Source organism: Mytilus californianus, unplaced genomic scaffold (genome assembly GCF_021869535.1).
Source record: "Mytilus californianus isolate M0D057914Y unplaced genomic scaffold, xbMytCali1.0.p SCAF_12, whole genome shotgun sequence".
Lineage (NCBI taxonomy): Eukaryota > Metazoa > Mollusca > Bivalvia > Mytilida > Mytilidae > Mytilus > Mytilus californianus.
In genome coordinates, this window is record NW_026262604.1 from 63,333,640 (window position 1) to 63,405,728 (window position 72,089).

The window sequence follows — 72,089 nt, forward strand, 5'->3', positions numbered from 1 at the left end:
TTTTTTTATATATACCAACATCTCAATAGAACTCTTCGTTTCGCTTTGACTTGAAAATATGCAATATAAATTGATCAAAAAGTTCCCCCTTTTCTCTTTTATATTTATTCGTTCTAAGGCACAAGGTCCCATGTGTGAAATTGAGAAACTATTCCCGAAAACTGTCTCAAATAAAGGGGAAAGAAGAGGAGGGTTGGTTATAGAAACATTAAACCTGTAAATTAAGTTTTGAAAATGCATTAGATATTTGTCACTGGACGTCAGATAAACAATCAATTAATACACGAAATGCGCCAGTTCGGGTTATGCAACTTTTTAGTAATCATTATTATGATAAAATCATACTATTTGTAGAGAAATTCACAATTTGTTTGTCAAATTAATAATTTGTTATATCAAATAAATAATTTGTTTTATCAAGTTAATAGTTTGTTATATCAAATTAATAATTTGTTATATCAAATTGATAATCTGTTATATGAAATAAATAATTTGTTATATCAAAATTGAAAATCTGTTATATCAAATTGATAATTTGTTATATCAAATTGATAATTGGTTATATCAAATTGATAATTGGTTATATCAAATTGATAATTTGTTATATCAAATTGATAATTTGTTATATTAAATTGATAATTTATTATATCAAATTGATGATCTGTTATATCAAATTGTAAAAAGTGAATTAACATGGCCCTAAAAGGCTTCCGTAATTGTTGAGCCTGCAGTTTAGATGTTGTGAATTTTATTACAAACAAAAATGTACTGTTACTTTGGATTTTGAATAATACAGTATTGAACTTTTAATCGACTTTGTGTTTATGTTGACTTACAAGACTTCGGTCAGACTACACCAGGATCCATTTATTTATTTATGTGACCAGGATTCCCTGCATATTTCTAGGGTAACCCTGTAAAGTGTATCATTGGCATTTGTCGTCCGTGTACGAGTGAAAGGCACGATCAGAAACTTATACACCCAACAACACAGCACAAACACCAACACACAAGCACGCAATTTAGTAAAGTTTTAATTAACTTTCGTCACAATACAGTTGTATCTTAATATACAAGATCGGATGCATGCAATTATATACGAGTGCTGTCATTGTTCGGACATGTATATATAAAGCGAATGTGAGCTATTGTCTTCACTTGGCAATCGTTAACATTTATGAAAAAAATCTTCTCCTCTTAAATTTTCAAGCAAATTGCAACCAAACTTGTCCACAATCATCCGTAGAATCTCCAGTTTATAGATATTACAGATGAAACCAGCGACAAACAGCCTGAACGACATGGCAAAAGATATAGCATAAGGGTAAAATACAAATAGTGTCTGATATCTTGAAAATCATTATAGATAGAGATAAATAATAAATAGACAAAAATGTCCAAAATGTCAAGACCTACCAAGCGACCAACATTGTCAGAGGACTCTTTATAGGAGTCATTTATGGGCTTTACTATGTTGTTGCATTGTATGGCTATTATATGTTTTATTTACATTATTTGTCATGTTGTATATGTCCTATATGTTGTATTCTTAGATCTATCATATATGCAATAAAATTAAATTTGAATAAATATAGATAGAAACTTTGATTTTAACAGCAAAAATTATCCACCACTTAAGTCGTCAATAGAGCTGTTGCCCTCAAATAACAATCGATGTTTTGTCATTTTTGGCTATAACATTGAACACTATTATAAATACATGTATAGAGAGAAATTTTTAAAAGCTTACTAGACAGATTTTCAGCATTCAAATCTTTATCGGAGTTATTGCTCTTTAACCTCGATTTTTACACTTCTGTTTGCTTGTACAGTAGATAGATGATCATATAGATATAGAAACTGTAAACTGCAAACATGATGAGCAAAACAAGATCTACAAAAAATTCAAATGACTGTATCGTAGAAGAAATTGACCCTCAATGACGACTTTTACTCATTTATGTCTTATTGGCACATCATAATCGACAAAAAATATATATACTTTGAAAATTTCACGAGTCCGAAGCGTTTTTCTGGATTTACCTTCATCAGGATTGCTCAAACCGAACCATTGAAAGCCAGGATTGTATATTGTCATAAAAATAAATATGAACAACAGACACCATATATATTGTATAATCAAAAATATGTATTCTCTATCCAAGCAGCCTTTTTCTTGCAATTATATTATGCAATGTACCAAACTGTTTCAGCTGTGTCTATTTAATATGTTGTATATCTTCAGTTTATATATAATATTATGCATAAAATGTGTATAACTTACTATTATGTTCATGTGCAAATAAAAAGAAATTCATTCTAAAAAAAATGATTGTATAAAAACGTAGAAACAGTACGAGCAGTGGCGGATCCAGGAGGGGGCGGGGGTTCGAACCCCATGCACCTTTTTTTTAGCTCACCTGGCCCGAAGGGCCACGTGAGCTTTTCTCATCACTTGGCGTCCGTCGTCGTCGTCCGTCGTCGTCGTCCGTCGTCGTCGTCGTGGTTAACTTTTTACATTTTGAACTTCTTCTAGAGAACCACTGAATGGAATGAAACCAAACATGGCATGAATGTTCCTTATGAGGTGCTGGCCAAGTGTTGTTACTTTGTAGCTTATCCATCATCCAAGATGGCCGCTAGCGGGGGACTTCGTTTAACATAGGACCCTATGGACAATACATACAAATATTTCTTTTAGAGAACCACTGAATGGAATGAAACCAAACATGGCATGAATGTTCCTTATAAAGTGCTGACCAAGTGTTGTTATTTTGATGACGATCCATCATCCAAGATAGCCGCCAGAGGGGGACTTAGTTTAACATAGGACCCTATGGACAATACATACAAATGTCTTCTTTTAAAGAACCACTAAATGGAATGAAATAAAACATGGCATGAATGTTCTTTATGAGGTGCTGACCAAGTGTTGTAACTTTGTAGGCGATCAATCATACAAGATGGCCGCCAGCGGGGAACTTCGTTTAACATAGGACCCTCTATGGACAATACATACAAATGTCTTCTTTTAGAGAACCACTGAATGGAATGAAACCAAACATGGCATGAATGTTCCTTATGAGGTGCTGACCAAGTGTTGTTACTTTGTACCAAATCCATCAACCAAGATGGCTGCCAACGGGGGACTTAGTTTAACAAAGGACCCTATGGAAAATATATACAAATGTTTTCTTCTAGAAAACCACTTAATAGATTGACACCAAACATGTTATGAATGTTTCTTTTGATGTACTGACCAAGTGTTGTTACTTTGAAGCTGATTTGTCATTGTCCTTATAAAGTCATTTTCTACAATTTCAATGAATTTATTGGTAATTTCTGTAAACTTTACAAAAGACTTCTGCTTTTTAGCTCACCTGGCCCGAAGGGCCACTTGAGCTTTTCTCATCACTTGGCGTCCGTCGTCGTCGTCCGTCGTCGTCGTCGTCGTTAACTTTTTACATTTTGAACTACTTCTAGGGAACCACTGAATGGAATGAAACCAAACATGGCATGAATGTTCCTTATGAGGTGCTGACCAAGTGTTGTTACTTTGAAGCCGATTCATCAACCATGATGCATGGCCGCCAGCGGGGGACCTCGTTTAACATAGGACCGTATGGACAATACGTACAAATGTCTTCTTTTAGAGAACCACTGAATGGAATGAAACCAAATATGGCATGATCGTACCTTATGAAGTTTTGACCAAGTGTTGTTACTTTGAAGCCGATCCATTATCCAAGATAGCCGCCAGAGGAGGACTTAGTTTAACATAGGACCCTATGGACAATACATACAAATGTCTTCTTTTAGAGAACCACTGAATGGAATAAAACTAAACATCGCATGAATGTTCCTTATGAAGTGCTGACCAAGTGTTGTTATTTTGAAGCCGATCCATCATCCAAGATGGCCGCCAGAGAGGGACTTAGTTTAACATAGGACCCTATGGACAATACATACAAATGTCTTCTTTTAGATAACCACTAAATGGAATGAAATAAAACATGGCAGGAATGTTCTTTATGAGGTGCTGACCAAGTGTTGTAACTTTGTAGGCGATCAATCAACCATGATGGCTGCCAACGGGGGACTTAGTTTAACATAGGACCCTTTGGGAAATACATACAAATGTTTTCTTTTAGAGAACCACTGAATGGAATGAAACCAAACATGGCATGAATGTTTCTTTTTATGAGGTGCTGACCAAGTGTTGTTATCCATTCACTTCAATGTTTTTGTTACTGTAATTTTATTATTTATTGGGAGTCTAAGTTTCTTTGTAATGTATATATAATTTGTAATGTATATATAAACGGCTTATTTTAAATGATTGATTACTAGTATTGGCTGCTTAACGTCCAGTTGCAAATATTTCATGCACATTCAGGACGATATCAAATTAACAATAAATACAAAAGGAAGGTCCTGTAATAGAATCCGTTCAAGATGAAAGTCGGCAAACTTTAGATCGTCACTGAAAAATGAGGGTATATTGGATAGGGACAGAAATTTTGCCTTGCAACAGGCAACCAACGAGTTGTTGCAGGAGTTCTTAACCTGCAGAGAGCGTGGCACTCTCTCTACACGCCCCATTCTGACTGGACGTAGCTGCATACCCACACCTCCTCAAATTTGATTGTCGTACGATAAGTTTCAAATGCGCAAATAACAAATACGGAATTACCCCTTGATAATAAAATTAAAAATCCCGTTTCCTTGTATTCGCTTTTTAAAAACAGAGGTGGACTTAGGGGGCAGGGTCACCAATCGCCTAATGGTGCTACATATTTGATAAATTCATATACTTTTTTACAAGCATCGTCCAAACGTTGGCTAAGGCTAGGCCTCCACCTTTTCAAATTCCTGGATCCGCACCTGAAATATGTACCGCATCATTGAAGCCACTCGTGGAGGTATCCGAGTCAAAAATACATACATATACTATCAATAACCATATTTAGAGCAGTAATCACAAAGTTGACAAATAATTTCTCAGTCTTGCTGTTCATTTATTTAGAGAATCAAAGTGTGTCAAAATCAGGTCTAACTAATTAATTTTTTGACTTAAAGAATCATATTTATCATTTTCATCCTGTAGATCAAACACGTTAGCCTCTTGTTTTATATTATATTTAGTTTTTCAGAAAATATTGTTTTCGTTTTGATTTGGTTTTGTAAATATTATTTCGTTTCGTTTTATTCTTATTCCGTTCCGCTCTTGTAACAGGTATCCACTGTTTAGTCCTATCCCTTTCCTATTTTTTAATCAAAAATCAAAATATTCAAACTGTCAAAAATCGAAATGATCAAAACTGTACGTTCAGGTTTTGTATAAATATAATACTTTAGTATTATCAAAGTTTGCTTAAATATCTTAACTATTTAATTTTTAAACAAAGTTTATAATTTTAAAATTTTGATTATTTGGTAAAAAATTTCAAAATTTCAAAAAAATAAAAAAAATTGGAATTCTGTTATTTTAAAACTTTGATCAAAAATCCAAAAAACTAAAATTTGAAAACTTTTTAATATAAATTTTGAATTGATAAGTGTTACACGGACCTGGTCTGAGTAGTTTATTTTTATTTGAATATGAATCTTTATTTAAGTCTCTTATGCAACTATGCATTCCAGTTTCACTTTAAATATAAAATATACTTTTTCTTATTTTTCCTAGCTGTTCGAAGTTCCCGCAAAAATGAATGTTCTATAAAAACATAGATGACTATGAAAACTTCCGAAAAAACCCGGAAGTGCCATTCCGAATACGTCACTCCATTTATGTCAATGAGGGTGTTTCCTGTTAATTTTTAGTTCAACAAGATGGCGAAAACTTACGATTATTTATTTAAACTCTTGTTAATTGGCGATAGTGGTGTTGGAAAGACTTGTGTTTTATTCAGATTCTCCGAAGATGCCTTTAATTCAACATTTATATCAACGATAGGTAAAAATCTAGAGAAAAACTAATAGTGGTCACTCGGAGTACCTCAATGTTTACCTGTATTTTTTTCAAAACAAAACTTAAAAACATTCGCTTTTATCCCATTCAAGCTTGATGCTCATCACCAAGGCAAATCATTAAACTTCCCAATAACGAAATCCTAGGTCCAGTATAAGTAGTACAAAAAACTGCACAATAACAATACCTTTCTTAACAATGGCTGAGTGAGTCATCAGTCATCATTGTGAACATGACATTATTTTAAAGCATACATGTACATGTATGTGAATGACATATTGTCATTGTTTTTTTCAATAATAATGGTGTCATTTTTACATTAGCACAAGAAGTTTTGATCCTTTTGCAATAGGAAAGACAAATTGCTCAGTGTTATTATCATGATTCTATAGTATGCTTAACCATGTTAACATACACATGATACATGTACATGATGTAAATGTATGTGAAAATTTATTGAAAAAAATATTCAATATACGACATGTACGATGCAGTCCGGTAAATCCTCCCACATAAGGCTTTGATCGTATGTATTTCTGCTTAATTATATACAAATTGTATCAAATCTTATTTTAAATCGATTCACTGACAAATCAACTTTGACATTGTTTGAGTAGTTTATCTCATTTCCCAAAAAATATCTGAAATAAATTTTAAAATCACAAAACAAGTGGGTCATCTGTGTTTTTATCGGAAAGGTGTTTGTTCGGTAAATCCGCCCATGTGCAGTAAATATGTACATGTATGGAGGGCCAGTTTATCACAAATTTATGAAAGGAAAAGGTGATCTATTTATTAATAGACCACTTATATTAAAAGAGATTCCAGATAATTCAAAAAGAATTTCAAGTCAGAAATGAGTTTTGTAAGCAATAACAATGAATAATATGATTATCGTTAGCTTTAGGAACTGTATTATAAATATCACTAGATATTTTCGTAATAAAGGATTTTTCTTTAAAATTTGACATGCAATGATGATAAGTACAGTTCGTATGAATAAAATAGCAGACGAAATATTCACGGAAGTGACAATTACGGAAGAAATGGGAGTGGGCGAGTTTACCTGACAGGCAGAATTACTGGACACTACTGTATAAATTTTACTTTGTCAAATACAATGTACCAACTGTAGCAATCCCCCTGGCAAAATTTTCCACCTCATTCGCCATAAAACCAAATAAAGAATGTGTGGTTCTAGTTACCATGGTTACCCGACCAACCCTACAATGTACTATAAACCCCTGACCGTAGAACTTTTTTTTTTCATTTTTGAAAAATGAATTTTGAATGATCCCATTTTGTTGAATGTGAATTTCAATGATTAAATTCACAGACTTCTGTAATCTGAATTTCCCTTAGAAGTATCCACTATGGCTAATTATATATATAAATACATGAAATATGCAGCAAATTCATAACAGAATGCAACAAAATTAACTACATTGTAAAAACGTAACATGTCTGTTTATCTACAACCAAACATATAGAAAATGGCATACATCCGGTAGGGGTGTGTATAATACCGGAATCAGGAAACCTACCGACCCTATTTCTTTTCAGGATGTAACTGGAACCACACATATATATTTATTTGGCCTAAAGATCATTAACCCCCTCAAATAACAAGAAAAAATATTGAGAACTAAACTTTTAAAAAGAATTTTATTGATGAGTGAAGTATCTGGTTCTACATTTTAACTTATTTCATGTATTTTAAAGATTTAGATGTCTTCTGTTTGTCCATTGGGGATCAGAATTACATCCTTTCATTATTAGTATTATTTGTCAGTTATGTTTCACAAAAGCTTTTTTCGGTGGTGAATTGTGGATCGACATTACAAACACCGAGATTTAATTGCTAGAACGTGCACAGCGATATGTGTGTAAATCGATACAGGGACTACCAAGGCAGGGTTTGAAATTAGCAGGGGCCCACTCGCCATTGGCCCCTAAAATTTGGTGTGGGCTACTAAAATTTCTGCTATTCTTGTATATATCTATATATTTATATTGGCTACAAATTTTACGCTGCGGGCTACCATGCCAAAATTTTAACTTCAATCTCGGCAAGGCAAACTAGATCTGATATCATGGATATGGTCAATACTTTAAATGGCTGGAAGTCCACCATGTCATACATAGATGGTATCAGGTCCGTTCGCGCCCAATACACGTTCGCACCCTATACGTTCACACCCCACACGTTCGCCCCCTACACGTTCGCACCCTTTTTTTTATTAAAAAACCTGATAAATTTTTAGATGTTTTGTAGATGTTTATATCAAAATATTTTTATTTTCATAAATAAAAATTCGGGAATTTAAATGAAATATTGTTTTAAATTGATTTGATGATTAATTATTAAATGTTAATTATGTATGATTACTGCTAATTGGTATTTATACACAGCCTAATTTGGTGTTATTGTTGATTGTTTAAAAATCATGATTGTTGTCATGGTTGTTTTAACTTGCTTTAAATGTAAATACTGCATGTATTTAGCTTGGTATGAGTAAAACTTTGAAGATTTTAAATAAAAAACATGAAAGATAATTGTTTTTAACAGCTTGGCTCCTTTGATCTCATGTGTGTCAGAATCTCACTTTATTCATAAACAATGAAAAAAAATATTTATAGCAATACACTATACAAAACATGATTACGAATTATTCAACACATAAAAAAAAGGTTGTCAGAATCCCATTTCCTTTTGAAACAATAAAAAAGAAATATTTATAGCAATACACTAACCAAAACATGATTAAGATTTTATCAACACCTAAAAAAACGTCAGAATCTCACTTTATTTAGAAACAATGAAAAAAAATAATTTATATATATATATATATAGAGAAAGTATAAATTGAATACAACGTTCAAACCTATGATTGCGTTGGATAAAAACCGCAATTTTTATACGTGTGCATTCAAAACAAATTTCTTGTTAGAGGGGTCTAAATACAGCACAAACAACATTTTCCAAAAGACCAAAAAAGTGAAAAAGTATATTTTAACAAAACGCATTTGACTAACAGGTCGAACAACAAATGTTCTTAAACCCTGCTGACTGCCATTGGCGATTGCCAAATAAACGGATCACCGATGTAATAAATGGATCTTAATTATATTTAATACTAAACAGAAAACAATAAACTTGCGGAAAACATGGTATACCGCAAACATAAGGTGCAAAGGTTTTTGTACACCATATCCGGATTTCGACAATTAATGTCTCTTCAGTGATGTTAGGAATCGAAACGGTATTTGAAAACCATACAATTTACTTCAATTTAGGATAGACTCTTGAATTTTGAGGAGTCAAAATAGGATGAACGGATCATATAAACCCGAAGGCAAATATAATACAAGCCCAAACGAAAAAATATAAACAAGTCTAAATTGAAAACAACGTTCAAACCTATGATTGCGTTGGATAAAAACCGCAATTTTTATACTTGTGCATGCAAAACAAATTTCTTGTTAGAGGGGTCTAAATACAGCACAAACAACATTTTCCAAAAGACCAAAAAAGTGAAAAAGTGTATTTTAACAAAACGCATTTGACTAACAGGTCGAATATATATATATAGAGCAATACACTTACCTAAACATGATTAAAAATTATTCAACACAAAAATAAAATACTGGTCGTCAGAATCTCACTTTATTTAAAAACAATGAAAAAAAAATGTTTATAGCAATACATTTACCATGACACAAAAAAAACCTTGTCAGAATCTCACTTTATTTAGAAACAATGAAAAAATATATATTTCTAGCAATACACTTACTAAAACTCATTTACAAATTATTAAACACAAAACCAATAAAAATTGGGCGCGATCGTGTAGGGTGCGAACGGACTTTGGGTGCGAACGTGTAGGGTGCGAAAGTGAAAGGGGGGCGAACGTGATTGGGCACGAACGGACCCGGATTCTACATAGATGAACGGAAAATGCTATTTCTTGGAAAGTTAGTGTTAATGAAAGACTCAATGCTTCCGAAGAAGATATTTCTTACCTGAACAATGGAATTTAAATATAACGGTGTGAAGCAGATTTATTCCTGTATACATAGAATTCTAATCAATTATTGACTGTCAGACTTTGATACTTACCTGAGTACATGGAGTACGGGTCATTTCCCGACTTACATTCAATGGAAGAAGAAAGTCAAAGTTGCCGTCCAAGAAACTGAGGCATCGTTTCAGGACAAAAATAGACAAGGATTTTAAATTCTTCACACGTATACATACACTTTCAGGAGGTCTTCATTCAGCACACCCATAACTTATAGAACAGTGTTGTTTTATTGTCAATCTGTGTACCTTCACCTGTCCATACGAAATACTGTATTTTCTGTGCGACAAATGCAGAAGGTTTTTCGGTGATATAACTCTTCACATCGTACGTACTCTCTTGTGAATCTTTCCAGTCAGAAAGGGACAAGTTTTGATGTGATCTGATAGATATAGGTCCAATCAAATCCAGTGCTTATCTTCATAGTTTAACTGACAAAGACTTTTTAGCATGTATCTTATCTTGTCATACAGACTTTGATCTGGACGAAGATGAAAGGACTATGTTTCAAAAGGCCTGCATCACAAACATTTATTGGTATTTGACTGGATGTGTGCGACTTGAAGATGTACAAATATATTGGTGTCTAAATATTGGTCAATAATTTGTGTATACTGTGTGGACATTGCTACTTTCTTAGGCTTAGAAACGTCTGATTTTTCTCTTTTTACGCATTCTTCATGTTTTATATATTTTTGTAAAGGTTAATTTTGATATATATATATTGATTGTAAATATACATGTTCTTAAGATCCTATCTTCAAACTTCACTTTAAGTAGCGTTTAACTACTGGTAATGCACTCATTATTGGAGGAAATTAAGATATATATAATTTGTAAATCAGAATTTCTTATTTAAGGGCTGATTTTAGAACTCAATTTTTTTTTTCTAGGGGCCTTGGTGGCCAAGTGGTCTAAGTCAATGTAATTAGTCCAACTACTGTATCACTAGCGTGTCAACACTGAGGTTGTAAGTTCAAAACCCCATGTGGCAGGTGCGCTCGACTCCAATCTTAATTGACTAGGATTATCAGTTTTCCTTTCTTGTTTGATTGCTGGTGGCTGTAAAGTTTTTAGTAATCACTAATTATTGATATATTGAATTGTCATTTTCAAATCATATGCCTTGGTATGCCATTATTTATATACATTTGTAGGTGCATTTGTCAACACCCATGAAAAATTGTTCCAAATGGAAATCGAAATGTTAACAGGGGTGGATCCAGCCATTTTTAAAAGGGGGGTTCCAACCATATGTCCCCATTCAAGGCAGTGATCGTCAAAAAAAGGGGGTTCCAACCTCCAGACCCTACCCCCCGGTTCGGCCACTGGTTAAATGACATCCTCTCAGTCTGTTATTGAAAACAAAATATACTCTTACCAAATTATTTGGTTTATTGTTTATTTATTGGGCAAGTTTTTTTCTGTCTCTCAATGTCTGAATCATGTGAATTGTAAGTGGAAACAACTGGATCAAGAAAATATGTATTAAAAAAGTCAGATAAAGTATAAAAAATTTAAAAAAAACATTGAAATGAAAACAAAATCACTGGACACACTGTACATGCTGAATGAATAATAACATTGTACATTGTATCTGTTTGTGAGTAATGCACATTTAATGACCTTAATTTTTAATTCTTTCTTTGCAGGTATAGATTTTAAAATTCGAACGATAGAATTGGATGGCAAGAAAATAAAACTTCAAATATGGTCAGTAAAGTTTATTTATAGGTTTCAATAATTTCCCTATTCTATTTTTAGTAATTTTATCTAGGCTGGCTTCTTTCCTAGAGTATTTATAGGCATTTTCTTGTCTCGCCTTGACGAAGTCAAAAAGCGAGACATAGGTATGCTGTTGTCATGGTTGTCAGCGTCAACAATGTATTAGTTTGTGATTAGGTCTAGTTTATGGTGAACCACTAGTGGTAGGTCAATGATATTTGGTATGCAGTTGTATTAGCATTGGTACATCTCATTTCCATGTTTCCATGAAGATTATTGGGCCCCGCTGCCCCACTCCCTCAGTCATGGTCTATTTACTTTTGAAACTTTTCCTTAGTTTATATGTATTAGTTTGTGATTAGGTCAGTTTATGGGGAACCATTAGTGATAGGTCAATGATATTTGGTATGCAGTTGTATAAGCATGAGCATATCTCATTTCCATGGAGATTATTTGGCCCCGCCCCCTCAGTCATGGTCTATTGACTTTGGAACTTTTGGGAGATTAAAACAAGCTTAACAGAATTTTTGATGTTTGCTCATTAATTAATAAATTAGAGTTAAACCTTTTATCTCAAGAAATGAAGAACTAAGCAAAGAAATCAATTGAGCAAAGATGTTAAGTAACTGCATTGAGCCCATCTTTGCTAGCCAAGGGTTACGATCCAGTCCCCTCCTCTCCACCCTTGGCGGATTAAAATGGAATATCGGATCCATGAGGTAATGATTCCCATTGGTCGCAGTTGTTGCTGGCTGCATCCAATCAAAAAGCGCCTTTAAGATGATCACGTGTAATTGTAGAAAATGTAAATAAACAATTGCCACGTGCTGGTTGTGCAACAAGTCTTTACCTCCAAATCATAGGACTATATTTAGTGACAATTTTAATGAACTAATTGGAGTTGCTGTGTATATTTCTCGCGAAAATGTTGGAATGTCAATGTATGTTTTCGGTTTCTGCTTCACAAAATTTGTAAACACTAGACTTAACCTTTTTTACACCTCAACACTGAAGAGAGTTCAAGAGCTACCAAATGGTCAGGAATGATGTAGTCGGAATGGGCGTGACTTTTATCTACTGATAGATGGCGCAGCATAGTAATCACAAATGTTGGCTTAATCTGCCAAGGATGGAGAGGAGGGGACTGGATCGTAACCCTTGGCAAGGGAAGATGCACTGCGCAAGGCCTTCAAAAAATTTTCCCTGGAGCCTTGTAAATGAGCTGTATTTTGAAGATAACAGACAATTGAGATTTTCATTCTCCATGAAATTATACTTTTATGGATAATAAAGACAATTATTATTGACAGACAACTATACATTCTATTAAAGCAATGCAGTCAAGAAAATTTCAAGAGTAGAAGAAAATAAGACCTTTTTGTCTCGCCTTGCCTGTTTCTGGTGTCGGCGGCGACGACATCAACAATGTATTAGTTTGTGATTAGGTCTAGTTCATGGTGAACCACTAGTGGTAGGTCAATATTTGGTATGCAGTTGTATTAGCATTGGCACATCTCATTACCTTGGAGATTATTTGGCCCCGCCCCCTCAGTCAAGGTCTATTGAATTTGAAACTTTTCATAGTTTACATGTAATAGTTTGTGATTAGGTAATTTATGGGGAACCACTAGTGGTAGGTCAATGATTTTTGGTATGCAGTTGTATAAGCATTGGCACATCTCATATCAATGGAGATTATTTGGCCCCGCCCCCTCAGTCAAGGTCTATTGACTTTGAAACTTTTCATAGTTTACATGTATTAGTTTGTGATTAGGTCAATTTATGGGGAACCACTAGTGGTAGGTCAATAATATTTGGTATGCAGTTGTATAAGCATTGGCATATCTCATTTCCATGGAGATTATTTGGCTCCGCCCCCTTAGTCATGGTCTATAGACTTGGAAAATTTTGCTATGTTAACATGTATTAGTTTGTGATTAGGTCAGTTGAAGGGGAACCATTAGTGGTAGGCCAATGTTAATTGATGTTCAGTTGTATAAGCATTAGCACATCTCATTTCCATAGAGAATATTTGGCCCTGCCCCCTCAGTCATGGTCTATTTACTTTGAAACTTTTGCTTAGTTTACATGTATTAGTTTGTGATTAGATCAGTTTAAGATGAACTGCTAATGTTAATTCAATGATATTTGGTATGCAAATTTATTGGCATTTGCAAGTATCGTTTCCATGGAGATTATATAGCCCCACCCCTGATCATGGTTCATTGACTTTTAAACTTTTACATAGTTTACAAGTTAATGTTTGTGTTTAGGTTTGTTTAAAGGGAACGACTTATAATAAGTCAATGGTATTTGGTATGCAGTTGTATTAGCATTGGCACATCTCATTCCATGGAGATTGTTTAGCCATGTACCTTCAGTCATGGTTCATCAACTTTGAATATTTGCATAACTTACATGTTAAAGTATTACTATTTTAATTTCAACATTTGCATGATCAAAATTACAAAAAGGCGAGACATATCTCTGTGATAACAGTTTATTATTTATATAATGTATAAGTAAAAACAATCTGAATGTCTAAGGGATATATATAACTATACCTCCAAAATAATTTACCTGTACCTATAAATAAAAAAAACACTTATACATGTATAAGTATTACCCCTGACTGCATGTAATTCAACACTATTTCTGAATTTATTCAATAAATGAACAAACATATGTATTTCTTATATGTCAAAGAATCAGTTCAAAGTTCACATGTACATGTACATCATGTACATTTTGTACATGCTGACAAGTCTTCTTATGGCTACCTTAAGCTTTCCAAAAGTTATGAAATTCTCAATTTCAAAATCTAATGCATTTTGGTAATATTTGTAAAGTATAATGAAATATAATGTACAAGGAAAATGTGGAACCTGAGTCCTATTAAATTCATTTTACAAAAAACCTTTGTTGAACATTACATTAAAAAGATATGATTGATTGTGAATGCCGGAGGTTCTGGATGGGGGGTCCTTCATTTTTGTATTCTTTAATTATTTAGGCCATTTTTATCTATTCTTTATACTTTTTGCCCATTATTCTCTATTCTTTATATTTTAGAATCTCATTGTTTTCTATTCTTTAATTTTTTGGTCCATTTTTCTCTATTCTTTAATTTTTTGGTCCATTTTTCTCTATTCTTCATTTGTTCTTTATATTTTTTGCCCATTATTCTCTATTCTGTAAACCCCCATTCACACCCTCATGCAGATACAAAGTACAAATTACAAAATGTAGCTAGCGATAAGAGTTAAATCACTTATTATTTATGATAATACAAATGTACATAGAAAATTAAGGAAGTTATAATGAACTGAAGAAGTTGTTCATGATCTACCATCAAAACAAGGAAGAATTAAATACTTATATTGACTTATGTTTTTATATTATGTTTGTTTTTATCTTATGTTGAAATTAAAATACGAAATTTAATTGGTTTAAGATATAAATAACTATGGGTGAATGTTGTGTCACAGAGTTATTTTTATTATGCAGAAGAAAAACCTTGAACATGTTGAAAGTAACCCACAAGATTATTTAATTTATTATTGATTTGAAGTTGAGTAAATAGAGTAATTGTTCAAAAGTGCATTTAAATATGAAAATTTAAAATGTTTAAATGTCTTTTGTTTGCTTTAAGGGTTTATTTTTCAAAATATACATTTTTTAAGCTCACCTGGACCAGAGGGCCATGTGAGCTATTGTCATCACTTGGCTTTCGTTGTTGTTGTGGTCCTTCATCGCCATAATAACTTTTTCAGAGATCTTCTCCTCTGAAACTAATGAACCAATTTCAGCCAAAATTTGGGTGAATGGTTCATAGGGTATCAAGTATAAAATTTGTGTTTATTTTCCCCTGACAGTCAAACAAAATTTGTGTTTATTTTCCTTTGACAGTCAAACAAAATTTGTATTTATTTTCCCCTGACAGTCAAACAAAATTTGTGTTTATTTTCCCCTGACAGTCAAACAAACATGGTCGCTGGCCATGGACTAAACATAGAACATAAAGGTAAACTGTATTGATCATGTTGATAGAATTAAATGTTGAAAACTATAAAAAATAGAGGAAATCTGACAGGGGCATAAATGCTCAGAATGTTAAGATCTACCTACTACCTGTTTGGACCAAAATTATCAGATGACTCGTGAAGAAGTAATTGCCCTTAATCATGTTAATTGAGGATTTTTGGATAATTTTCATTTTTTTCCCCTATTAACTCAAACACTATATTAGATATGAGGCAAAAACTGGTAAGGGCAAAAATTATTCTATAAGAATGTGATATGACAGAAACCATTAGCTGAACCCTTTCAAAAGACAATTTTTTACTAACTTTTGAGTTTTCACCTATTATATCAATTTTTGACAGGTGAGTGATTCAGACTCTCAGGAGGCTCTTGTTATTAAATGCCGTTGCTGGTGTTAGCATGTTATATTGGTGTATTACATAAAAATTACAGAATGCTACAGTCTCTCTTGCATTGGTATATATGTACATAAATATCGATTACAGTATTGTGCTTATGAATGAAGTGTAAGAAGTACTTATGAAGTGTTATTAAGTGTTAAATTTAGGCAGTTTTCCATATCAGCATATCAGCACTTACATGAAATATGATCATTCATTGTTGTTATTAAGGGTAATTGCATTGTTCCTACATCAAAATGAAAAATTCTCAAGTTTCTCAATTAGGATTTTAGCAGGCAAGTCCATGGACTCACCATTTTTCAGCCATGGTGAGTCAAACAGCAGGAAGAAAATATGTATTATTGAATGTCTTTCTTTATTAAACAATCAGTTAAGTCAATGTAAGTCTTCCTTCATGTTCATGACAAATAAAAAATTTAATATTAAAATAAAAATAGTTTAATTTTATACTATTGTCATTTGACTTTCTCAATGAAATGTCGATAAATGGACTCTGAGCTTGTGCAATCATGATGCAACTTTGAAATCATCAGTTCAGAAAATGATGAGTCCAGATACTCATATATTGGTCTTACTCTTAGTGAGGGTGTAGATGGGAGTTGATAGAATAGAGAGTAATGGGCAAAAATGTATAAACATGATAAAGAATAGAGAAAAATGGCCTTAAAAATAAAGAATAGAGAAATGAAGGACCCCACATCCAGACCCTCCTTAGTGACAACCCTGAAAATGCTGTACACTATTAGTCAAATTTCCATTGTTTAAGATTTCGTTACTCACCAAAACATTTAAGAGTAGATATTACCCAAAATTCATTAGATTTGAAACACAGAATTTCATACCTTCTGAAAAGGTAGTTACTGTGGATTCATTATTATTCGTTGGATACCAATTTTCGTGCATTTCCTTGGTACTAGTGAACCTCAAATTTTAATGTTCAATGAAAGAAACATTTTATATAAGGTTGTATGCAGACTTTGGCAAAACCACGAAATTAAATAGCCACCAAAATGCAAGATTTCCATAATCTACAAAAATTGACACCCACTAAAATAAATGAATCCACAGTAATAAAAACCTTGTCAGCCTAAGAGCATTGTACATGTACATTTGAACTTTGCACTGATTCTTCAACAATTCATATGCAAGTTCTTCTATTGAACCAAATCAAATAAAGCTGTTCAATTATATGAAGGTTACTGTTTTGGTCTTTTTGTCCTTCTGATTGATCCAAACATTTATGCGGATGCTGAGGCCTAAATTAATATATTGTTTGTTTCCCCAATCCCGACCCTGCCAAGCCAGGTGTTGGTAGGTAGGTAGGGAAATAATATTATTTTTCCTAAAAGCTTGAACATTATTGGACGATCTGGCAAGCCTGAAAATCCAAAATGATTAAAATAATATTTGACTTAGTTTTGACAATAAAATTTTACGAGTAGCACCATTTTTGCAGGGTAGGTCGGGATTGGGGAAACAAACAATATTTTATTTTAGTCCTGATACTGAGCAAAGTTATATAAAAGGACTGAATTGACTTCTGAGTATATCAATTTCTACATGCTTTTTTATCTGAGATAATTTTCTTATGTAATACTATTATGGATAATTTTCATTGTAGGGACACAGCTGGACAAGAGAGATTTAGAACCATAACTACAGCTTACTACAGAGGTGCTATGGTGAGAATATTTATTCTGCAGCATATGCAATAAGACAAAATTTGTTTGAGATGTGGTATGATTGCCAACATGGCCAATGAGACGACTATCCACCAGAAACCAGAATTCAATTATCATGATAATAGGTCATTGTACAGCCTTCAACAATGAGGAAAAACCCTTACATGTACCTTATAGTCAGCTATAAAAGGCTTCGACATAAAAATTGTGAAACAATAAGAAAAGTACTGAAATAAAAGAGCAATGCGATAGATTGAAAGTCAAAAATTGACTAAGAGTACAAATACACTGTAACAACATGAACAAAAAAAAATGTTGAGCAACTTCACAGAAGACTTAGTTTTCTTATAATCATTGTATTGTTTTTCCGAGCCGATTGTTGGCTAAGTAACCTTCTTCTTCATGAGTTGTTTGTCTACCTTACTGTTACATATGAAAGTTGTCAATTAAATCTTGATTGCGATGCATGCCTTCTACTTTTTTAAATCAATCTGCTACATGTACTTAACAAATTCATGAAAACACTAAATGAAAATTTTAATTTGGCTTTTGTAAAGGCTATCAAAAACTTTATAGTTGTAAGGATAAATGTTAACCTATTATATGTTTTATACATTTCAGGGTATCATGTTAGTTTATGACATCACAAATGAAAAATCATTTGAAAACATTAGAAATTGGATTAGAAATATTGAAGAGGTATGGTTTTTATTTTTTTATGGCAAGAGTTACTTCCCTTGGAACAATGATTAATCATCAAATTCATTACATATTACGTTTAAACTTTATAATGTTTTCTGACAGTCAATAGAGCAGTACTGCAGCAGGAACTATTTTCACCCAAAAAAACCTTCCAAAAAAATAGTTTTTTTTTAGTAATACAGCTCCCCCCATTTATTAGTTTAATATTTTTTTTATCAAGAAATAAAATGAGAATTATCTTCAATTGTTCAAAATAAGGATAAACAACTTTTTTGTGCTGTTTATTCATGACAGAAGTGTCAATTAATGCTATGAGGGAATTGCATTGTATGAGTTTTCTAATATTTCAACTTTTTGAATTTATCAGTTATGACGAAATTTACAGCTGTAAGATTGAAAACATAGTTACTGTCACACATCTACTTAAGCTATTCTGGGCATAGCCATTCTCATATGTTTATTTTTTGTTTTGATATGTTTTTTCTGGGTAGAGATTGCATTTCATGCAATCAAAACCTCATAGAACTGACTTGATATCTATATCTTCCAATGTTTATCACTACCTTCATGACCTTTGATAGTTGAAGAGAAATAGTGATCATTATTTAGATCATATCCAGTCAATGTCATGCATTGATGAAATGTTATACTATCAACTGGATATAACTGCAATTCAAACAGTTTTTTCCTATCTTGTGAAATATACAGAAACCATGAATGGGTACCCATTATCTGTTTATTGTCCCCCACGCAACACGTTGCAGGGGACATAGAAATATCGTGCATCCGTCCGTCCGGTCTTGTTAGCGCTCTCACATGTACAATTCTTGCCAGATTTTTATGAAACCTATATCATGGGTTTATATCAGCAATGTCTTTTACGAGTTCAAAAATCAGTGCTGATCAATTATTTTTAAAAGAGTTTTATGCCCCTTGAAAACATTAATTATATGGAAAATTGCATTGTTAGTGCTCTCATGTGTACAATTCTTGCCAGAATTTCATGAAACTTATATCATAGGTTTATATTAGCAATGTTTTTGACTAATTATTTTTGAAAGAGTTATGCCCCTTGGATATACTAATTAGGGCCCTGCCGAATGGCGGCCACCCTATAGTGATCAGTCTGTCCGTCCGTCTGTAACAAATTGTGTCTGCTCTATATCTAGAGAACCGTTATGATTTCAAAGTTTATACTTGACATGTATATTAACCAACACCAGAGGGTGTGTCATAATGTATGTTCAACTTCCTAGGTCAAAGGTCAAGGTCAAAAACTTTGGTTTTAGTTGACAACCCCATTTCCTATGGTAAAGATCTTGTCCGCTCTATGTCTTGAGAACCGTTATGATTTCAAAGTTTATACTTCATATGTATATTAACCAACACCAGAGGGTGTGTCATAATGTATGTACAACTTCCTAGGTCAAAGATCAAGGTAAAAAAACTTTGGTTTTAGTTGACAACCCCATGTCCTATGGTAAAGATCGTGTCCGCTCTATATCTTGAGAACCGTTATGATTTCAAAGTTTATACTTGATATGTATATAAACCAATACTAGAGGGTGTGTCATAATGTATGTACAACTTCCTAGGTCAAAGGTCAAGGTCAAAAACTTTGGTTTTATTTGACAACCCCATGTCCAATGATAAAGATACAAATTTTTTACCACACATTATTCACAGCGGGGCCCACAGAGATGGCTCCCATCTCAATGATATCTAGTTATATCGAGAATTGCCGGAATTTTATGAAACTTATATCATAGGTTTATATCAGGAATGTCTTTGACACTTTTGAAAATAAGTGATGATCAATTATTTTTAACGAGTAATGCGCCTTGGAAATATTAGTTATTATGGAAATGGCATTGCATTTGCTCTGAAGGCTTTCATTTCTTTAAGATATTTATAAAAAGTTTTAAAGAACCAAAAAAAAAGTTTTTATTTTTTAGTTATTGCCCTTGTACCTTGGATAGATAAAATATGTGCAATACGGGGGACATTAGAACTCTGTTCTTTTATTTTCATATAAGTTGATGAAAAAATCTCCAAATCAATATCATGGCAATTATAATTTTTTTGCTTTTATTCACATAAGAGAAATATCCCCATATGGTTGCATGAAATTATTAAATTCAATTCCTCAGACATTCTGTAATACACTTTATAACTCTTTGTTCGTCATTACTGGACATCACAGAAGTTCCTGTACAATTTGGACGTCACAAGACAATGTCTTGACACTAAAAAAGTTTAATTTTGTATGATGTTAAAAGTTCAAGTGTCACAAATTCTAGGGTCAAGTTCGGTAGATCCTCAGTGAAAAGGTCTTCTCAAAAATGTCAACTGTACTTCTTAGGTTAGATTTTGAAATGTACATAGATTTAAGTTACATTCAGGAAACTCTGAATAAAAGTATCATATATCAGTCAGACATTCTATTGAAACAAGTGATTTGGTGTCACTCATGTAAGTTTTATGGCATTAGAAAATAGAAAATGTAAATATCACTTGACACCAAACTTAAAAATCATTTAAAATTACAAATTAACTCAAGCTTAATCTTTTTTGGTCATTGAAAAAAAACTATATGTATGACAGAAAGATCTTTTGATCAAGAGTAATGTTTATTTGGAATATTTTCTAAATTAAGACAAAAGCTTGAACTTTATCATTCTACGGACCAGGAAGTAAAATCATGTACATTGTACCTTACATTGTTGACCTGTTTTAATGATTAAGAGTAACTAATAAGTAATTCAGTACTGTTTAATTCCTAAAAGGACTTTTAGGCAGTATTCTACTGACATTATATGCTACAGGAATCACTTTACTTGGTAATTTTTGAAGATTTTTATTTCTAAAAAAATGGTTAGTGATTATGAAATGACTTGTAATAATCCTGATGGTATATTGCTTTATGTGTTTATAAAAATCTACCCCAAGCTTTAAAGAAACATAGATGCAGTCAAACTGAAAAAGTTTTTAGATTTTCAATTTTATTTTCTTCCAGCATTTCTTCTATTGTAGCAACATTGCTTATCACTAAAGCATATAATACATATGTTTATGTCATATGATATAATAAAGTGATTGTTTCTATTTCCAGCATGCATCACAAGACGTGGAGAAGATGGTTTTAGGCAATAAATGTGATATGAACGACAGAAGAATGGTGTCGAAAGAAAGAGGAGAAAAAGTATTTTACGCTTACAATATAAAAACTAATGTACAAACAAAGAACAAGAAGAAAAGGAAACTTTGCTGAAAAGAAAATCGACAATTTTTTGTCTAAAATTCTTTTAGCAAGTTATAGTTATAAAAGCACAAAAATTACCTGGCAAACAAAATTCATTGTACATGTGAAATTTGTTATCTATTAATATGTCAATTTTGACAGTTATTTTCTCAACACCTAGAATAATATAAACTTAAACACTCAAGTAAGAATACTGTATTTGTTCTTTTTTCACATGCGCTTATTTTCACCAATAAGGTATTGACAATGAATTTACATGTGTTTAACTTGGCCGTATTTAAAAAAAATCTCAACTCTTGAATAATGGTTGTGAGGTTCTTATTATACGAAGTAGTTAAAGGGTTACTGTTAATAGCAAGTAGAGTTAAGTCAATACCTTCTGTAGTATTTCAAAATAGCAATGCTTATTCAATCATTGAAACTGTTCTCTGTTAGATAGAGGCATTGTTCCATTTGTATTTTCACCAGTATTTCTCTTCATGAAAAATATAGCTACCAGAAAATTCATGAATATAAAAAAAATTTACAAAAATACAGAACTCCAAGGAAAATTTAGAACTGATAGTCACTTATCAAATGGCAAAATTAAAAGCCCAAGCACATCAAACGAAAGGAAAACAACTGTCATATTCCTGACTTGATACAGGCATTTCCTTATGTAGAAAATTGTGGATTGAACCTGCTTTTATAAATACAATACGAAAGAAATACATATTCAGTAAAGTAAGTTACTATACAACTTTCAACAATGAGCAAATCCCATATCATATGGTAAGCCATAAAAGGCCCCTGGATGACAATTCAATTCAAAAGAAAAACCAAGCGCTTAACTTACTACAACAATTGAAGAAAAAGAAAAAAAAAGAGGCCAGACAGCAACAAATGACATCCTTTGAAATGCAGACTCGTCACTTGAGACAATCACATACACAACGAGTAGGGTTATGTATATTTGTATTTCTAAAGTTTAATGCATGGTTATATGCACTGAGATTATATTCTAATTTGATATATTTTGTATTTTAGTTAGCAATTGAGCATGGTATTAAGTTTATGGAAACAAGTGCCAAAGCCAGTATTAATGTAGAAGAGGCCTTCTTTACCTTGGCAAGAGATATCAAGGCAAAAATGGATAAAAAATTGGTAAGATATCTCAATTATATCAAATTGAACCTTATATATGTTATGCAATATTAGAATCCCAAAAAACCAATGAAAAATAATTGTATAGCAATAGCATATTTCATACAGAACGTAACTAAATGTTAGCATACAATAATATATCATTTTGCAAAACTAGAAATTAATCTTCAAATTTGTGACGTCATTAGTGACAAAAATTGTTTTTAACAGGTTTTCTAGTGTTGCTATATAATTCAAAGATTATTGCGTACATATTGTTGAATACTATCCCCGAGCAATATAAAATTGGGTCTAAAGACAATATTCTCCGATATTCATGCCATAACTCTATGTTATAAAGGATAATATAAATCACTAAAATTATTAAATACAGTACAAGAGAACACAACAACAACAACCTTTAACTGACACATATGAGAAAATAGACTAACAAACAAAGATATACAACACATAGTCAAGAAAATCTTACTTGTGAGACTTTTGAGAGATTTTATTAAATAAATCCCATCTTCAGTATTCTTCGGGAAGATGTTATATTCTCCATGACTGTTGTTAGTCAATGGTGCCTGCATCGATTTATTAAATCCTGAATGTTGTTAAATATAAAGCATTGTAAAGTACTAGGAGTGTTTTTATCATTAAAATTACGTACAAGCAATAGAACTTTTAATATTTTGTAGAAGATGGGAGTAAGTGATATTCATCTTCAATAGCAAATTAACTCTGACAGCAATTAACATAGTTACTTATAAAAAAATTTAACACAAGTACTCTTTCTATTTATGTATACACACATAGTCTCTCGCTAGAGTTAGTTTTACTGTTTTATGACACTAAAATCACACACAACAAATATATCTGGTAAACAAATGGAGCATGTTTGAAGTTTTTTGTGATTTCATTCTTACAGACACCCTTTACACTTGTTAGTAGTTATAAGTGTGGGTATTCACATCAATAACATGCAGATACAGTGAAATCAGATCTCATCATACAAATTATTGGAAGGATTAAAAATACTTCTTATGTTGAAATTTGTCTTCCTAGTCTGTGGGTCACTCCTTTATTCTGATCATTTGTTGGTTCTATACAAGCCGTCTTCCTGGTCTGTGGGTCACTCCCTTATTCTGATCATTTGTCTGTCCTATACAAGCCGTCTTCCTGGTCTGTGGGTCACTCCCTTATTCTGATCATTTGTCTGTCCTATATAAGCCGTCTTCCTGGTCTGTGGTTCACTCCCTTATTCTGATCATTTGTCGGTCCTATACAAGCCGTCTTCCTGGTCTGTGGGTCAGTCCCTTATTCTGATCTTTTGTCGGTCCTGTACCAGGTTAAAGTTTTCGGTTAACTTTGATGTTGTTTAACATGAAGTTGTTCACATCATATTGAAACAAAGTACACATGTTCATTACGATATAAACTTTTAAACTTATATGCCATATTGTAAAATCACTTGTGTTGCAATGGCAAAATTGTGCTGTACACAATGGCCAAAACAATTATTTTAAATGGCAAAAGGAGACACAGATCCTATCCTATTGGTCTTAATGATAGATGGAATAAGGTTTGTACAAGTCTGGCTGATCATTCAGTTCACATTTTGTATACTGATTTCCTCTGTATCTGCATGAGTTGACTAATTGGAGCTTATATTTCAATAAAGACACTGTATATTCAGATTAACCATTAATCACATTATCATAGAAATTTAAAACTTAGAAATGATTGAAAAAAAAGAAAATTCTAGACTAAGCATTAAAGATATTTATGGTTACACATCAGTTATCTGTGAATTAGTGGGGAAATTTGAAAAAAAAATGTATTGCTCACGTGTACCTATTTCAGCAGAAATAATGTGAAGATAACAAATTTAATTAGGTGTGGACTTCTGTTCATATTCTTATGGTAGATTTTTTACTATCTAGTTTTTGTGATTCAAAAGTATAACTCTAATATAACAAATTAAGGTGGTACCTAACACTACAGGGAGATAACTCTTTAAAAATCAACTAAACGTTTTAATCACGTTGTATTGTTAAGGAAATATTAAGCTTCTCAATGATCAAAATTAGTGTTTGTCAAACTGCTATATAACCAATGAAATTTTTCTGATAAAGTGGTTGGTTCAAATTATTTGAAATTTTTATATTTTTGTCAAAGGGTCAAAGTAAACATTTTGTCAAAATTTTAGGAAAATTAAACGAGCCAAATTAATATTAGTCAAGGTGTTGGGTACCACCTTGAAATAAGAACTATAAAATATTGAATATTTTAAAAGGCACATGATCATCTGTTAAATGCAGTAAGTCCATTTTGAACAACTTGCGCTATTTGAGCTTTATAAAATAATAACATAAAATCTGCTTATACCTACTTTGTTCTAAAGATCAAACAAGAAATGAAATTTCAGGCAAATTGCAAAATATCTTTAGATTTTTTAAATTCAATTTCTTGCAATCTAATCTTTTTCTCTCTCTTGATTGGTCAAAAATCAAATATATTTTACTAGAACACACAAATAAATTTTCTGTTTCTCTGTCCTCATGTGTTTCTTATCTGTTTCGCAGACTTAGAAATATATTGTGTTTCACTTAGCCTTACTACAATAAGCATATTTTACACATTTTTAAAAATAAATTTATATATGGCATTTAGGGTCTTATATAGAATTATAAAAAAAAGGCTTTCAGTTTTGGCCTTTCTTAGTACTGATTATTAATTTTATATTTTATAAAAAAAAATGTATGATATAAATCAAGGATTTGTATAGTCTCAATATACAAATCCTTGTATAAATTTATATATGGTACTTGGGATTACTATAAACAAGCTGACTTTCAGTTTTGGTCATTTGGCCTACATTTGTAAATACTGATTATTAATTACAAAATTAAATTTTTTCAAACTGATTGAAAGATTTATATATGATCATAATGCAGTGTTCTCCCCAGTATTTTCAAATAGCACCATGTAATTTGAAATAGCATTATTTCCCTAAAATTGTTGCACCACATTTGGCCTCAGACCACAATTATATTTACCATTGGTTACAACGATTTTCATTATAATTGTTAAATTGAATGAAAACATCTTCACCAGTTCAAACATGAAATAAGTTCTACTTTTCATAGACCAGTATTATTCAAATTAAATATTCTTGTCCCAGCACAACCCATTGATGCTTTCTCTCATGTGAGCCCTAAAAACATGTAAAGGGTAGAAGTTGAGTCTTGAATAAATACTGAAGGCAAATTTCTATCCTACTTTCACTTTGGTCAAATCACTACTTTCACTTTCAACAATACATTTTTCAAACATGATTTACTTATTTAAATGTATATGTAACTTGTAGGACCACTTAGATAGTAACCTTTTCATAGAAAACAGTAGCAAGAAAAATCAGAAAGAAATATCCCATATAATACTTTGGAACTATATTAAATAATTGTGGTCTGAAGCCAATTATAATTAATTCTATAATAAAATCTATTTAGATAGCACCATGGTACAAAAGACCTATAAGGGCCTGGGAGGAACACACTGATGATCACAAATATCTCATTCATTTTTAAGAAAAGAATTACATAAGATATTGTTCAGTATAGTGAACATCCTTGTTTGATCCTAAAATTAAATGCCTTCACAATCCTTTTATGTTATCCATCTGTCTGCACTTCTGTGCAGCAAAGTAATACACATACCTGTAGATGAAAAAGGCAATATATAGGTTTCGATTGACACAGTTTGAGGAAGAATTACTTCCCTTTTGTCGCCATGTTGGAGGTCTACATGTAAGTGTGCAAATTCCTTCATAAATCATGAGTTTTCATGAAGAACTTTTATTTTGTTTAGCCTTGCTTAATTCATCACTATGATCTAGTAAGGATCTCTTATCAGACTTGTGTATATCGCATGTTTCAATTTGGTTAGTCATATAAGAAAATCTTGAAACTGTTTATATCTCCAAAGTAGGGGTCAAGGGAAATAACTAACTCAAATTACGTCATTTGAAACCTATCTATTATTTGAAATCATAATGTAATATTATACAGGAATGTGGATTATTTTAATCAGATAATGTATAAAAAGGATAACAGATGCTTAAAATATATATATATAGCTTCATACAATCATGCAAGCTAATTATAAAGCCAGAAAACATGTAATTATTTTATGAATTGCTGTGATACTTTTAATATTGGCTTATATGATATTTGTAGTTAAATTACAGCTAGATTGGGTTTTTTTTCACATGCAATTAACCAAGAAGTTACCTGAAGCTATGATATAGGGGAGATAATTCTAACTAATATTTTAAAACAATAATCAATGTGGATTTTAAATATAGCAGGTGCTTTTGAATATTTGTACTCTGTTTGTAAAAACCCTTTTTTTTGCAGCTTCTTTCAAATTACTTAGACCGTTGCAAGTAGCAAATTTATAAAATTGCAATGAGACTTAATTTGAATTTGAAGTCATTGTATCAAAAAATGTCCTATGTAATTGAAGAATGTATGTATGAAATTGTCTTTATTTTGTTAATGGAAGTCTTTAGAATTTGTACAAATTCAAGTTTGTATGGTTAATAAAAATAATGTACAGATGACTTTACAATTGAATGTAGATCAAAACATAGGTATTACTACTGCTTTCACAGAATATATTCTATTTGATATAGAATGATTATTTAATATTTAAATAAACAATTGCAGCTGTTTACCAATTTTAGCAGGTACATTTGTCAGTCAAAGTAGAACAACTTGTTAACAGTTTGAATCAATCTTGAAAGAAAATTGATGTTTTTTTCTGACTCAGTAAATTTCAACTTTTCTGCACTTAGGCAGAAAATTGATTGTTAATGAGAGTTTTGGATTGCTTGTTAATGAGAGTTTTTGGATTGCTGATTTTACAGTAAAATAAGTTAATGGTCAAGGTTTACATTGTAAATTGCACTTCAGTAGACTCTTTCAAATCTTCAATTTCAAAGCATCAATATTAACTCAACTATTACATCATACTTAATTATACAAAGCATTTTTTAATTTTTTCGTATTTTTTAAAGATTGTATATATATATCAATCTATGTCTTGTTGTAAGTTTCCTCCTGTGACATAATCTTCAATTTGTTGAAGGCGGTCACTATCAGGGATGTCACTAGGTTTTGAAGTAGGAGGATAAATAATTAAAGTAGCAGGCAAGGATTGCGGACGTCATAGACGTCCGGTGCGACGAGCTTGCTCGTCGCCCATCACGGTGAGGGGTGTGGGGGCCGCTCAAGGTCCCTAGAATTTTTTTCTAAAATGGTGCAAAAATCCTGAATTCTGGGGGGCTCCTGAACTCTAATTTAGTCCTAATCAAACACCATTTTTTATACGACCGCAAAAATTGAAAATTTTTTGGTCGTATATTGGTATGACGTTGGCGTCGTCGTCGTCGTTGTCGTCGTCGTCGTCGTCGTCGTCGTCTGGCGTCGTCCGGCGTCGTCCGAAGACACATTGGTTTTCGCACTCTAACTTTAGTTTAAGTGAATGGATCTCCATGAAATTTTACCATAAGGTTCAATACCACGAAAGGAAGGTGGGGATTGATTTTGGGGGTTATGGTACCAACAGTTAAGGAATTAGGGGCCAAAAAGGGGCCAAAAATAAGCATTTTTGTAACTTCCAGACAATAACTTGTGTGAAAGTGTATGGATCTCTCTGACATTGTACCACAAGGTTCCATATCACAAAGGGAAGGCTGTAATTGATTTTGGGGGTAATTGCCTCAAAATTTTAGGAATTAGGGGCCAAAAAAGGGGCAAAAAACAAGCATTTTTCTAGTTTCATGACAATAACTTGTGTGTAAGTGTTTGGATATTTCTGAAATTGTACTACAAGGTTCCATATCACAAAGGGAAAGCTGGAATTGAGTTTGGGGGTAATTGCCCGAAACGTTTAGGAATTGGGGGCCAAAAAGGGGCCAAAAATAAGCATTTTTCTAGTTTCCAGACAATAACTTGTGTTCAAGTGTATGGATCTCTCTGAAATTGTACTGCAAGGTACCATACCACAAAGGGAAGGCTGGGATTGAGTTTGGGGGTGATGAATCATAAGGGGGTTCAAAAAATTTGGGGGGGGGGGGATTTTTTTTTTTCTTTTTTTTTCTTTTTTTCCTTTTTTTTTTCTTTTAAAATTTTCCATTTTAAGTTGGGTATTTCTGATTAATATTTAAAAGCAAATAATAATGATATGGTAGGAGATACACACCAAACAGGATGTGTAAATTATTATATAATAAGTATTGTGCAATAGCAAGAAATTTTCAATTGCACAGTATTGCACAATTGCAAGAAATCTTCAATTACACAGTATTGCGCAATAGCAAGAAATCTTCAATTGCACAGTATTGCGCAATAGCAAGAAATATCCAATAGCACAATATTGCGCAATAGCAAGAAATTGTCAATTGTACAGTATTGCACAATAGCAAGAAATATTCAATTGCACAGTATTGTGCAAAAGAAGATACTTCGTATAAATTGCTTATTTCTTGATCAATTTCAATGGGGTTTTATTCTTGAATTCTTGGGGTTCTTTAATATGCTGAATCTAACCGTGTATTAAGTTTTTGGATTTTGGGCCCCGTTTTTAAATTGGTCCACATTGAGGTCCAAAGGGTCCAAAATTTAACTTTGTTTGATTTCATCAAAAATTGAATTATTGGGGTTCTTTGATATGCCGAATCTAACCGTGTATTTAGATTCTTAATTTTTGGTTCCGTTTTCAAATTGGTCTACATTAAGGTCAAAAGGGTCCAAAATTAAACTTAGTTTGATTTTAACAAAAATTGAATTTTTAGGGTACTTTGATATGCTGAATCTAAACATGTATTTAGATTTTTTATTATGGGCCCAGTTTTCAAGTTGGTCCAAATCGGGGTCCAAAATTAAACTTTGTTTGATTTCAACAAAAATTGAATATATGGGGTTCTTTGATATGCTGAATCTAACCATGTATTTAGATTTTTGATTTTTGGGCCCCGTTATCAACTTTGTCCACATTGAGGTCAAAAGGGTCCAAAATTAAACTTTGTTTGATTTCATCAAAAATTGAATTCTTGGGGTTCTTTGATATGCTGAATCTAACCATGTATTTAGATTTTTTATTTGTGGACCCGCTATCAAATTGGTTCATATTGAGGTCAAAAGAGTCCAAAATTAAACTTTGTTTGATTTCATCAAAAATTGAATTATTGGGGTTCTTTGATATGCCAAATCTAACCATGTATTTAGATTTTTAATTTTGGGTCCCATTTTTAAATTGGTCTACATTAAGGTCCAAAGGGTCCAAAATTAAACTTAGTTTGATTTTAACAAAAATTGAATTCTTGGGGTTCTTTGATATGCTGAATCTAAACATGTGTTTAGATTTTTGATTATGGGCCCAGTTTTCAAGTTGGTCCAAGTTGGGGTCCAAAATTAAACTTTGTTTGATTTCAACCAAAATTGAATATATGGGGTTCTTTGATATGCTGAATCTAAACATGTATTTAGATTTTAGATTTTTGGCCCAGTTTTCAAGTTGGTCCAAATTGGGGTCCAAAATTAAACTTTGTTTGATTTCAACAAAAATTGAATATATGGGGTTCTTTGATATGCTGAATCTTACCATGTATTTAGATTTTTTATTTGTGGGCCCGCTATCAAATTGGTTCATATTGAGGTCAAAAGGGTCCAAAATTAAACTTTGTTTGATTTCATCAAAAATTTAATTATTGGGGTTCTTTGATATGCCAAATCTAACCGTGTATTTAGATTTTTAATTTTGGGTCCCGTTTTTTAAATTGGTCTACATTAAGGTCCAAAGGGTCCAAAATTAAACTTAGTTTAATTTTAACAAAAATTGAATTTTTGGGGTTCTTTGATATGCTGAATCTAAACATGTGTTTAGATTTTTGATTATGGGCCCAGTTTTCAAGTTGGTCCAAGTTGGGGTCCAAAATTAAACTTTGTTTGATTTCAACAAAAATTGAATATATGGGGTTCTTTGATATGCTGAATCTTACCATGTATTTAGATTTTTTATTTTGTGGGCCTGCTATCAAATTGGTTCATATTGAGGTCAAAAGGGTCCAAAATTAAACTTTGTTTGATTTCATCAAAAATTGAATTATTGGGGTTCTTTGATATGCCAAATCTAACCGTGTTTTTAGATTTTTAATTTTGGGTCCCGTTTTTTAAATTGGTCTACATTAAGGTCCAAAGGGTCCAAAATTAAACTTAGTTTGATTTTAACAAAAATTGAATTCTTGGGGTACTTTGATATGCTGAATCTAAACATGTGTTTAGATTTTTGATTATGGGACCAGTTTTCAAGTTTGTCCAAGTTGGGGTCCAAAATTAAACTTTGTTTGATTTCAACAAAAATTGAATACATGGGGTTCTTTGATATGCTGAATCTAACCATGTATTTTGATTTTGGACATTGGACCATAATAGGTAAATTAAAAAAATTGAAGTTCTTAGACCACATTCTTTCTGTGTCAGAAACCTATGCTGTGTCAAATATTTAATCACAATCCAAATTCAGAGCTGTATCAAGCTTGAATGTTGTGTCCATACTTGCCCCAACTGTTCAGGGTTCGACCTCTGCGGTCGTATCAAGCTGCGCCCAGCGAAGCATTTTATTTAATGATGATAAGGTAAATGAGCAGCAAGATGGTCGTATTTTCTATAAAGTTGATCACATAAATATTATTATCACTATATCAAGACTTTCAGCTAACAAGTAGTTGAAGTTGTTTTAGGAAAATGATGAAGGCATGACTCTGTAAGACATGGTGATCATTCAGGAAAAGATTCAAATTTGATCTTATTAGTTGAAAATATTTTTAGTTTAACTGTAGACATGCAACTATTCAAATAATTCTAACCCATAGACAACATTTTTTTTTATTTCTCAGTATTAATAATTTCACATACTTATTACAATAAATCAAATGATGAATTGGACCGTTGCAGGCAAAAAGGTGAGTCTTTAAGGATGTACTTTGGTGAAATTAGAAAAATGTAGAATTTAAAATTGATACTATAAGTCAGAAGACTTCAAGAGCATTTAAGTTAAGAAGCAAACTAATGGAAAGAGAAGAAATCTACAATCTGCTTAAATTTTGGTATATGACCTTTTATGAGTTATTAATTGAAGTATATATGAAAAGAAAAATGGGGGTCATGGGGCAAAATATTTTACCCTGTATCGTACGAAAAAACCCGAGTCCAAACATCTGACAGAAATTCCAAAACCTGACCTAAGTACATCCTTAAATGCATAATGCAGGGCTCACACTACTTCAGAATCATAGGGAGAAGTGACTTCTCTTTTTGAAACTGATAGGGAGAAGTGGTGAGATTTGAAAGAGAAGTGCTCCTTTGCACACTGTGCTACAATGTTTGGTTTTTACTACCTATAGTACAAAAGGGTCATATGTAAATAATGTTCTTTGTATATTGTTCAATTCATATCTGAGTATACAATTAAAGTAAAAGTTCAAATTCAAAGTTGTTTAAGTTTTATAGGTTCTTGTGAGAAACTACCAACTTAATATCAAGCACTAAAAAGAATTTTTTTTTTATGACAAAAGGATAAAGAAATTATAATATATAAATCACAATTCAATTAAAAAACTATCTTGTTTATCATGTTTATGAAATTCAGTGTTTCTCATCAAAATATATACAAAGTTAAGCTAGGCCATGTATATTGATATTAGTATTATAGTCCCAGAGTGAATTAAGCAAGTTTAATCAATATTTTGAAAAAATTCATATATATGGAATTATATACATTAATTAAGTAAATCTAACAAAAAGTCTGTTAATGTGTGTGGAATGCGTAATTTTTCCATTTGGGACCAATTTCCTTGTCAGCTCTTCCATTCATGAGTCCGTAGTTATTATTGTAAAAATACGGATTTCGGTCATAGCTGGTCCGTTTCCGATCAGTAGTTAGTAAACAGTTAATGGCGGACGAAGAAAATTTACAAAAATAAACGATGTTTGACAAGCTATTTGGAAAGGAATATAAAGTTTTTAATGCAATAAATGGATTAAACATTTACTGGAGGCAATTTTTATCACGTTCAAATGAAGTGACAAACTTATTTTGTCGCCGAAAGTTATATTGATGTACGATCTCGTGTAACAAGTACCGGAAGTGCATGAAGTGTTAAAAAGTTGTCTTTTTATTAAACAATCTGCTTCACACTGTAAAGTCAATGCTTAAATCTCTGTTCTTCAGAAAATGAATCGTTTATGTCTGAATTTCTTTAATTATCAATGTTTCATCGACATGGTAAAAAATGAAAACTTTGTGAAAATATTATTTTTGACAATTTTGAAGTAGCCGGCGCCAAAGCAGAAGTAACCGGCGGAATTCGCCGGTTGCCGGCTTCTAATGACATCCCTGGACTATATGGTAGAAGTAGAAGTAGAAGGTTTCTGTTCTCATAAACTGGGTTGCCATTACAGATGAGGGATCATGTTAAAAGTTGGCCAGTGAAGGTGTCATTTACCTTTATATGGTTTCTGTCTTGAGTTAATGCAGTGGTTAATGTTTTGAAATATAGTTATTACAGACATCTAGTAATAATATATAATCTGAAATGTTTAAAAATAGTAATTTGATAGATTCAACAAAGTTAACTGCATGCATAGTTTTAAATGTTGTTTTTTTTTTTGTGTTTAGGAAATGGTTATTTTTTTTTAGAAAAACTTTAAAACACATTTATAATGATTTTTAAATATTTCTATTTTTCAGGAGTCTTCGAGTGCACAAAACAAAGGACACAAATTAAATGAAAAAACTCCTCAAAAATCAAGATGGAGATGTACAATACTTTGAAGAAATATCATTGGTTTATGCAGTCATGTGATTCCCATAACACCATTTGATTGGCAAGGTTTAGTGTTTCTAAATCAACCAGCCAATACAAGAACCAGCTTTTATCATTTGATACGCATCTGGCCTTTGATTGGTCAGCCAGAGACAATTCAACATACATCATTATGTAAATAAGTTCATGAATATTCATGAGTTATGTAAGACTGCTCACTAGTTGATTATTGTCTTGACATCAAATAAAATGAGCTACCAGCCCTGTCAAAAAGGAAATGAGAGTAAAATAAAGTTACACCCTCAATATTAAAATAATGTAGGGTGTTCAATCTTTTAGATTTTTTAATGAAAATTTGTTTTAATATATTTTTATGTTAGATCAAAACAGGGTATTTTGTAGTTTTTGTAACAAAGAGGGGAAAAAGATATTTTCAGTTGAACTTTTAAAACTTGTTACATATATTTTATTTTTTCAATAAATTATAACAAAAATTCTTTAAACTAAAAATGTTTTAAATGTTTTTTTTTAGTTTTAGCTGGTTGTTTAAATAGAAATAGAGATACTTTTTGTACAAACAATTTTTTGTTTAAATTATTGCTCAAATTTAATGCAGATAAGAATATGGAGCTATTATATAAGAAAAATTGGCCTAATTATTACAGACTTTGTAGCATAATATGAAAAAAATGACTTGATTTAATACAAAGAATACAAATTAAAAGTGGTGTGTTATTATTTCATTAAGATTTATTAACACTTAAAAACAAGGACTGGTTTTCACTTTATTTTTGCCTTCTTTTTGTTCAGGATTGATGCATTAGAACCCTACAGAAAAAGGGCTTCAAAATTTATTGGTTTCCTCACTTCATCTTTTATGATTGAAGCATGGTGTGATAGTCAGCAGATTGAAAATCTGTTCTAAGTGTAATTATCAATGTATGAGTGTGTTTGTGCTAATTTCTAAAAAAAGAAGGAATATTTTGTGTTCAAAGGTATGAACGTATGACACTTAATCTTGGTTGTGTTTTTTTCTGAATGAGTACATATGTAAATATTTCATGGTCCGATTGATAATATTACTGTGGATTTATTTATTTTTCGTGGATGAGAGAAAAATTTGTGGATTTATTTATTTTCTTGGATCTGGATTGGAGAAAAATTCGTGGATTTATTTATTTTCGTGGATTGGAGAAAAATTTGTTGATAATTGATTTTGTGGTTTTGCCAAAATCTGCATACAAGTCTATAGAACATTTGTACTTCATAAAACATTTAAATTTTGGGTTAACTTTTACCCTCAAAATTAACGATAAATTGATATCACACGAATAATAATGAATTCACAGTATGTTATTCAAACTTTGATAATAGAAAAATAAAACCTGGCTGCAGTTCAAAGCCTCCATATTGTCATCTACTTTTGTAGATGTCCTCGATGGCAAAATATGAAATTTTTATTCATTTGTTATTTATGACTGAAAGGTAGGGCTGGCAGCTCATTTTGCATAATCACTACATAATTATGTATGTGCTTCCTTTAACTTATATTTCACCTTGAAATTCAATAAACCTGTCTTAACCAAGCCATGTTTGGACTAAAAGATTTCGTCTGGATTTCACAAGATTAATTATTAAAGAATTGTCACCTTATGTCCTGATAGAAGATCAATTAGACATCTATCAGGTCAAGACAAAGGATAAAGATGTGAACAATCACAGGTAACTTTAAGGCCTCCAACAATGAGCAAAACCCATACTGTAAAGTCATCTGAAAAAGGCTTGGGATGACAAAATTGAAATGATTTGAAATAGAAAACCAACTGCTTTATTTATACTACAACAACAAAACCATTAATGGTAAGCAATTGCAACCAAAGACAACCATTGGACAACAGGTTTCTGACTTTTAATAGACACATAAAGAATGTGGTGGAGTTAACATGTTTGTGAGTATTTAACCCTCCCTCAAACCTAGGACATTAGGGTAACAACACAACATAACAATAAGGGCTATTCCATTAAAATGTATGTGGGAGGGTAGGAAGGGACTTTCAAAATATCCCTACAACCAAGAACCATTTTTTAGATAATTTTTCATAATGGTAATAGACACATACTGAAAAAAGACCCATGACCCACATTCAATAATTAAACTTCCCTTCCTACCCTCCAACATACATTTTAACAGAATAGCCCTAAAGTGTAATAATCAGTTAGAAAGGGGCTTGACTCATTAGTTTGACAAGACTTTTTTTACACATGGTTTGGTTAAGACAGGTTTCACTGTGCGTTTCTTGCTATTATAACCTGATAATTTACTTTTATGGTCAATTTTTACCATTTGTAAATAGTACTCTACAATGCAGCTACTAGTATATTATATTGGCGTTTCTGTTATAGCTACCTGTCCGACAGAAATAATTGTACAATAGTATGTGAAAACCTACTTTTATTTTGAAAGTAAAATTCATGTTTAGCATACAAATCATCATAACTAATTTGTTCTATTGTGGAAATGTTGAAGTAAGTAACTATCACATGACAGTCATTTGACAGTTTCTCATTTCTTTTCATTTGAAGATTAAAAAATAAAAGAGTTCTTAAATTATGAGCGTTATGTATGTCAGGGGAGATTTCAAGTGAAAGAATATGTGAAACTATAAATTGCATTAAATTATTAGCTCCAATAGAATGCTTATTTGTAATCTTCCCCTTAATCAACAGAAATGTTAATGAAATCATCCACTTAATCATTACGTTTTCACTACAGGTTGTTCTCTATTTGATGTTCCAGTAAGAGTTGTCTCTCTTTTATGAAAGTACATTTAACGGTCTATAGTATATAAGTTATTTTTAGGCCATAGATTTAATTTCTAAGCAGAGATAAAACTTATTGTTTTTTTAAAAGAAAATAGGTTTTAGATCATTGTTGAAGGCAGTAGAGTGACCTATTGTTGATCTGGTCTCCAGTGGATAGATGTCTCATTGGCAATCATACCACATCTCCTTATTTTTATATATTCTATGAAAATTTAGAGTCCTATATGAAACCTATTCCTGAGCAAGTTCTTAAGAAGTGTGCAAACAAATATGCTGATATGGAAATACCAGCCCATAAGAAAAATTTGTAAAAACTGCATTTGAATTATGAAATTTTGGAATGGAAAGTAATAAAAAATCAAAACAAATATGATGTTCAGAACAGTTAGTTTTCTTCTGGGATAATCCAGTCTTGAGTTTCATTAGCTATGTTTTTGTTAGATTTCTGTTACAAAATATGGTGCATTAAGTCTGTGAATTGATTTTACAGAAATTTTATTAAAAACCAATCTGTAAGAAACAGCAGTGACAACTAAAAAATTAAAAATCTGGAATTGAAGGTTGTTAATAATAAACGATAAGGCTTATAGTATCTTTCTCTACAGTGCATATATACAATATGATTCAATAATAACATTTTTACTTGTGTTGAATGAATCACAGTTAAACTGGTTGATTGCTGATAACACTCTTCTTTTCAACCCCTTCATAAAAAACCTTATGAATATCATCAATCGCTGCCATTCAGTGTAAAAAAACTCTTGCTAGAAATATTGTACGTTCAACCAGTTTTGGGTGTACTATGCTTATTAAACTCAACTGGGACCATGTGCACCAAAATTTAAATTAGTGCCTCAGGATTCACTTATTAGATTGTACTTAAAGATTTAACAATCACTTGTTATATGTTCATTTTGTCAAGAAATCTTTATATCATCTTTACAGATCTAGACATAATTTCTGCTGTAAAAAAAAAATGATTTAGACAATTTAATGAATGGTAATTATGCTAAGGTTGTTAAAAACTGGCAAAGTATAAGAAGATATTGTTTTGATACATTATGTGTCTGTGAAAAGGGAGAGAGAATGAAATATAAATATATATACCATTAAATTCTATTTGAATTTATGAATGCTAAATGTCTCATTAGTTTGATAGTAGTGCTTATTTTGCATAATGAAATGAAGGGTAATTTGTATTTCAAGTTATTGCAGATGACATTCTTTGATGAACTTGGTCAAGATATAAAGTCATTATAAATTAAAATTTACAAACAATCTGTATCTGTATATGAGTATACTAGTTATGAAGCAATTAAAAAATGTGGAAAACGTATGCAAAGCAGGTGCTTGCTAGATAGTTGAAAATCAATATTAAACGGTATGTAACATAAGTGCTTACAAATTAATGTAAATTAGAAATTATTACAATGTTTTTATTATTGCAAAAATTGCGATGGGATAGGTTCCACAAAAATAAGAACTTGCATTTTAATCTTCTGTAGCATTATTATAATGTAGCATTTCCTGAAATCACAATAATTAATCTCCCATTTATGTCCATTTCAGGGGCAGATCCACCCATTTTTAAAATGGGGGTTCCCAACCCAGGATAAGGGGGGGTTCCAACCATATGTCCCCATTCAAGTGCATTGATCGTCCAAAAAAAAAAAAGGGTGTTACAACCCACGGAACCCCCCCCCCCCCCACTGGATCCGCCACTGCATTGTTCAACAATCACAATAATAAATGCACGCAACAATTTCTGAATTTACAGAATATCAGTATAAAGTTGCTTGTAGTGAAGTAATGAATAATTGTCAGAAAACGTGTCCTTGAACCTCTTCTTTAAATATGATAATGATGAATAAATGTTTGGTTGTATATCTAAATCATGGTAATCTACCAATGGCCATAAATTAAAATTGTTCATGACCTATTTTTTAAGACATTGTACACTACAGATCTTCTTTGTAAAGAGTTTAATTTAAACACTTACTTTTTGTTGGATTTGCTTACACATGTAGCAGGGTCACCTCATATTCTGGACACTTTTTTTCACAAAGAATATGAAATATTTATTTAAAAGTTTTTTTTTATTTTAAGCCTTGTCTTAAGCTTGTTACTTTAAAAAAAAACAGAAAAGAAGGCAACATATCACGTATTGTTGAAGTTGGCATTATATATCCGGGATAACAAAATTGAAATAAATTAAAAGAAATGTTCATGGAGAAAACATTTTATCAATACAATTAACCAACATTGATATGTTTTTGTTTTTTTTTTGGCATTGACTATTTCACTTTATTTAAGGTTTCAAATCCTTTCTATTACAAAACTCGAGTATGAAAGTGTAAACATCTATCATGAACAAAACCTGCTGTAAATATTGTATGCTTGCACTTAATGTTCAAAAGTGTATAATTTTATGTAAAAAATATGTAAATTTCTGGTGAACATATAGATTTGTTATGAACTGTTTTAACTGATTTTATTTTGTTATGTCCCTTTGTTATCCAAGGATTATTAAATTGTCTCCCTTGTAAGTGAATTTTTAATTTATGATTTAACTTTGTTTAACACTCCTGAATGGTTATTGCTTATATATTTACATTCTATTTCATGAAAAAATTTGTATTAAGAATTTTTTTGTAAGTTAACAAACAATTAAAAACTTGCAGATCAATTTGTTGTAAGATTTCATGTGAAGTGAATGGACAATATCGGTTACAAAATAGTCTGCACCCTTTAGGGATGGTTATAACTGGAAAGGTTGGATTATCATGGTGCAAAGATTGTTTTAACAGGGGAGAGTTCACAATAGCATGTCCATCAGATCGGTTTCACCTGACCTTGACCTCTTTCATGGATCAGAGATCAAGGTTAAGTTTTGATGGTCAAGTCAGCATTTTTATTCTGACACAAAATGATTTACTGTCAATTAACTACAATTTTCTAACTATGTTTTGATGTAGAAGTAACAGAATTGTATGATAAAGGATGGACTTTATAGGTAACTTCATTTTGAACAGACACTGAATTTGATTGAAAGATGATAAGATTATTTTTTATTATATTAACAGTCATGATTAAAAAAAAGATTATTGATTTTTCATTTATATATATATAGATAAGGAGAGGTGGTATGATTGCGAATGAGACAACTATCCACCAGAGTTCAAATGAAGTGGATATAAGCAATTAAAGGCAACTGAACTGCCTTCAACAATGAGAAAAACCCATACTGTATAGTCGGCTATATATTCATCCTTTCATTTTGCAATATGCCACAACTTTTTTCCATTTCATAATTTTGCCTTTAAGCAATCATAATTAATTTTTTATAAAGTGACTGACATTTTCACAGAATTTAAAGGAGATCTATCTTTTAATCAGAAATGCATATGCAATATTCAGTTTCAGCAGTGTTTTATGTGCTTTTAATGTCTTTTATATGTCATGAAAGTTGCAGTATGCGAGACATAGGAATTACTTTTGGGCTGTGACAAAGTAAATTATTTTTAAAAAGCTACATATTTCAGAAGGTAGAAGTCCTGAATGCTTTATATCTTGTATGCAGATGCCTTTTGTTACATAGTTTCTGTCTGTCATATGTCCTTTGTCCTTGACCTCATTTTCAAGGTTCAGCTACTTCTTGAATTTTTTTAAAAGTTTTTTTGTCATGTGAAATACTTATTACATGTATGGGTAATTGAATAACTATATTTGGTATATGGGAACCTTGCAAGGTCTACTTTTCTATCAGATCGGGTTCACCTGACCTTGACCTCTTTTCATGGATTAGAGATCAAGGCTAAGTTTTTATGGTCAAGTCAGTACCTAAGATACTATCAGCAATACATCAACTATAAATGGTGTATAATAGAAAAATAAAGGATATGGGGTAGATGGCATGATTGCTAGGTGTACCTGTCTGTCTGGTAGGGTTCATCTGACGACCACATTTCATGGTTCATTGGTCTATTTTATTTTTTTGTGGTTTTGTGTTTTTCAGATACTATAAGCAATAGGTTAACTATATTTCGTGTATGGAATGTCTTGACTTCATTTTCAGTGTTCATGGGTCGACATTAAGTTATCGTGGTTATGTCTGTTTCTCAGATGCTATAAGCAATAGGTCAACTATATTTGGTATTTGAAATGATCCAAGGTATGCATGTTTTCTGGCAGGGTTCATCTGACCTTGTCTTTATTTTTATCATTCATTGGTCAATGTTCAGTTTTTGTCTCGCCTTGATGGAGTCAAAAAGTGAGACATAGGTATGCTGTTTCTGGCAGCGTCGGCTTTATCAACAATGTAATAGTTTGTGATTAGGTCAGTCTATGGAGAACCACTATTGGTAGGTCAATGGTATTTGGTATGCAGTTATATCAGCATTAGCACATCTCATTTCCATGGAGATTATTATGGGCCCACCCCCTCAGTCATGGTCTATTGACTTTGAAACTTTTGCTTAGTTTACATTATAAGTTTGTGTGATTAGGTCAGTTTATGGGGAACCGCTAGTGGTAGGTCAATGATATTTGTATGCATATGTGTTAGCATTGGCACATCTCATTTTCATGGAGAATGTTTGGCCCTGTACTGTCAGTCATGGTTCATAAGTATCGCTATTTTAATTTCAACATTAGCATATTACTATCAAAATAACAAAAAGGTGAGGCATATCTCTGTGTTAACAATTTTATTTTGTTATTAGGTCTATTTCTCAGGGGTATAAGCAAAAGGCTAACTATATTTTGTGTATGATATGATTGTAAGGTGTCAATATATATCTGACATTGGCCTCATTTATGTGGATCATTGATACTGAAAAGATTACTGTAAATTCAGTAATTATGACTGCATTCATTATTGGGATTTATTTTGAACAATGAACAAAAATGCGCGATTAATTATTGCGATTTCTCGAAAAGCTGCATACAGATATATGCATCAGATATCAGAATGCTGGCTCTTATTATTGAGATACTCACCCAGTCGAATTATTTGGGTCAATAAAAACCTAGCAATAATTTCTAAATTTACAGTATGTGATACTTGCATAGTAATACCTTCATGTTACAAACTTTCACCATAAGTTCAATTATAATAAGTAAAGCAGGCTACCATTCAACGTGTGCACTCTTGTTCTTGAAAAGGGTTGACATAAACCTGGCTTGCCCAGTAATTTTAAAGAGTTGTGTTCCTTTCCACAGAAACCTTAAGCTTTTTAAATTCTCAGGAAAATTGAAAAAAAATGATGCAGTTTGGTTTTCTATGTTGTTTGGTTGCTGTATAGTTGAGGTATACACCACATTTCCTTTTATTCATGTTTAAATATAAAGAATTACGTAGTATATTTCTTAAGAATTGGAACCGCCTACATATATTTGTTCCGCCTAACAGATGTTCCACTAGAAACTTTGTTATAAACAATGTCATAATATCTGTTCCTGTTGGAACAAATATTTTATACCATTTATCAAGGAATTGTATATTTAAATATACAACTCCTTGCGTTTATTCAGTTAGGAAGGAACATATACTGTAATATTTATTCCAGTCGAAATAATAAATTTAAGACTGGATTTCCCAACTCTTGAAAACCACGAAAATTATCAGTTAATAGTAGCTTCTACAATAACTAAATGCATTATGCCTTTTGGGTTCTGGTATACCGTACTGTTAATAGCAGACTTGTTCTTGTACTGTTATGAATCACAGTTTATGACCAAACTCAGTAAAGACCCGTCTAAATTGTATTTAATCGATAAATTCAACAACACTTACCGTTATCTTGATGATATTTTAAAATAATCAAGAATTTTCTAAATATACTGCCGAAATTTACCCAAAGGAACTCACTTTAAATAAATCAAATATAAACAGTAATAACTGTCCTTTCGTAGATTTAGATATTTCAGTTTTACACGGGAAACTCTACACTAAAATCTACGACAAAAGGGACGCTTTTTCGTTCCCTATTGTTAATTTTCCTTTTTTGGACGTTGATGTTCCTTTGGCACCATCTTACGGTGTTTATATATCCCAACTCATTCGCTATGCCCGTGTCTTTTGTAACGTTTTGGATTTCAATGAACGTTATCTATATATGATCATATATAGTCTAGTCAATTTAGTGAACAACCTGCAACTAATTGCAACACAAAGTTTTTCTATGAAAAACAAGTCTGTTACTATCTATAAACAACATACTAAAACTATACAAAAATATATTTTGCGGAAAGTGGTGTAATTCATGTAAATATTTTGTAGTAAAAGTAAGGTTATATGAGTTGCTCCCCCTTATTTTCCAAAGTTGAAAAAATAAATTTATACAAAAAATGTTCTGTAATTTTTATTACAGTTGAAGTAATACAATACAATACATAATTATCTCAATTCAAAAGAATAATATTACAAATGCATCACTTTCCTGTCTCAAAATTTGTATATTTGAATAAAGATATAGACCGAGATTCTGTTTTGCTATTTTACAATCCAAGAATCTAATTATCCACCACAGTGTTATATATTGAAATCTGTCCTGAGTCAAATTAGCCAACTTAGTCACAATCTTAATCGGTATTTATGAAAGAAAGAATTCTGCCCCTGTGTTAAAGGCACGGACAGTTAATGTATAGTTGGGGGAGGGTTTCTCGAAACACATGTTTTGTCCTTTATAAAAAAAAATATTATTGCAAGACTTAATTTTTGAAATTCAAAGTCTTTTATGTATTTTTTTCCACAACTTTACAAAGAAAACATTTTCTTTTTTTCATTTTTCTTCTTGAACAAACATGTTAAAATTTAGAATTCAACAATATTTTTTATAAAAAAATAAGAATGATGAGTGTAAAATGATTGTATGTTTAATATTTTTCACAAATGGAAATTTCAGGCTCCTCCAAGCAAATAGCTACTCATGTAATTAGCGACGATCTCATTACTCACACACCAGCTTTGGCTGTAACACTGGATCAACTTTTCATTGGTTGCTAGTTGGATGTGTACTGATTCATATTTTAGTCGGTGCCAACAGTATACACCTGTTGACTGGTTATGAGGGTAATAGCAAGTTTGTTGTCTCTGAGATACCAACTATTGCTTGAGGCGAAGCCGAGGGCAATAGTAAGTATCAAAGCGACAACAAACTTGCTATCGCCTTCATAACCAGTCAATAAGTGTTTTAATATACCGAACAAACCATCTTTCTAAAAAGTCTACATACATCATCTGAAAGAAAAGAAAAATGTCACATAAACAAAATGAACTATAAGTTTGTTTTATAGTCCGTGTTGTATTTGTAAATATTTCATTTACTGAAATCAAGACTAGGAATACTTGTGTACAAATTCCCGTGCATATGAAAAATTCTACTAGACTAGCTAAAGTACTGTACACCAAAGCAATCACATTTTCTGAAGACGACGACAGACCCATATTATACATTTACTATATTTTAGATCTTTTAAAATGCGTCGCGAAGATTTTCTTTTTCTTTTTTAATTGCTTCTGGTAAGTGATATATTAATTTGAAATTACGACAGACACAAACAGAGTTACGATATCAGAGTTTGACGTTGCCAAGCGCACAAATCCAAGCAGAATAGTTAATGACGTCAAATGTCCAATGAAAATAAGTATGAAAACGTACGGGAAATATGATTATAAAACTATTAAACGGGGTAATAGTCTTTGAAACTATTGACTGGCAAATAGTCTGTGGAATGAAACAGCACAACTATTTCAGTATTTTTTATATAGAAAAAAACATACTGAGGTATAATAATATTTATTCATCAACTGTAATTAGCTTTGAACTAGCTATTAGAACTCAGTGTCTTTTTGTTAATTGATTATATACTCCGTACTGATCGTTTTTAGTTGAGCGCTTTCCAACTGAGTTTTACAATTTGTTCTTATGTTGTTTGCTATTACAAAAACTTTTCCTGATTATGGGAGGGCTGAGTGCTCGCAAACATGATTAACCGTGCACACTATCGATATTATTATCACAAGTAAGTGGCCCTTTATTACTTGGTGGTTATTGTTTACTGTCTGTCATATTTGTTTTTTCCATTTATTGTCTTAACAGTTTTATATTTTAACGATGAGCTATTATAGTTGTTACCATCCACACCCATATCATTGCTATCTCTTGTGGAAAGTTTTCTCATTGGTGATCATACAACATCTTATGTTTTTAGAGTGTGGAGATTTTGCAATAAATCATGGTTTCACTGGCAAGCGATCGAACATACTACCAAGAGGTCACTGAAAGAGTTTAGTGGACCTCAAAAGCTAAACATTTATATTCTTTAGGCATGAGGTGTATTTTTTTTAATATTGTTTAGTTTCGTTCAAATGAGTTGAATACAGTCCAGCACATTCCGGAAGCAGAAAACGGCTTCTTTAACATTGATATTTCTGTAATAGAATATAATTATGAGTAAAAAGAGATTTGAGGTTTTTAAAGTCAATGAAAAAGCAACCCAAACCACTAACAAAAACCAACAGACATAATTTCAGATTAGACATGACTATATAAACGCTATCTCTGACCATAAGTCGCCCTTTTTTTTTTACAGTTCTTAGACTAAAGATGATTACCTTTTATAAAATTAATTCAATGAGATATCTTAAAGAAGGAACTTGGTCATGCTTTTCTTACTTTTCTTTATATATATATATTGACCAATGACCATAATATTTTCAGACAGCAATCAACCCATGTTAGATCTTTCACAGTCATGATCATTATCATTTGCATGGTTAATGTTTCAGACCACCACAAACAGGTTTACAGGGAACACATTAGGCGCTGTAACTATTAACACTTCCTCCAGGAAGTGATCCCATCAATTCATTCAACAGTGCTTATCTCATTTCCAACATCCAAAATTGGACCACTTTGGTACAATTACTATTTAAACTAAGTTCAAGCTCTTGGGATAAATTTATAATCATATTGACAAAGCTGCCCTTGAAATTGCCTTAAACAATTTCAGATCTTCATTTCATGCTAATTCAGTGAAATAGAATATGTTCCAAAATTTCAAAAGCTTATATATCTGAAATTAAACATAGATATTGATAGAGCGTGCTAAATAAGATAGGTCTGTGTTTAACTGTGACTTTATGCAATTCAAATATTGTAAAAGTAGCTAATGAAAAAATACACAAAAAGGACTACAGTCAATGACGATGCAAGGACACTAGAAAAACAACTCTTCCAGTAATTAACATGACAAAACCAAAGTCAGTAACCAAACTGATTTACAGTTATTTTTTAGCACAATCATTTTGTTTATTATACCTACACGTATAATTACTATAAATACATAACAGAAACATAAGATAAAAATTTCAAGCTTCCACAAAATGCACTTCTTTTAAACTGGATTTTACTGTGTGTTTATTTATTCTACATTGTATAGAGAAACTAGAGGAGGATTGAGTTCTCACACAACATGTTTTACCCCAGCCACATTATTGCACCTATCCCAAGTCAGGAACCTCTAGCCTTTGTTTGTCTTGTGTGTGTGTTTTTTTGTTTATAATTTTGGTTCATTTGTATGTATTGGAGTTTCAAGGGTTGTGTCCATTTCGCTGAACTAGTGTACACAATAATTAAGGGGTTAGCTGAAGCCCACCTCTGTGTGCCGGATCTATATATATAATTGCTTGCTATGTTAAAGACCCATTATAGTGGCCTTGTTTTCTCTTTGACACATTCCCTGTTTCCATTCTCCATTTTCGTTTTAAAAATAAAACTGGAAATAACCATGCAAGATTTTAAAATTTTCATGTTTTATACCCCTCACTTAGGGGTATTACGTTTTTCGGTCTGTGTGTCAGTTCGTTCATCAGTCTGTCTGTCCCGCTTCGATTAAAGTTTTTTTGTTAAAGTTTTTGGTCAAGGTTGTTTTTGATGTCAACTTGAAACTTAGTACACATGTTCCCTATGATATGATCTTTCTAATTTTTTAGAGTTTTAACCCCAATTTTAAGGTCCACTGAACATAGAAAATGATAGTGCGGATCGGGCATCCATGAACTATGGACACATTCTTATTTTGTAATTAGTTCGTATAACAAAATATTTCACACAGCAAATTGATTAGTTGATATCGATAACAAGAGGAAAACATATGCATATAAACATAAGATAATATAGTCTGTCTATAAAAATCCTATGTTAAAAGTTTTAACCATGAATAACCCAGCTTTTTATTTCCATTTTTCACAATTTTTCCCTACAAATCACATTTTACACAAGAATTACAATTTTTCAAATACTAACTACTATAGGACTCCTTAAGATAAACATCAGATAGTATTTTCTATTTTCTATTTTGATCCCAATTCGAAAGTTCTAACAATCAATAACCGAGATTTTTTTATTTCCAGTTATTGGGATTTTCTGTCTTAAAACAAACATATATTCAACCAAAATTACCCAAATATTAATATTGATAACTAAAGGACTTCACAAAATAAACATAAAATAGTATATTCTTTTTAATATATAGATCAAATTTCAAAAATATTAACCATTAACAATGGACATTCTCTACGTTTCCTGTTTTCGATGTTTTTTTCACTAAAAATCACTCATTTCACCTCAAAATTACCTCAATATGAAAAATAATAACTAGAGGACTACATAATATACTATTAAGATAAGGTTTCCTATCTTCAACAAGCTTTAGGTATAAAAATGTAACCATAAATAACAATTTTTCTTCTTTTCAAGTTTTCAGCATTTTTTCTCTAAAAACCACATATTTTACCCAAAAAAAACCTTGTGTTGCAATTAGTTGGAGGTTGAGTGATTTTAGAGCTAAATTGACTAGGCTAATATTACTGGTAAATTATTAAGGCAGGGATTTCATTACTACAAATTACTTAAAACCTTTACTAAATTCTTCCATAGAGATAAAGATTTGGTTTTGAAGTTTGGTTGTACCTGTAGAAAACTTATTTCAAACAAGATAGCACATCCTCATTGTTACGGAGATGTTGTTTACCGAGCCAGGAAATTTGGAAACGATCCGGGTAAACTTATCGATCCTTTAAATAAACTTATTCTAAAAGGTTACTAATTCAACACTGTAATTAGATCTTTGAATATTGTTTTTATTGGTATTAATGTTGATTTTCTTATCAGTAAATTAAAATCAAACTAAATATTATTTTTATATATATATATGCACATTCATGGCTCTACAATCTGTCGATACCTGTATCTTGGCATTGCACAAGGTCATGTTTTTCTCTGACTGTTTACGACATCTTTACACTAAATCCAATAGATGTTGGATGTGTACTGATTGATATTTTAGTCTTAGTTGCATGATTTTTTTCATTAGTTGTTATTGGCTTTGAACAAGCTATCAGTAACTGCGAGTACTCTCAGATCTGTACTTAGTGTCTTTCTGTTGTGTGGGAGTACAAGTACCCGTCCTCGTTCACTCTGTGTTTTTGTTAGATGTATTTCTATTTGTATCCATCTGATGAGTTAAGCCTTTTTCAACTGTTTTTATAGTTTGTTCTTATGTTGTACCGTTACACGACTGTCCCAGGTTAGGGGGAGGGTTTTGCGCCAACAAACTGGTTTAACCCCGCCACATTCTGTAGGAGCCTGTAGTTCAGTGGTTGTCGTTTGTTGCTGTGTAACATATTTGTTTTTCGTTCATTATTTTGTACATAAATTAGGCCGTTAGTTTTCTCGTTTGAATTGTTTTACATTTGTCATTTCGGGGCCTATTATAGCTGACTATGTGGTATGGGCTTTGCTCATTGTTGAAGGTCGTACGGTGACCTATAGTTGTTAATTTCTGTGTCATTTGGTCTCTTGTGGGGAGTTGTCTCATTGGCAATCATACCACATCTTCTTACTATACGACCCCAAAAAAAATTGCGGTCGTATATTAGTATCACGTCGTCGTCGTCAGTGTCGTCCGAAGACAGTTGGTTTCCGGACAATAACTTTAGTATAATTAAATAGAAATCTATGAAATTTAAACACAAGGTTTATAACCACAAAAGGAAGGTTGGGATTGATTTTGGGGGTTATGGTCTTAACATTTTAGGAATTAGGGGCCAAAAAGGGGCCCAAATAAGCATTTTTCTAGTTTCCAGACAATAATTTGTGGAACGGTGTATGAATCTCTCTGAAATTATACCACAAAGGGATGGTTAGGATTTGCTTTGGGGGGGAGGGGGTTATGGCTCAAACCGTTAGGAATTAGGGGCAAAAAAGGGGAAAAACAAGGGTTTCCTGGTTAATGGACAATTACTTAAGAAAATTTAAAAGCAGTGTAAGGGAGGTAATCCAAACACAACGTTTCGATTACCTCCCTTACACTGCTTTTAAATTATGTATAAAGAAATGTTGTATTGTCTTGAGATGATTTGCTGTCAATTTATTTTTAGATCGAAGTTACTATTAAGGAATATTAATTTTAGCCATGATTATGTATGTCATTTTCTATTTTAAGACTTTTATGATGTATTTAAATGGGTAATTATGGTTGCAAACTCCATTGGAAATTTGAATTAAGTTTATGTCCATATCTTGAGGGAAAGAATTTTTTGGGGGAAAAGGGGGGGGGGGGGGTGAAAAAAGAAATTGTGGGGGGTCAATTTTTTTCTCATTTCAGATTTCAGAAATTAAAAAGAAAAATTCTTCAAATATTATTTTTTTTGCAAAAAAAAGGGGGGGGGGGGTCAATACGCAACAGCATAGTGTATTGCACAAAAGCAAAAAAAAAGGGGGGGGGGTCAATTCGCAACAGCAAAGTGTATTGCACAAAAGCAAAAAATTGAACATAAATTCAAATCATATAACGAACTCTAAGTTCTTTGACTACAGTTATTCTGTGTCAGAAACCTATTATGTGTCAAATATTTAATTACAATCCAAATTCAGACCTGTATCTTAAGCGCGAATATTGTGTCCATTTTTGCCCCAACTGTTCAGGGTTGGACCTCTGCGGTCGTATCCAGCTGCTCTCGGCGAAGCAATTTATTTTTATATGTAAGAACAAAAGAAAGGAAACATTTCTTAATAAATTTTTGCATTAAGAATAATCTAGATTTGTACAAGCAGGTGGTGCATCTTTGTTGAAGGCTCTTCACTGTAGAAAAGACTGGAGCAGTAAAAAATATTCAGGGAATAAATTTTATCACTATTGTAAGAAAATACAATTAACAAATCTGGCCGAAATGGTATGCTTTTTTTTTGTATATGGATTAAAAAATAAAAAAAGACTTATTGTATCTATGATGAATTATATGAAATAGACCTTTTTATATTGAATATGGAATAAACATTTTCAAAATATATAGTTCTACAGAAGCACTCACAATTTCATGAACCAAGGAGATAAATATCAATAGCATTCTATTTCGACTATCTCTGTTTCATTGCAAAACTGGAAGACAAAAATGTAACAACATAAAAGTCATCTTTAATGGTCAATACATTTATTAAAATAGGGTGCACATAAAAAAATGCTGAATTTAGAAATGAAAACTTATTCTTTGTCCCAACTATACATTACGTTGTACAAAGCAGCATTGCCACTACTTTTATCACAAACTAGAAGAGAGTTATTTTCCTTGCAATAGTATACAGCATTTGGTTCGGAGAGGCCGTCATCTTTATTAAGTAATATCTTACTGGCTTTTCCATCATGTTGAATAAGCACTAGATTGTTCGAATCACGCCCAACAACAAATACGTTTTGATTATTGTCAAGAGATAATGCTGTCGGAAAGCGTATGGATTCATCCTTAAATGTCCATATGTCTGTACCGTTCATGGTGCAACAGTGTACAGTATGCAGGGATGAATTTGTGAAGTATATCATTTTACCTGAAGTTGTTATATTTCTCAATTCGATTTTCTTGCATTTAACTTCTCCTACTCGTTTTCCCGAAGGATCAATTACCACAATGCCCTCCTTGCCTCGCGCAACATATAGCTTTCCTTCATTGAACGCTAAGCCAAAACATTTGAATTCTAGCTCCAAAGTCTTCCAAACACAACCATTTTGTATGAGATCGATACGCTTGTTTCTTCCGTGAGAAACAGCCACGCCATCCAAACCACACAATGCTAAATCAAAGGTTAAAAAAGATGTGGCGATGTTACGGATATGTTTTCCGTTTTCAGTGTATTCTTGTATATGACGAGCTGCAGTATGAGTGTTTGCTATCAGAATGTGTCCATTTGGTAAAATTATGCATCCATAAACAAATATGCAATCATCTTTTTTTTGAAGATTCAGTTTTTTGTCTAATTGAAGAACTACATCCTGAATACGACTCTCTTTTATTTGACTTCTCTGTATCTGTGCTTGTCCTATTTTAGAATCATAGAACAATAAACCAGACTCACGTTTTTCAAGCTTGATAACACCAACTCTATCAAATTGTTCGAAAAGATTATCAATAATCGGATAAAAATCAAGTTCAATATTATAACTCCTGGAATGGCTTGTTGCTAACTTTATAGACTTGATCTCTTCATTAACGTCTTTATATACTTGTCGTATGCCGAGAAACACATGAAGGTCAGAAGCGAAATCTTTTAACTTTAGTGTTTTTTCTTTAAGCTTAATCAAATTTATCTCTGCATCTTTAAAATTATTTAAATTTTTGCTGCTTTCAGATACACATTCGTCAGATATTGATGACAGTTCATGTAATAACCTTTCTTGCAACTCGTCAAAGTAACGGACTACTTTCTCTTTGGTGTCTTTAATGGTTTTCTCAATATCTCGTCTTTGGGTCTGGATTGATTCATGTACTGTTTTTCGGTCACGAATAAAATCTTCTATATTTTGTAATGATCTATTAATGGTATCTTCAAGGTCATGAATTACCGTTGAGTGTTTTGCATTTATTGCTACATCCTCCAGAGGCACAACATCCGGGCATATCTTGTGCTCAGAAGACACACAAGCTTTGCAGAGTGCTTCATCGTGACTTTTGCAAAACCAATCAAATGTTTTGTTGTGCTGAACACACGTTTGTTCTATGGTTATATTTTGTATATTACGGTAATTATCTACTGAAATTAGATGATGACCTCGGGAAAATTTTGTCGCCTTGTGAACCTTTTCGCAGTCTGGACAAAATCCTTCCTCGCATTCAACACACCACGTATTAGCTTGCACTGTTTTATTGTGGTAACAACATGGGTCGCAAAAGACAGGCGTTGACATTGTTCTCTACCTATCAATTAAAAAAAAACACTATCAAATACAAAATTGTGGAACAATAAAATTATAGATTAAGCACAAATGTATGACCTCATGTATGGCGAATGAGGTAGGTAAACAAGGGAGGTAATATGACTGTAAATTCAGAAAGTTTTGCGATGTATTTATGATTGCGATAATTGTTACGGGATATGTTTCACAAAATAAAAACTAGCATTTTAAATTTAAGTAGCATAATGTGTATGTAACATGTCATGAAATCGCATTAATTAATCGCGCATGTGTTTCCATAGTTTAGAAATCGCAATAATTAATAAATGTATGCAAAACTTTCTAAATTTACAGTAAAAAAGATACACACTTCTGATCTGTTCATACCAACATTGAACAAACATGTCAATCAGATCTTTATGTGTTTCCTCCCGAAAAAATCCATCATAACGACTTCGATTGGGAAAAGCGATGTAGAAAACAACAAAATACGATAATCCACTGTTAAGTGTACATTTGTTTATCGATTCTTTTAATGTAAGAAGAAGGAGAGACTGATATCAAGAAATCAAGTCATTAACAAGACAACCGTGACCATAACCAAAACGGAAAACAGACGAAAAGACGGACGACAGTCCCCCAAACTCTACACAGAAAACAAGAGATTGTTTATTACGAAACCCACTAGAACACTATTTAACTTCAGTGCTCCGGAAGGGTTAGCAGTTCCTGCTCTACTAGTGGTACTGGCCATGTTAGTCATTGGAAGTAAATGTTCTTTGATAAATCGTGTTCGGTGATTTCATCATTACGCATTTGTAACCCTTGGTTCAATAAATTCCTTGTACGTGTGAGATTGATTGATTGTTGTTTGCTTTACGTCCAGTGACAAGTATATATCATTTGTTATCGTCCTAATACTTTTATTTGGATTTCAGTTTCATTATTATAAGTAGTATGGTACGAAATGCGACATAACAGGAAATATATAAGTTTCCAAATTCATAAATTAATGCGAATCAAAAAGAGATCTTTTATGAAAATAATCGTTTTTATATAATTATTTTGCGTTGAACAACAATAAAAAATTCCCCACTGGTGGTAATATTGGACAAATGGTAGGCAAATCAACAGCATTTCTGAAAAATTATTCAAATTAAGACATTTTACAAGAAAAAATATGAATTTGAATAAGCTATAGATTTATAAGAATTTCTTTATTATAGTAACAGTCATTACGGCTAGTCTACAGGGACAGCTGTAAGACTGCTTTCAACAGCATTTCATTGAAGGCATTAATGTTGAAACTTCTATCTTTATTTTTTTATAGAAAAAAATAAAATTACATGCCTTCGCGACCGGCTCTTATGTTCTATAACAGTAACTGCGGCTATTTTATAAGGTCCAAGGGCTTAATTGACACAAATTTAAAACTATATTGGATGCTAAGTTTGGTGTGATAGGACGACGACGACAGATGCCAGTTATTGCTATACGTTAAATGGCTTTGAAAGCCCCGGTGAACTAGAGGGGATTGTTCTTTATTGTAGTTATGTTAACAAATGCTCCTAATTTCTAACACGGAAGTTAAATATACAAATACAAGGTTAACATTGAAATCGTTGAATAACAAAAAAAATAGTGTGTATGATATTGTTTACTACTACACTTACTCTATATTCCTGTGTTGCTGAGCGTTTTAAGTTCCTTTAATTGTTATTTCAGTTACATTTTCTTTGCCCGACTCAGATTTGCTGTATGATCTTCCATATCAACGTATGTCGTATATCAGTAATAGTATTAATAAATGTAAATCGATAACGAGACTTTACAATTTAAACTCGGTAGTATCGAGCGAAGAAGGCGGGAAATTTGAAAAAAAATATCAGACTGACGTTATCAATATCAAACCGTCCACAACGGATGGGTGTCAGCTGAATTTCTGCAAATTGCTAGGGACAGACCCCTTTACCATCATTTCTTAAAAAAAAGTAATTCCTTTCAGAAAGGAAGTGAAAGAAAAAAGTTAGTTTCCAATGGAAATAAAAAAGGGAAAAAAATGATAAAAGGTAACATTGAGTTTTTTGTTGTTCCTGTATTTTATATGATTTTTTTGTTCAATCATTAATGAAAATGAAAACGTGAAATAATAATTCGCTTTTAGCAGCCAGCTCGGTTCAATTTTATCAAAATAAGCGAAGAAGCATTGTTGATGAATTATTCACTTGCAAGTGAATGATTCGACCACATTGAATCCGTATTCTTGTGACTTCTATTTAACCCCTTAGCTAGAGATGGGTTACGCATGAACTAGGCGTGTTCAGCTATTAAAAGGAAAAGAATGTCAACAATGAAAGTGAAACAAGGGTAAACCATTTGGTTGACCGATTCGATCCACAAAAACTCATTCTTATACAGGTAAAAACGATGATTAACATATTTGTTTAACCTACAATATGAAATCAAACAGACCTAGAAAAAATCCCATTGCACGTGTTCACTGTTTATTTAGATCTATATTTATGTTTATATTGGGTTATATGACCGGCGGCAGTCTTCGGAGGTCACATCGATGGTTAATTAGTATGCGTCTAGACTAAAATATTCACGAAATGCGGATACATATTTTCGAGACCATGTATTGCTAATTGTTCATTTTAGACTTTTTGCAAGTTGGATATACGTTTTAGTAGGTTTTAAATCAAATATGAGAATTTGAGTCAAATCGGTAAACATGAATTTGACAGAAAATGCCCCTTCAAAGTTGAAGAAATAATTTGTCCGAGAATAAAAAACTAAAGCTGCATGTCGGTACCTTCAACATTTGATAAATAGGGTCAATCTATTCTTTTCTGCCGAGTAAATCTTAAACAGTCATTATCTTAGCCAAGCAGGGGTTCGACATTAACTTTTTTAACAACTTGACATTCGAGCAAGTAACCATGATGTATTACTTATCCGAAAGAGATAACCACTTGTCCAAATTTTGTACTTGCTTACGAAATTTTAGACTGCTATTTATGAACATAAAATCAGATAAATGCAACTAAATAAGGAATGAAATGTAGTCGATTACCGAAAGTGTCGTACCAAGCCACTTGAACAACACCAGTTCACCATTGACCTTAGAGCAAAGTCAAAGCCGAATCTATGGTTTAATTCATAACATATAATTTTGTAGTTTTCTGTGTTTATGTCTTGTTGCTAGAACTTATGTGTCTGTCCTGTACAGTATATATATATATGTGTGTGTGCGCGCAAGCGGTGTTGCCACGATGTCACAGAAGTAAGGGTTCGAATCCCGCTGAGGGAAGAACAAAAAATTACTTACGCAAATTTGAAGATTTAACATTGTTGGGCTAAATCTGAGACAAATTAAGGACATTTATCTCGTCAAGTATATGAACTAAGAATATTTAACTCGTCAAGACTTAGTGTCTGGACTTAATATATTTATGTTGTCAAGTGTCTGGACTAAGGATATTTAAAAAGTCAAGACGTAGTGTCTGGATTAAGGACATTTATCTCGTCAAGTATATGAACTAAGAATATTTAACTCGTCAAGACTAAGTGTCTGGACTTAAGATATTTATGTCGTCAAGTGTCTGACTAAGGATATTTATCTTCTCAAGTGTCTGGACTAAGAATATTTATCTCGTCAAGTTTTTGAACTGAAACTATTTATCTCGTTAAGCGTCTGATTAAGGATATTAATCTTGTCAAGTGTTTGGACTGAGAATATTTATCTGGTCAAGGTTCTGGACTAAGTATTTTTATCTCGTCAAGTGTCTGGACTGAGTATATTTATCTCGTCAAGTGTCTGGACTAAGGATTTTTATCTCGTCAAGTGTTTGGACTAAGAATATTTAACTCGTCAAGTCTCTGGACTAAGTATATTTATCTCGTCAAGTGTCTGGACTAAGTATATTTATCTCGTCAAGTGTCTGGACTAAGAATATCTATCTTGTTAAGTGTCTGAACCTAGGATTTTTAACCGTCAAGTGTCTGGACTAAGGATATTTATGTCGTCAAGTGTCTGGACTAAGAATGTTTAACTCGTCAAGTGTGTGAACTACGGATATTTAAATACTCAAGACTTAGTGTCTGGATTAAGGACATTTACCTCCTCAAGTATATGAACTAAGAATATTTATCTCGTCAAGTCTCTGGACTAAGGATTTTTATCTCGTCAAGTGTCTGGACTGAGTATATTTATCTCGTCAAGTGTCTGGACTAAGGATTTTTATCTCGTCAAGTATTTGGACTAAGAATATTTAACTCGTCAAGTGTCTGGACTAAGTATATTTATCTCGTCAAGTGTCTGGACTAAGTATATTTATCTCGTCAAGTGTCTGGACTAAGAATATCTATCTTGTTAAGTGTCTGAACCTATGATTTTTAACGGTCAAGTGTCTGGACTAAGGATATTCATGTCGTCAAGTGTCTGGACTTAGAATGTTTAACTCGTCAAGTGTGTGAACTAAGGATATTTAAATACTCAAGACTTAGTGTCTGGATTAAGGACATTTATCTCGTCAAGTATATAAACTAAGAATATTTATCTCGTCAAGTCTCTGGACTTAGGATTTTTATCTCGTCAAGTGTCTGGACTGAGTATATTTATCTCTTCAAGTGACTGGACTAAGGATTTTTATCTGGCCAAGTGTTTGGACTAAGAATATTTAACTCGTCAAGTCTCTGGACTAAGTGTATTTATATCGTCAAGTGTCTGGACTAAGTATATTTATCTCGTCAAGTGTCTGGACTAAGAATATCTATCTTGTTAAGTGTCTGAACCTTGGATTTTTACCCGTCGAGTGTCTGGACTAAGGATATTTATGTCGTCAAGTGTCTGGACTAAGAATGTTTAACTCGTCAAGTGTGTTAACTAAGGATATGTAAATACTCAAGACTTAGTGTCTATATTAAGGACATTTATCTCGTCAAGTATATGAACTAAGAATATTTATCTCGTCAAGTCTCTGGACTAAGGATTTTTATCTCGTCAAGTGTCTGGACTGAGTATATTTATCTCGTCAAGTGTCTGGACTAAGAATTTTTATCTCGTCAAGTGTTTGGACTAAGAATATTTAACTCGTCAAGTGTCTGGACTAAGTATATTTATCTCGTCAAGTGTCTGGACTAAGTATATTTATCTCGTCAAGTGTCTAGACTAAGAATATCTATCTTGTTAAGTGTCTAAACCTAGGATTTTTAAACGTCAAGTGTCTGGACTTAGGTATATTCATGTCGTCAAGTGTCTGGACTAAGGATATTTATCTCGTCAAGTGTGTGAACTAAGGATATTTGAATACTCAAGACTAAGTGTCTGGATTAAGGACATTTATCTCGTCAAGTATATGAACTAAGAATATTTAACTCGTCAAGACTTAGTGTCTGGACCTAAGATATTTATGTCGTCAAGTGTCTGGACTAAAGATATATAAATAGTCAAGACTTAGTGTCTGGACTAAGGATATATATCTCGTCATGTGTCTGAACTAAGAATATTTAACTTGTCAAGTGTCTGGACAAAGAATATTTAACTTGTCAAGTGTCTGAAATAAGGATATTTATCTTTTTATCTTGCCAAATAAGTGTTTGGAATAAGGATATTGATCGAAAAGAGTCAATGCTTACAGAAAATTCATTTTAATGTTGTCTTAAATAGATTTGTACGAAGAGAATAAAAAGGCAGTTTTCTGTTTAATCAACTAAATAGCATACCAAACATACCTTTAAGTTGTAAGCTACAGCATATTGACCTATAGGACAAAATCGAGGTTCGTGCCAATCACCCCCAGGGACCACCATAGCCACTGTATAATGTTTCCACAACCCGTCTTGTGTACATAGCCTGTATAATACACAGTACTAAACTAAATAGTACCAATGGGATATACTTTCTAAAATAAAAACCATACACATGTTAATTGAGGACATTTCAAAGTTATCTCGTCAAGTGTCTGGACTAAGGATATTTATCTTCTCAAGTGTCTGGAATAGAATATTTATCTCGTCAAGTTTTTGAACTGAAACTATTTATCTCGTAAAGCGTCTGATTAAGGATATTAATCTTGTCAAGTGTTTGGACTGAGAATATTTATCTGGTCAAGGTTCTGGACTAAGAATTTTTTAACTCGTCAAGTGTCTGGACTAAGGATATTTATCTCGTCAAGTGTCTGGACTAAGGATATTTATCCCTTCAAGTGTTTGGACTAAGGATATTTATCTCGTCAAGTGTCTTGACTAAGAATATTTAACTCGTCGTCTAGTGTCTTAACTAAAAAAAATTATCTCGTCAAGTGTCTGACTAAGGATATTTATCTTTTCAAGTGTCAGGACTAAGAATATTTATCTCGTCAAGTTTTTGAACTGAAACTATTTATCTCGTTAAGCGTCTGATTGAGGATATTAATCTTGTCAAGTATTTGGTCTGAGAATATTTATCTGGTCAAGGTTCTGGACTTAGAATATTTAACTCGTTAAGTGTCTGGAATAAGGATATTTATTTCGTCAAGTGTCTGGACTAAGGATATTTATCTCGTCAAGTGTTTGGACTAAGGATATTTATCGCGTCAAGACTTAGTTTCTGGACTAAGGATATTAATGTCGTCAAGTGTCTTGACTAAGGATATTTATCTCGTCAAGTGTCTCGACTAAGAATATTTAACTTGTCATGTGTCTGAAATAAGGATATTTCTCTCGACAAATAAGTGTTTTGAATAAGGATATTGATCAAAAAGAGTCAATGCTTACACCGAATTTATTTTAATTTTGTCTTAAATAGATTTGTCCGAAAAGAATAAGAAGACAGTTTTCTATTTAATCAACTAAATAGCATACCCAACATACCTTTAAGTTGTAACCTACAGCATATTGACATGTAGGACAAAATCGAGGTTCGTGCCAATCACCCCCAAGGACCGCCATAGCCACTGTATAATGTTTGCACAACCCGTCTTGGATACATAGCCTGTATGATACACAGTACTAAACTAGTACCAATGGGATATACTTTCTAAAAATAAAACCATAAACATGTTAATTTAGGACATTTCAAAGTTATCTCGTCAAGTGTCTGGACTAAAAATATTTAACTCGACGTCAAGTTTCTTAATTAAAAACAAATATCTCGTCAAGTGTCTGACTAAGAATATTTATCTTCTCAAGTGTCTGGACTAATAATATTTATCTCGTCAAGTTTTTGAACTGAAACTATTTTTCGCGTTCAGCGTCTAATTAAGGATATTAATCTTTTCAAGTGTTTGGACTGAGAATATTCATCTGGTCAAGGTTCTGGACTAAGAATATTTAACTCGCCAAGTGTCTGGACCTAGGATATTTATTTCGTCAAGTGTCTGCTCTAAGGATATTTATCTCGTCAAGTGTTCGGACTAAGGATTTTTATCTCGTCAAGTGTCTTGACTAAGAATATTTAACTCGTAGTCAAGTGTCTGAATAAAAAAAAATATCTCGTCAAGTGTCTGACTAAGGATATTTATCTTCTCAAGTGTCTGGACTAAGAATATTTATCTCGTCAAGTTTTTGAACTGAAACTATTTATCGCGTTAAGCGTCTGATTGAGGATATTAATCTTGTCAAGTGTTTGGACTGAGAGTATTTATCTCGGTCAAGGTTCTGGACTAAGAATATTAAACTCGTCAAGTGTCTGGACTAAGGATATTTATTTCGTCAAGTGTCTGGACTAAGGATATTTATCTCGTCAAGTGTTTGGACTAAGGATATTTATCTCGTCAAGTGTCTTGACTAAGAATATTTTACTCGTCGTCTAGTGTCTGAACTAAAAAAACTTTATCTCGTCAAGTGTCTGACTAAGGATATTTATCTTTTTTAACTGTCTGGACTAAGAATATTTATCTCGTCAAGTTTTTGAACTGAAACTATTTATCTCGTTAAGCGTCTGATTAAGGATATTCATCTCGTCAAGTGTTTGGACTAAGGATATTTATCTCGTCAAGTGTCTTGACTAAGAATATTTAACTCGTCGTCTAGTGTCTGAACTAAAAAAACATTATCTCGTCAAGTGTCTGACTAAGGATATTTATCTTTTCAAGTGTCTGGACTGAGAATATTTATCTGGTCAAGGTTCTGGACTAAGAATATTTAACTCGTCAAGTGTCTGGACTAAGGATATTTATCTCGACAAGTGTCAGGATTAAGGATATTTATCTCGTCAAGTGTCTGGACTAAGAATATTTATCTCGTTAATAAATAGTGTCTGGATTAAGGATATTTATGTCGTCAAATGTCTGGACTAAGGATATTTATCTCGTCAAGGCCTGACATAAAGATATTTAAATAGTCAAGACTTAGTGTCTGGACTAAGGATATTTATCTCGTAAAGTGTCTGGACTAAGGATATTTAAATAGTCAAGATTTAGTGTCTGGACTAAGAATATACATCTCGTCATGTGTCTGAACTAAGAATATTTAACTTGTCAAGTGTCTGGACTAAGAATATTTAACTTGTTAAGTGTCTGAAATAAGGATATTTATCTCGCCAAATAAGTGTTTGGAATAAGGATATAGATCGAAAAGATTCAATGATTATAGCGAATTATTTTAATGTTGTCTTAAATAGATTTGTACGAAGAGAATAAGAAGACAGTTTTCTGTTTCATCGACTGAATAGCATACCCAACATACCTTTAAGCTGTAACCTACAGCATATTGACCTGTAGGGCAAAATCGAGGTTCGTGCCAATCACCCCATGGACCACCATTGCCACTGTATAATGTTTGCATAACACGTCTTGGATACATAGCTTGTATAATACACAGTACTAAACTGAATAGTATCAATGGGATATACTTTTAGAAATAAAAACTATAAACTGTTAATTTAGGATATTTGAAATTTATCTCGTCAAGTGTCTGAACTAAGCTGGACTAAGGTTATTTATCTCGTCAAGTGCCTTGACTAAGAATTTTTAACTCGTCGTCAAGTGTCTGAACCAAAACAATTTATCTCGTGAAGTGTCTGATTAAGGATATTTATCTTCTCAAGTGTCTGGACTAAGAATATTTATCTCGTCAAGTTTTTGAACTAAAACTATTTATCTCGTTAAACGTCTGATTAAGGATCTTAATCTCGTCAAGTGTTTGGACTAAGCATATTTATCTCGTCAAGTATCTGGACGAAGGATATTTAACTAGTCAAGACTTAGTGTCTGGACTAAGGATATTTATCTCGTCAAGTGTCTGAACTTAGAATATTTAACTTTTCAAGCGTCTGGACTAAGTGTCTATGAATCACAGTTTATGGCCAAACTCAGTAAAGACACATCATTGTTACATTTGGGTGACACATTCAACAATACCTACCGTTATCTTGATGATATGTTTTCGTTTAATAATCCAGAGTTCTCTAAATATAATACCGAAATTTGCCCAAAGGAACTTTCTTTAAATAAATCTAACATAAACAGCAGTAGTTGTCCTTTTCTAGATTTAGACATTTCTATTTCTAAAGGGAAACTCCATACTAATATTTACGAGAGACGATTTTTCATTCCTTATTGTTAATTTTTGCTTTTTTAGACGGCGATGATCCTCTGGCTCCATCACACGGTGTTTATATATCTCAACTCGTTCGTTATGTCCGTGTGTGTGGTGATGCCATAGTTTTTAACGAAAGTAATCAATGCATCACTTGTAAATCATTAAGTCAGGGATTTTGTTACAATAAATTAAAAACATTTACTAAATTCTTTTATAGATACAAAGATTTGATTAGTAAATTTGGCTGTATGCTTATAGCGAATTCATTTTAATGTTGTCTTAAATTTCGTTATCAATGAGATTGAGATGTGTTGTGTGTGTATGAAATTGGATCGAAGCATTATTTGCCGTTCCCATAAATAAACGCACTATTAAATTGACGTAAAAGAACGGAGCAAACTGAATAAATGGCATACTTAAACTATTTACAATGACATATTTAGATAGGTTTGAATGAATCTAAATGATAATTGTATTCATATATCTTATATGGAAACAAAAATGGCTTATATAACACATTTTAGCATCGTTTGTTTACGTTTCCTTGTTGTGATGATTTTCGGTTTCACAAGCGTGTATTTTCCCGTAAAATGCTTATATTCTTACGTCATCGTTCTATGACGTCGGGTAGCTCATTCATAAAAAAGCATATGACGCGGGAGTACGATCGGAACAGCCCAAACAATATATTCATATTTTAACACGGGTGTGTACTCAAAGCGTTTGAAGAACGTCATGTTAGAATCACTGTATTAGTATCAGATTGCAGAAATTACTAACATGATAATTATTGTAATATACCGAAAAACTAGAAATTCACGTTTCCATAAAAGTTTTTAAATTTACAGAAAACAAAATCTTTCTTGGTAAATAGAAAACCAAGAATGACAATAAAGTTAAGATAAATTCATCCAAAATGAAAGCCATTGTTTAGTCCTTTTAAGACGAACGTTCGTCTGGCGTACCAAAAATTAGAACAATAACAGTGCCAATACCAAGAATATATGTCCACAGGACACCATGCCCAGCTCGCACTATCACATTTTCGTGTTCAGTGAACTGCAAATATATATAAACATTATAAGTTGGCATAAATTTCAAATCATAATGAACCTGTGTACTAAGTTTCAAGTTAATCTGGCCACACCTTCATTTTTAACTACCCTTATCCAAAACGTTAACCTGAAACAGGACTGACAGACAGACGGACTAAGGGGGACACAAATACGGACAAACGGACGCACATGTCGGGCTATACAAAAATTAACCTGAGGTCTGAATACAAATTACAAGTAATTAGCAGTAATAGATAACTTTTATGCAATAAGGTATGTAATGCAAATTTTGATTGGATGACGTCCGTCATCAATTCAACGGTTGACGGCCGGAGTCAATGACCAAGAACCAAGGAGATAGATATGGATAGCATTCTATTTCGAATACACCTGTTCCATTGCAAAACTGCAAGACAAAAAATGCAACAACATAAAAGTTAATGGCGTATACAGTTATTGAAATAGGGCACACATTAAAAAAGCTAGTTTTAGAAATTAATTTTTGTTCTTTTTCTTAACTACAATACGTTGTACAAAGCAGCATTGCCACTAGTTTCATCACAAACTAGAAGAGAGTTCTTTTCCGTGCTATAGTATACAGCATTTGGTTCGGAGAGACCGTCATCTTTATCAAGAAGAATCTTGCTTGCCTTTCCGTCATGTTGAATAAGCACTAGATTGTTCGAATCACGCCCAACAACAAATATGTTTTGATTGTTGTCAAGGGATAAAGCTGTCGGATAGCGTATGGAATCATCATTAAATGTCCATATTTCGGTGCCGTTCATGCTGCAACAGTGTATAGTATGCAGTGATGAATTTGTGTAGTATATCTTTGTACCTGAAGTTGTTATATTTCTTAATCCGATTCCCTTGCATATCACTTCTCCTGTTCTTTTTCCCGAAGGATCAATTACCACAATTCCCTCCGTGCCTCTCGCAACATATAGCTTTCCATCATTGTACGCCATGCCATATAATTCGAATCCTAGCGCTAAAGTCTTCTCAACACAACCATTTTTTATGAGATCGATACGTTTCCTACTTCCGCAAGACACAGCCACGCCATCCGATCCAAACAAAGCTATATCAAAAGATGGATAAGATGTAGGGATGTTACGGGTATGTATACCGAATGCATTGTATTCTTGTATATGATTAATTTTAGTATGGAAGTTTGCTATAAATAGATGTCCATTTGGTAAAATTATGCATCCATTAACATGTATGCAATCATCTTTTTTTTGAAGAGTTATGTTTTTGTTTAATTGAAGAACTACATTTTGAATACACTTCTCTTTTATCTGGCTTTTCTGTATCTGTGCTTGACCTATTTTAGCATCATATAACAGTAAACAAGAATCACGTTTTTCAAGCTTGATTGCACCAACTTTATGAATTTGTTCGAAAAGATTATCAATAATCGGATGAAAGTCAAGTTCAATATTATAACTCCTAGAATGGGTTGTTGCTAAATTGATAGACTTGATCTCTTTATCGACGTCTTTGTATACTTGTCGCGTGCCGAGAAATACGTGAAGATCAGAAGCGAAATCTTTCAGCTTTAATGTTTGTTCTTTCAGATTTATCAAGTTTTTCTGTGCATCTTCAAAATTATTTAAATTTATGCTGCTTTCAGATAAACATTCGTCAGATATTGATGACAGTTCTTGTAATAACCTTTCTTGCAACTCGTCAAAGTAACGGACGACTTTCTCTCTGGTGTCTTTAATGGTTTTCTCAATATGGCGTCTTTGGATCTGGATTGATTCATATACTGTATTTCGGTCACGAATAAAATCTTTTACATTTTGTAATGATCTATTAATGGTATCTTCAAGGTCCTGAATTACCGTTGAGTGTTTTGCATTTATTGCTACATCCTCCAGAGGCACAACATCTGGGCATATCTTGTGATCAGAAGACACACAAGCTTTGCAGAGTGCTTCATCGTGACTTTTGCAAAACCAACCAAATTGTTTGCTGTGCTGATTACAGGTTTGCTCAACTGTTACATTTTGTATATTACGGTAATTATCTATTGAAATGAGATGATGACCCCGGGAAATTTTTGTCGCCTTATGAACCTTTTCGCAATCTGGACAAAATCCTTCATCGCATTCAACACACCATCTATTAGCTTGCACTGTTTTATTGTCATAACAACATGGGCCACAAAAGACAGGCGTTGACATCGTTCTATACCTAATTAGAATAATAAATTTCCAATAAATAAAATTATAGATTAATTAAAATGTATGGCGTATGAGGTAAGTTCAAAAGAGAGATAATATACATTGTAAATTCAGAAATTTTGCGCTGTTTTTATTTTTGGAAAATTGATACGGGATATGTTTCACAAAATTAAAAGTCGAATTTTAAATTGCAGAAGCATTATTTGTATGCAATATTTCATAAAATCGCAATAAATAATCTCGCATTTGTGTCGATAGTTCAGAAATTGCAAAAATAAACCCACGTAAAACATTTCTGACTTCACTTCACAATAAAAGAGACACACTTCTGATCTGTTCGTACCACCATTGAACGATCATGTCTCTTTATGGGGTTTTCACCCGAAGAATCCATCATTAAGGTTAGGAAAAAACGATATGGAAAACAACAAAGTAATGGGGTCGTCAAGTTGTTTACATATTCCTTATTACTTATTCCTCATTCGTTACTTATTTCTTATTCGTTACTTATTCCTTATTCGTTACTTATTCCTTATTCGTTACTTATTCCTTATTCGTTACTTATTCCTTATTCGTTACTTTTCCGCTTTTAATATGTTGCTCCCTTTTAATGCTTTATTTTCTTTTCTTCACCCTGATGTAATTTCCGGGTTCGAGGCAGGAAAATGACCCTGTTAGCGCGTATGTACCCGTTTCATCCCTCGACAGATACCCTGTTTATTATTCTCTACTTATTTGCTTTTTAAACGTTGACTATTTTTAAAATGCTCCTTTCTTTTATTCTCTTGTCTTTGATATTGTCATGAAATAGAAGTTCCTTCGTAATATAAGTTCCAAGTTGAACAAATATTCTGTAGTATATATTCAACAGGAACATTTATTATAGGATTTGTTCCTAGCGGGAAAATGTTTTATAGAATATTTGTTCCAACACGAACAGATATCATGGCATTGTTCAATACAAATTTTCCAGGGGAAGTTCTGTAAGGCAGATCTAATATTTGTTGGCAATGTTAGTCCTAGGTTCGTTGTGTTGAAATGACCCTGTTAGCGCATATGCATCGGTGTCTGCTCTTGACTGATACCTGCTACTTATTGGCTATGTATTCGTTCATGGCCCCTTTGTAATGATTTCCTTTTTTCCATTTCATCTCTTTGTTGTTAGTCCTGGTTTCGTGGAGTTGAAATAACCCTGTTAGCGCGTATGTACCCGTTTCCGCGCTTGACTTATTCACTTGTTTCACGTTGCACCTTTTTAAGGCTTTATTTTCGTTTTTTTCTTGTCTCTAATGTGAATTACGGGTTCGGCGATGTCAGTGACGATAACCCTACTCGTCATTGCGCTTGGCAGATGCCCTGATACATATTCGTTCCTTATTCGTTTTTTTGAAAGTTTCTTCCTTTTGAGGTACATATGCGCTAAGAGGATTTGCCCGAGAACACAGTTTTTTCTTAGTGCATTTCTTTTAGACAATACGTTCAAATTAAAAAAAATCGAACTTGATCTATCTAAAAAAAATTTTTACAGTGCAGTGTACTACTTTTTGGACAAGTAATATCAAATTATAGTACAGTCTACCAGCTCTAACTCAAAATATGGGCAATTCTATGTTAAGGGGGTGTATTTTTCAGTTTGACAGCTTCAGACATACTAATTTTTGACCTTTTTTATCGACACCAAATCTACTTAGCATTAAAATTCATCACCCAAATGTTTTTACATGTAATTTCATCCCCCACGTAATATTTCATGCATAACATATAAAAAAATAAATTTGGAAAGTCTATGAAAAAAATTTGAAAGTTATACACTGTCCACGCTAGGGACTATATTTGTATAACCAAAATCAAAGGACGATAACTGTGTCCTCGGGCCAGTTTTTATCAACTCCACGAACCAAGGACTAACACCAAAGACACGAAATGAAAAAAAAAAACGAAATCATTAAAAAGGGGCAACGTATAAAAAGCGAATAAGTAACAGGGTATCAGTCAAGCAGAGAAACGAGTACATGTGCGCTAACAGAGTAATTTGACCTCTATGAACCAATAACTAACACCAGAGACAAGGAAATAAAGGAAAAGAACATTACAAAAAGAGACAACGTATAAAAAAAACGAAAAAGGAACGAATAAGTGGCAAATGAGTAACAGGGTATTAGTCAAGCGCAGACACGAGTACATGCGTGTCAACAGGGTAATTTGACCTCTATACACTCAGGACTTACACCAGAGACAAGAAAATAAAAGAAAGGCACATTCTTAGAAAGGACAACGTTTAAAAAGCGAATGAGGAACGAATAAGTAGCGAATACGTAACAGGGTATAGTCGAGCGCGGAGACAGGGACATATGCGCCAACTGGGTAATGTCACCTCTACGAACCTATAACTGACATCAGAGACAAGAAAATAACAGAACAAAAAATTATGTAGAAAAAAGCGGATAAGGAACCGATAAGTAGCGAATAAGTAAAATGGATATTAGTCGAGCGCCGAAACGGGTACGTACGCGCTAACATGATAATTTCACCTCCTCGAATCCGTTACTAACACCAGGGTGAAGAAAAGAAAGCATTAAAAGTGGACAACATATTGAAAGCGAATAAATAACGAATAAGGAATAAGGAATAAATAACGAACAAGGAATAAGTAACAAATAAGGATTAAGGAATACGCAACCAACTTGACGACCTGAAGATAAGCGGAAAATTTGGAATGCCAATGGATGGAAAAAGAGGGTATATTAGATAGGGACAGAAAGTCAGCCTTACAACAGAGCACCTACAGACCATCAGAGGGTTACCAGGGTTCTTAACGTGCATATACAGTGATATTCTCTCTACACGAGGTATCGGATATAACGTCCTTATTTAGACCAGCCGTATATAATTTCATCTCCCCTCCCTGACGTGTTTCCGATTTCATAACTCATTCAAGCCAATAGAATCTCAGCCCAACTGTTACAATAACTAACCAATCAGAACTAACTGGCGTTTAGTTTAAAGTTTCCAGATGGTGTGTATTATAATGTATATCGACTGAATCTAAATTGATGTGAAGCAAAAAGAGATCTTTTTGTGAAATGAGATAGTCTTAGATAATTAACTATGAAAACTGCATGGAAAGGTTTATAGTATCATATGCATACACCACAAAAAACTTAAGTTTCCCGCTGGCGGTAATATATGACAAATGGTATTTTCTGAAAAAGGATTAAAAAAAAAGACAATTTCACTAGAAATATTATGCATTTGAAAAAGCTATTGATTTATAAGAATATCCTTATTATAGTAATTTTAAAACAGTCATCACGGCTAGTCTACAGGGACAGATGTAAGTATCTCTCAAGTGCACTGGTAGAAGAGCAACAGCATTCCATTGAAGGCATTTATGTTAAACTTCCTTATTTTTGTAGAAAAATATTAAGAATAACATGCATTCGGCTCGAATGTTCTGTTACTAGTAATTGCAGCTATTTTACAAGGTCAAAGGGCATAATATAACACAATTTTAAAACTGCATTGGATTGCCAAGTTTGGAATAAAGGTGTATGATTTATATATGAAAACCTACATAATCCGATGGCACAAAACATGGACAAGCAGCACGTTAATTAGCACTTTGTTTGAAATGATTTGAATAAATACTTCTTCACCAAGAAATATTAAAATCGAAAAAGCTATGGAATTTATAAGAATTTGAACAGATTTTTTCTATACAAGAAACGGTGGCAATTTTTATTGGTCAATAGGAATATGATATGTATTCTGCAATTAAAAAAAAACCATTTCAACTTCAAGTTGCTTTACTTCAGAATGAATCAAAAGTATAATATTATGCATTTGACCCCTAATCTATATTTATAGTAATAACAGTGCTGGTTACATATTCTTTGAAAGAGTACCCTCAATTTTGATTTTTGACAAGTTTAGTGTAAATTGGCTTGGTTGCTTTAGGGAAGACTTGTGAGGAAAACAAAACGACGACAACTAACGACGGACAACAGACAGGACGACGAAGACATATGCCAGTTGTTGCTATACTTTACATGGCTTTAAAAAGCTCCAGTGAGCTAGAGAAGATTGTTCCATGTTGTAGTTATGTTAACAAATGCGACCAATTTCTAACACGGAAGTTGAATATACAAATACAAGGTTATCATTTAGACATTATCAAAATTGTTGAATAACATAAACAAAACATGTATACTATCGTTTACTATATACCAGTATGCGCTGCTAAGAGTTTTAAGTACCTATGATTGTTATATCAATTGAACTTTCTATTCTTTGACCATCTCAGCGGATTTCCTGTGTGATCTTTTATATTAGAGTATGTAAACACACTTTATTTATACATGTAAATCGATAACGAGACTTGAGGATGGCGGGAACTTTAAAAAGGACATAATAAAATCAAACCGTCCACAATGTGATAGGAAGGGGTCAGCTGAATTTTTGCAAATTGATAGGGACAGATCAATAACCATCATTTTTTGAAAAAAGCAATTAGTTTCGGAAAGGAAGTAAAAGAAAAAAGTTCGATTTCATTGCAAATAAGAGAACAAGTTAGATCGGAGACATGATATGTTTCTGGTTAAATGTAATACAGTGACTAAAGAGGTGTAGTTTTTGAGAAGTATGTTCAATTAAATTGGAAATGTGTTGAATAATAAAGTACTGATTATCTGGAATGCAGTAAAATTGGACCTCTTTTAACTGGTTGTGTTTTTATATATTGAATATGGTTAAACATTGAACATTTGAAATAAATACTAGAAAATCCAATATGACTATGAATGATAAATGAAATCTGTTTAACGATACCACGTTTCTTTTGAATATCAAAAGATCTAATCTTATACTTGTTCAAAGAGAGGTACACCTGCTCATATTACAGCAAATGATTCTTTTGGTCTATGAATGAAGCCTATTGGCAATTTGGTGTTCTGGGAAATGTATACAACTGACAACAGGCTTTTCAGTAAGATGCAATACTTGATATATTTTCCTATCTACATGACTGATCACGGTACTTCAGGAATTTGGAAATTTCTATAATGTAAGATATTCATAGAACATATAGAAAAGTACGGCCTACAAATTGGAAATGTAACAGCCCGAGCAAAAGTTAACGAAACCCCCAGAACATAGTTTGTGCCAAAAAATAAAACTATATGATATTTATTAAACAATTGCCTATATTCTGTAATGTCATAAGTATTCTGTAATGAGGTAAATTATGGCTATTGGAAAATTTTCACTTCCTTTAACCTGAGCCGTTTTATTATGTTCCGTCACCAGAGTTTTTAAATCAGCGCTTATTAGAACTGACAGATTGTATGAAATGAAGGTTGATATTTTAATGACTTATGTTGTAAAGTTCTGCCAGGCTTATAAACACCTTGGTGGTCTTATGGTAGCATGATTGCCCTTGAATGCAGGTTTTATTCCCTGGTGGGTCAAATCAAAGACATCAAAATTCTGTTTTGCTGCATTTAGAAAAAAAGAGAAAAATCTGCTTGGCTTGGGGTCAGAATCAGAAAAAAAATTGGCCAGATTGGGTGACCTTAAATGCTGGATTTGTGTGGTAGCAGGTTGCTCAAGCTATCCATCTATTTGGGATTTTATTAACTACAAAATTTATGAATGTTGTATATTTTGTATATTTACTTGCATGATCAGAATGTTCATTAAGAATTCTTCTTTGGCTGCAAAAAGTAAAATAACAAAAATACCGAACTCCAAGGAAAATTCAAATCGGAAAGTCCCCTATCAAATGGCAAAATGAAAAGCTGAAACACATCAAACGAATGGAAAACAACTGTCATATTACTGACTTGGTACGGGCATTTCCTGATGTAGAAAATGGTGGATTAAACCTGTTTTTATAGCTAGCTAAACCTCTCACTTGTTTGACAGTCGCATGAAATTCCATCATATTGACAACAATGTGTGAACAAAACAAACAGACATAATAGGTAAAAATGTCAAAAATAGGGGTACAGCAGTCAACATTGTGTTATGGTCTTAATCACTATAAAAACAAACAAATATGTCGACAAAGAAAAACAAAATGGCATATAGACAAAGCACATAAGCACAAATGAAAGACAAGAATACAAAAATGACCACAGCACAACAACACAATGGCGGGATGCATAAGTACCGAGCAACGCCAAAAGGATATTGACTTAACAGTAAAGGATAACAATTTATAAAGACAAATAAAAGAACACAAAAAGAACACAATTACACGTAATTAAGATAATAAACAACGTCAGTACCTACAATCTATACTATAATTTATACGTCAAGACCATCATGTATTATTTGTGAAGTTGATACGGAATATTTATCAACAAGGTCTTGGTATCTTCCGATGATTTGTTTTAGAAAAAGGATGAGACGTTCTTTGACATAACATTGGTTCATCAACCTTCTGCTCAGACACTAGTGACGTTTCATAAAGTCTGAGTAGCAGCTGCCAGCTCTTGAATACCGAATGAGTTGGGAAATGTATATACAATATGCAAGTTGGTATATTGCTACTAAGGTTGGGGAAATTAATAATTTCAAAATTAAAATCGTCTCGTTTGTCATTGATTCTGGTACTGAGATGACCGCTCATGTCAAATTCGAGGTATAAGTCTAAAAATGAGACGGAGGACGCCGTGTCTGTTGTTTCTTTAATTTCTAGTTCTGGAGGATATATTAATGGAACCCAATCAGAAAAGTTTGGATTGTTAATGGAAAGAATATCATCAATATATCTGAATGCGAAATTAAATGATCTGGCTTCTTTGATCTTCTTGTTTTTGACAAGTGTCTCAAGGAACTCCGACTCATATTAAAATAAGAAGAGGTCGGCAAGAGGAGGCGCACACTTGTTCCCATAGGAATGCCGACAATTTGTAGAAAAAGTCTACCTCCAAATTCAACAAATATGTTGTCAATAAGAAACTCCAGCATACTGATCACTTGTTCCTCTGTGTAGCATGTTTTACCTTTGTGTTCACTATTAACAAAATATGCCGTATGGTATCCCAAAGTAATAACTTTATAGCGTATACTACCATTTTTATATTGAAAAGCATTGTGAATTATTTCTTTTAGACGATTTTTTAATTTCACATGGAGAATGGTGATATACAGGGTTGATTATTCAAAAGTTTTTGTAAGACATTGACAGTTTTATCCAGCTTCTTAATTTGTGTATAAAAAAAATTGAAAAAAAATGTAAGAAATCCCTTTAATTGTTATACCATTTTGATTTTTTCCCCTAAACTTGCAAAATGCTTTGTTTTAATTATATTATAAACAGCTGGATGTTCCAACATTTAAAAACCAGATAAATTATCATATGCCTACAACA

The 72,089-nt window shown here is 32.5% G+C and overlaps 3 protein-coding genes across 6 annotated transcripts; 1 reads left to right on the plus strand and 2 right to left on the minus strand.

Annotated features, from left to right (window-relative positions):
• Positions 1-5,768: 5,768 nt before the first annotated feature.
• Positions 5,769-39,394, plus strand: LOC127722175 (ras-related protein Rab-8A). Of its 3 annotated transcripts, XM_052229065.1 has the most exons (8): positions 5,769-5,956; positions 11,706-11,766; positions 17,845-17,905; positions 18,527-18,604; positions 21,720-21,809; positions 22,896-23,012; positions 25,291-25,314; positions 33,810-39,394. In XM_052229065.1, the coding sequence occupies exons 1-8, from the start codon at positions 5,833-5,835 to the stop codon at positions 33,891-33,893; spliced, it is 639 nt and encodes a 212-aa protein (XP_052085025.1). In that variant the 5' UTR covers positions 5,769-5,832; the 3' UTR covers positions 33,894-39,394. The 3 variants fall into 3 exon arrangements, with proteins under 3 accessions (XP_052085025.1, XP_052085026.1, XP_052085027.1); XM_052229066.1 differs by lacking the exon at positions 25,291-25,314; XM_052229067.1 differs by lacking the exons at positions 25,291-25,314; positions 33,810-39,394 and adding an exon at positions 23,693-23,745.
• A 10,784-nt stretch (positions 39,395-50,178) lies between these two features.
• Positions 50,179-59,708, minus strand: LOC127722170 (uncharacterized). Of its 2 annotated transcripts, XM_052229052.1 has the most exons (3): positions 58,795-59,708; positions 57,676-57,845; positions 50,179-51,961 (listed from the first exon to the last, which is right to left on the minus strand). In XM_052229052.1, exon 3 carries the CDS (start codon positions 51,949-51,951, stop codon positions 50,257-50,259), a length of 1,695 nt encoding a protein of 564 aa, XP_052085012.1. In that variant the 5' UTR covers positions 51,952-51,961; positions 57,676-57,845; positions 58,795-59,708; the 3' UTR covers positions 50,179-50,256. The 2 variants fall into 2 exon arrangements, with proteins under 2 accessions (XP_052085012.1, XP_052085011.1); XM_052229051.1 differs by lacking the exons at positions 57,676-57,845; positions 58,795-59,708 and adding an exon at positions 53,613-53,789.
• A 3,058-nt stretch (positions 59,709-62,766) lies between these two features.
• On the minus strand, positions 62,767-69,072 carry LOC127722171 (uncharacterized). Its single transcript, XM_052229053.1, has 2 exons — positions 68,971-69,072; positions 62,767-64,724 (listed from the first exon to the last, which is right to left on the minus strand). Exon 2 carries the CDS (start codon positions 64,712-64,714, stop codon positions 63,038-63,040), a length of 1,677 nt encoding a protein of 558 aa, XP_052085013.1. The 5' UTR covers positions 64,715-64,724; positions 68,971-69,072; the 3' UTR covers positions 62,767-63,037.
• Between the last annotated feature and the right edge of the window lie 3,017 nt (positions 69,073-72,089).

Coding starts and splice junctions, on each gene's coding strand:
- LOC127722175 (XM_052229065.1), top strand. CDS start 5,833: ATGGCGAAAACTTACGATTATTTATTTAAACTCTTGTTAATTGGCGAT. Junction 17,906..18,526: donor CTTACTACAGAGGTGCTATG/GTGAGAATATTT, acceptor TATACATTTCAG/GGTATCATGTTAGTTTATGA. Junction 18,605..21,719: donor GGATTAGAAATATTGAAGAG/GTATGGTTTTTA, acceptor TTCTATTTCCAG/CATGCATCACAAGACGTGGA.
- LOC127722170 (XM_052229052.1), bottom strand. CDS start 51,951: ATGTCAACGCCTGTCTTTTGCGACCCATGTTGTTACCACAATAAAACA.
- LOC127722171 (XM_052229053.1), bottom strand. CDS start 64,714: ATGTCAACGCCTGTCTTTTGTGGCCCATGTTGTTATGACAATAAAACA.